The sequence below is a fragment of the Sarcophilus harrisii genome, chromosome 1 (genome assembly GCF_902635505.1).
Source record: "Sarcophilus harrisii chromosome 1, mSarHar1.11, whole genome shotgun sequence".
Taxonomy (NCBI): domain Eukaryota; kingdom Metazoa; phylum Chordata; class Mammalia; order Dasyuromorphia; family Dasyuridae; genus Sarcophilus; species Sarcophilus harrisii.
This window is the reverse complement of record NC_045426.1, coordinates 613,906,007-613,978,095: the sequence shown is the minus strand read 5'-3', so window position 1 is coordinate 613,978,095 and position 72,089 is coordinate 613,906,007.

The following is a 72,089-nucleotide window of genomic DNA, read 5'->3' as shown; positions in this document are numbered from 1 at the left end:
TAGTAACACCCCAGCATTTTTATTTATCCTTTTTTTTCTTGTCAACTTTTCTAATCTAATGAATAAAAGATAGAATTTCAGAATGTTTTAATTTGTACTTTATATGGCAATTGATAACTTGAATCTCTTCCTCTGAAGAGTGCCTGCTCACATCCATGGAACATTTATTAACTGGTTGATGTCATTATTTTAAATTTGGATCAGTTCACAATATCTTTGAAAAGAGACCTTTATCAGAAAAACTTGCTCAATTTTTTTCACAATTGCTATTGTTAACTGTATTCCCTTCAAACTATTCAACCCCCTGCCCTTTATTTTATGTTGTGTCTCCTTTCACCTTGTCCCCCCTTAAGAGTGTTTTTTGCTTCTGAAACTTTCCTGTGACCTCCCTTGATTACTTTGCCTACTCTCATTTCCTTCCCCTCCTACTTTTCTGAAAGGCAAGATAGATTTCTATACCCAACTGAGTATGTATTTTTTAAACATATTAGTATTTTTTTCCATAAGATACACACTAGATATTATGGCTATAGTATGATAAGGACATTTCTAACAGTTTCAAGGCAGAAAAAATGCTTCTGGTGAGATTTCTATAAGGAGCTCTGAAAACAAAACTATTGAAGCTTGGGACAATGCATCTTCCATCCTGGTAACAGGGACCCACTTTAACAAAGAATTAAAAAGCTATGTAATAGGCTAGGAAAATGAGCAGGAAACAGAAGAAAGTTTCTGGCTATAAATAGTTACTATGGTGACAAGCAATATCCAAATACACTCGAAGATAGCAAAGTTAAAGCTACTAATTACATCGAAAGCCTCCAAGAAAAATAAAAATTGGTTTCAAGCAATGGAAGAGTTCAAAAGGTATTTTGAAAGTCAAGTAAGAGAGATAGAGGAAAAATTTAAAAAAGAATTAAAAATGGTACAAAATGAAACAGAAAAAAGCAAATGAGGAGAATGTCTCAAAAAGCAAAGTTGGAAAAGGAGGTACAAAAGCTCACTGAGGAAAATAAGTTCTTAAGATTAGAATTGAGCCATTGGAAGCTAATGACTTTATAAGAAATCAAGACACAATAAAGTAAAACCAAAAAATTAGAAAAAATGTGAATTATCTCATTGGAAAAACAACTGACCTGGAAAATATATATAGAAGTGACAGTTTTAAAATCATTGGTCTACCTGAAAGTCATGATCAAAAAAAGGGCATGGACATCATCTTTCAAGAAATCATCAAAGAAAATTGTCATGATATTCTAGAACCAGAGAATAAAATAGAAATTGAAAGAATCTGCTGATCACCTCCTGAGAGAGATCCTAACATGAAAACTCTCAGTACTATTATAGCCAAATTCTGCAGCTCCCAGGTCAAAGAGAAAATATTGCAAGCATTCAGAAAGAAACAATTTAATTAAGCTCAGTGGAAACACAGTCAGCCTAACACAAAAAATAGACGTTCTTATGCTCAAAAAGTTATCAAATTGTGCATACCCTTTGATACAGCAAAGTTTCTATTGGAATTATATACCAGAGATCTTAAAGGAGGGAAAGGGGCCCATATGTGCAAAAATGTTTGTGGCAGCTCTCTTTGTAGTGGCTAGAAACTGAACGGATGCTCCTCAATTGGAGAATGGTTGAATAAATTATGGTATACGAATGCTATGGAATACTATTGTTCTGTATGAAATGACTAGCAGAATGATTTCAGAGAGGCTTGGAGAGACTTACATGAATTGATGCTAAGTGAAATGAGCAGAATCAAGAGATACATGGTAACAACAAGACTATACCATATCAATTCTGATGGATGTGACTCTCTTCAACATTTAGATGATTCAAACCAGTTCTACTTATGCAGTGACGAAGAGAGCCATCTACACCCAGAGAGAGAACCATGGGAACAGAGTGTGGAACACAACAAAGCATTCTAACTCTTTCTGTTGTTATTTGTTTGCATTTTGTTTTCTTTCTCAGTTTTTATTTTTCTTTCTTCTTGATCTGATTTTTCTTGTACAACAAGATAACTGTATAAACATGTATACATATATTGGATCTAATATGTATTTCAACATATTTAACATGTATTGGACTATCTGCCAGCTAGGGGAGGGGGTGGGGGAAAGGAGGAGAAAATTTGGAACAAAAGATTATGCAAAGGTCAATGTTGGAAAAATTACCCATTCATATGCTTTGTAAATAAAAAGCTTTAATAATTAATAAAAAACAAAAAAACCTTAGAAGTTCTACATTAAAGGACCAGAGGGCAATGGAACTAGGAGGATTACAACTGTAGAGGGCTGCAGACAGTGGGGGAACAATGAAAAATGCTTGTTCTGACTACAGTCCTTTTCTCTGTTTGAAAATTTGCCTTCGTGATATCTCACAAGCTTCAACCCTGTTATAGTGCTGTTTGCACTACCTAGCATGTGGACTCAGATAACAGCTAATGCACAAACTTACTGACCATGCTATGGAGGGAAAATAATTACACTCCCATAAAACAAAAAAAAGGACCATGCCTAAGTAAAGGGGCAGGTCAATCTTCCTAGAGTCTCCACAACTGTGAATCATAAACTTGAAGGAATTACAAAGCAGCCTTTACTAAAGCAGATGTTCCTTGTGGATTGGGAATGAAATAAATTGGAGGCAAGAGGGAAGAAGAGAGATGTCAGACAATGCAACTGCCTCTCAGTGGAGAGGTCAGAGAACAGCAACTGCCTCTCAGTCTCCTTGTATCATCATCATCCTTTCACATGAAGAGATCTATTCTACAGGTCTGAGGAGCCACTGGCAGGTGGTTCCCGGGTCACAACAACCAAGAATCATCTACCCAGAAAAAATGAGTATAATCCTTTAGAGGCAAAGGTGGAAATTTAATGAAATTTAAGATTTCCAAGCATTCATGATAGAATAGAAAAAATGATTTTCAAACTCAGGAAGTAATCAAGAAAGGAATAGCATAAGGGACTTAAAGTTTACCTATTTACATTCCTACATAGGAGGATGATACTTGAAACTCATTAGAACTTTCTCATTATTATGGTAGTTAGAAGGAGTATATATAGACAGAGAGCACAAATATGAGGTGAGTAGGAATAGTTAATATCTTAATTAAGGGGTGAGAGAAGAATGTATTGGGAGAAAGGGGAAGGGAGAAGTAGAATGATATAAATTATCTGCCATAAAAAAAGAGGCAAGAAAAAGCTTTTACAGTGGAGAGAAAGAGGATGAGAAGGGAAGTAACTAAACCTTACTCTCATCAGAATAGGCTCAAAGAGGAATAATATACACATTCAATGTGGATACACAATTTATTTTAATATGCAGAGGATTAGGAGGGGAAAGGAATATGGGCAGAGGGGAGACTGATAAAAGAAAGCATATTGAGGGCATGATTAGTAGCAAAGAAGTTTTGAGGAGGGACAGGTAAAAGGAGAGAAAGAATAGAATAAATGAAGGGAAATATAGTTATCAATAGTAATTGCAAAAAGAATTGTGAAGCAAGTTTCTCTGATAAGGTCTCATTTCTCAAACAAAGAGAAACTAATCAGATTTATAAAAAATAATCACCATTGCCCTGTAATGTCCAGGCTAGCTTTCTGGAGGATCTCAAGACCAGCCTTGGTCTTAGTGAAGAAGTAAAATAGGCAAGAGAGCCACCAGGAGGATGATCAAAGATGAAATATCTTATTTCCAGTCCTCTCAGCCCCTAAATACCTTAGTATAATTATATCATCACAACACACTAAGTATGTGTGAACTAGAGAACCATTATATCACCATACTAAGTACTAAGCATATGTGAACTAGAGTACCATCAACTCATCAGTCACACTGAGTTAGCACGCTGTTGTAACTATCTTTGCTTCAAGTATACTTTTCTCAGAGTTCCCAATATCTGCGGTCTTCTACAATTCCCCAATTGATAAATAATCAAAACAGCACAAAGGGCTGTAATTTATGCATATCATTTGATCTAATAATATTATTACTAGGCATAAATTCCAAAAGAGATTTTTTTTAAGGAAAAGGACCTATATATATGCACAAAATATTTATAGCAGCTCTATTTTCAGAGCAAAAAAATTAAAAATTGAGGGGATTTCCATCAATGGGAAAATGACTGAATAAATTGTGATGATGGAATATTATTGTTCTATGGAAAATGATACGTGGAATGCTCTAAAAACACTGTAAAGCCCTCCATGAACTCAAGGAAAGTGAAATGTACTGGGTACAACGTAATAGCAATGTTGTGGGATAATCAACTGTAAATTACTTTGTTATTCTCAGCAATACAATGATCCAGGACTATTCAAAAGGGCTTATGATGATAAATCATACCCAAAAAGGACCTGATTGTGATTTCTTAATGGGTATGGGAGTGGGGATAAAGGGATAAACTGAACTCAAATGTAAAAAAAAAGTTTTAAAGGTAAATGTGGTAAAATGTTAAATAAATAAAATTTTTAAAAGGAAAAAAAATGATTGAAAGTCCTCTATTTCATTACATTTACATTTCCCTCCTCCCACAGAAGAATTATACTCAATTTTTCTGAGTAGGTAATTCTTATTTAAAATCCTAGATCCTTTTCCCCCTGGAATATTATATTGAAAACTCTCCTATTCATCAAGACATTAAAATTGTTTGTGATCCTGAGTTTGGCTAGACTCTACTTGAATTGTTTCTTTCTGTCTTCCTTTAATATTTTCTCCTTGACCTGGGAGTTCTGGATTTTGGCTATAATATTCCTGGGAGTTTTCATCTTGGGATATCTTTCAGGAAGTGATCAGTGGATTCTTCCAAATTCTATTTTGCCTTCTGATTCTAGAATATCAGGTATATTTCCTTGGTAAAGTCTTGAAAGATGATGTCTAATCTCTTTTTTTGATCATGGCTTTCAGGTAGTCTAATACTTTTTAAATTATCTCTATCTTTCTAGGTCAATTTTTATACAATGAGATATTTCACATTGTCTTCGTATTTTTAAATTATTATTCTTTGGTTTTGTTTTATTGTTTCTTGATGTCTTCTAAAGTCTTCCATTTGCTTCCAAGCTTCTATTTCCTTAATTCTAATTTTCAGTGAATTACTTTCTTCAATAAACTTAACTTCTTTTTCCATTTGGCCGATTCTGCTTTTTGAAGAGTTTGTTTTCTTAAGTGAATTTTTGTACCACTCTTTCTATTTGATCAATGCTATTTTTAAAGCATTCTTCTCCTCATTGTCTTTTTGTACCTCATTTACATTTGGCTTAGTTTTTTTTTTTTTTGGCTTTTTATTATAGCTTTTTATTGAGAAAACATATGCATGAGTAATTTTTCAACATTGGCCCTTGCAAAAACTTCTGTTCCAACTTTTTCCCTCCATCCTTCCACCCTCTCCCCTAGATGGCAGGTAGTCCCATAAATGTTAAATATGTTAAAGACATATTAAATGCAATATATGTATACATATTTATACAGTTGTCTTGCTGCACAAGAAAAATCGGATTTAGAAAGAAGGTAAAAACAACCTGGGAAAAGAAACAAAAATGCAAGCAAACAATAACAGAAAGAGTGTAAATGCTATGCTGTGGTTCACACTCACTTCCCAGTGTTCTTTCACTGGGTGTAGCTGGTTCTGTTCATTACTGATAAATTGGGACTGATTTGAATCCTCTCATTGCCAAAGATGGCCACTTTCATTGGAATTAATCCTCATCTAGTATTGTTGTTGAAGAGTATTGTTATGGTCCAGAACTCCAAAACAAGGAGTCTTACAAGGTGTTAAATCAGTAGAATGATGAGACAATGGTTATCTAGTTTACCATGGTGCTTAATAGTTCTCTAAGTTCAATATGATTGATTTAATCTTACAACAAATAATGGTTTCCTAGTGATATAATGATTGATTTATACTCAGTGTAGAGCATATAACCTGGGATCTTCAGCCAGATTCATTCAGATCTTGGGAAGACAAGCGAAGCTTGAAGGCTGAAGCATAAGCCATTAGACTCAGATTCATTCATCCCATCTCACATCCTGTGCTGGTAGGCTCTCCTCCTTAGCTTCTCCACTGAAATCAAGACTCTGGAAGGCCTTTAAAAAAGCTAACCAGACCCCAGGAAAGAAGACAAGACTTTGAAGGAGATAATAAAGGATTTGGACTTTAACACTTGGCTATTCTTGTGGTGATTACTGAACTGAAAGGAAGGCTGCTCCAGAGACTTCAAGAAAACCAAAACAAGAACATTATAGTGTATAATGATCTTCTGGTTCTGCTCATTTCACTCAGCATCAGTTCATGTAAGTCTCTTCAAACCTCTCATTATTCATCCTGCTGGTAATTTCTTACAGAGCAATAATATTCCATAACATTCAGATATCACAATTTACTCAGCCATCCTCCAATTGATGGGCATCCATGCAATTTCCAGTTTCTAGCCACTACAAAAAGGACTGCCACAAACATTTTGGCAATACAGGTCCATTTCCCTTCTTTAGTACCTCTTAGGGATATAAGCCCAGTAATAACACTGCTGGATCAAAGGGAATGAGCAGTTGGATAACTTTTTGAGTATAGTCCCAAATTGCTCTCCAGAATGGTTAGATCCATTCACAACTACACCAACAATGCATCAGTGTCCCAGTTTTCCCACATCCCCTCCAACTTTCATCATTATCTTTTCCTGTCATCTTAGCCAATCTGAGAGTTGTGTAGTGGTATCTCAGAGTTGTCTTAATTTGCATTTCTCTGATCAATAATGACTTGTAACACCTTTTCATATAGGTAGAAATAGTTTCAATTTCATCATTTGAAAATTGTCTGTTCATATGCTTTGACCATTTATCAATTGGAGAATGGCTTGATTTCATATAAATTAGAGTCAATTCTCTATATATTTTGGAAATTAGGTCTTTTCAGAATCTTTAACTGTAAAGATGTTTTCCCTTCTAATCTTGTCTGCATTAGTTTTGTTTGTACAAAAGCTTTTTAACTTAATGTAATCAAAATTTTCTATTTTGTGATCAATAATGATCTCTAGTTCTTTGGTCACAAATTCCTTCCTCCTCCACAGGTCTGAAAGGTAAACTATCCTGTGTTCTTCTAATTCTTAATGCGTAGATCATGCACCCATTTTGATCTTACCTTGGTATATGGTGTTAAGTGTGAATCAATGCCTAGTTTTTGCCATACTTGGTATGTTTTTAAGATGTTATTTTCTTCAATATTTTTTGTGTGCCTCCTTTACCAAGCTCATGAATCATTTTTCAAGATTTTCTTTCATCACTTTCCTTTCCTTTTCCTAATTAATTTTTCCTTTATGTCTCATAATTAATTTTTAAGTCCTTTTTGAGCTTTTTCATGGCATGAGACCATTCATGTTTTTCTTGGAGCTTTGGATATAGGAATTTTGACTCTGTTATCTTCTTTGGAGTGTGTATTTCTATTCTTTCTCTACCATAGTAACTTTCTATGGTGAATTTATGTCTTTTGTTTGCTCATTTTCCTAGCCTATTACTTGATTTTTAATTCTTTGTTAAAATATTATTCTGCTTCTAGGGTGTAGAATGCAGCTTCATGGGTTTTGTGCAGCTATTTTCAGAGATACTTCTAGGGACCTGGAAGTTTTCAATTCTTCCAAGTTGGTATGAGCTAAGAGAGGTATTTTCTGTTCTCTTGCTCTATACTGTGGTCTCTGAATGACCACCAATAGTCTTTTCTGCCCTGAAACTGTGAGAAGGTCCTGGTTCCACTATGGTTTCAAGATGTGTTAGTACTTCTCCTTGCCCTGGGACTACTAACCAGGACTGTAATACAGATTGGAGGATGGCGACAACAGCACATACTTGCCTCAGTGCTAGCAAAGAAATCTCCTATAATTTCCTTCCAATTAACTGTTGACCCCCTTACCATCTGTGGGGTGAGAGCTTCAAAAGCAGTCATTATCACTTTTGATTCAGTCACCCCAATGCCTGCTTAGTTTCCTGGAGACTGGTATGCACTGCCATGGCCTATGATAGACTGTGCTCCATTCGCCAGACTTTATCTGCTGACCAAGATTTCTTGATCTGGAAAATTGTTTCACTCCTTTTTGTGAGTTCTGCTGCTCTATAATTTATTTAGAATCATTATTTAAAGATATTTGGAGGGGTTAGGAGGAGAGCTTGGCTGAGTCACTATCTTCCATTCTCAATCTGCTACAAGACTTAGGAAAGCTGATAAACTCAGCAACTAACCACAGTGACAAGGGAATTCATGATGAAACATCCTCTCCATCTCCTGAGAGTGAGCTATGTACTCAAAGTACAGAGGGAGACATATACATACATAAAGACAGATATGTGTATATGTGTATGTATGCATATAGACACAAGTATATAATACATACATATACATATATATACAAATATGTACACATGTATACCTCATATTTAAACTATTACAATAGCTCATTAGTGGGGGTACTTGCCACGAGTTTCTCTCCTTTCCAATCCATCCTCAAAATTTAGCCACCCAAAATATGGTGGCCAAATCAAAGTCTGACTATCATCTCCAGAATCCTATTTCCCTGATTCCAGATCAAATTCTCTTTCCCTATTCACTTTTCTCCTTTATGTGTTATCTCTCCTACTAAGGAGAACAAAAATTCCTTGAGAGCAGGGTCTGTTTTTGCTTTATTTTTATCCCCAGAATTTAACACAATGCAGAAATAAAACATTTTCATTGATTCATTTATTAAGATATTCTCTACAATGATTACATCACAGAATCAAAAACTTGACAGTAGGAAGAGACCTCAATGACCTACACATTAAGGGCATCTTCATAATAACACTGCTGCTGTTGTTTGGCTATTTCAGTCATGCTTGACTCTTTGTAATCCCATCTGCAGTTTTCTTAGAAAAGATATTGAAGTGACTTTTCATTTCCTTCTCTAGTTCATTTTGCAGATGAGAAAACTGAGGCAAACCGGGTCTACAGCTAGTCTATGAAGTCACATTTGAATTTTATTCTTCCTGACTACACACCTGACATTCTATTTACTGCACCACTTTAGTTATCCCTTGATAATATGCTTGGCAAGAAATCACAGGTTCATATCACTTCCAAACCCTCTCTTCTCATAAAAAATACAAACCTACAAACAATTAGGTGAATAAATGAATGAATAAAGAGGCAAATAAATAAAAATAAAAATAAAAAATTTTTGAATAAACTTAGATGAGTTAATTGCTTTTCAAGACACAGAATAAAAACATGCTTCTCCCTTAGGGTCTTCTTATAGATATCATAAACAGAAGATTTTACTTAAGAACTGAATGTTTTGAAGTGGTTATTTGGGGGCAGGAAGAGAAGGGTCAGAACAAAAAAGGAGAGTAGAGATTCAGAAAGATATGAGTGATTTAGACATCTATTAGAAATGAGGTGTAGAAATATATTTATGTATCCAGCCATTCCTGATGCCCTCCTATCTGGAGATGTCATTGCTGGAGTAGTATCCAAATGACAAGATCAGCAATACAGAATTCAGAAAGCAGACCAAGTTTGCTAACTTGTGATATTTAGGCTGCTGAAAAACAGTGGGATTCTAATTCTCATCTTTAGTTCAGCCAAGGAAATAGTGCTCTCCTAAGAAGCTTTCTCATCACCACTTTCTTCACCGAAGACAAGGTAGGTCTTGTGTTTCTGCAGCTTTTTCTCTGAGGCTCTTTCTTCCCTAGTTTGTTTATTCTGCCCTCCTTGGATGCCCACATGGCATTTTTCTTTACTTACGGTAGGGCCTAAAGACTTGAAGCAAGCAGCAAGCTGATTAAAAATTAATAAGAGCCTCAGAGGTAAAGTAGTGTGAGGCAGTTGGTTCTCTGATCGACAATTTTTTGAGGTTCTTTAAATACCCAATTATTTCCAGGACACCTACGGAAAATAAACCACAGGACATGGGAAATAGGTTTTCAGGCCAGAGGGAATATATTTTTAAGCAAAAGTCTTTCAGCTTGGAGAAAAGAAAGAAGAATTATGTTTACAATACTTCTCTGTATTCTCCCTCCCCACTTTTCTTCCCCTTTCATAAGTCCAGGTGACTCACCCAGCAATGGAGAGGATTTATCTTCAGGAAAAACTTGGTTATTCTATAGCAACTCTGCATTTGCCCAGGAGGTAACAGTACTATGCAGAAAAAGCCAGCCAATGAATTAAAATCAGACCTGAGAATACTCTGTGATGCATTAGATCTCAAAACTGCAATGGAGAAAATCCAAATCTTCTCTATTAAGGAATTACAAGGACTACTCTTAGATTTTTTATTTCTTGGGCTAAGAAACAGCTTTGTGAGTTTCCATATGAGCACACCAAACCATAAACTGCCCTTCTAAATACTTCCAAAAGCATTTCTAGAAAACCATTCCTCCCAAATCATAATCCTGCCTTTTCTTCAAATTGTTGCAGTGCTAAGTCAAATATTAATCTGTTGTTCTCTGGAAGCCAATTATTTATAATTCCCAAACAGGAAAGACTGCATTTCATGATCACATTTTTAGCTAGCCATGGGAATGGACAAACTGGGACTGAATTCATTACACAGAAGCACTCAGGCTCTGTGTGGCTGATGAGTTTACCAACGAAAGAGGTTGTCTGGGAGTAAGCTGAATATGGGTCAGAAAAATTTCATGTCATTTTTCCTGTTTAAAATGTCAAAAGCCTGAGAGGGAATATTTCTTTGAGGACAGAAAATCAGAGTGGGAACTTTATGGGAAAGTTAAAATACAACACCACTAGTTTTTCATGAATAGATTCCTAGCATAGTATCTGGCACATAGTAGGGAAGGGGAGGGTAAGTATTTATTTAACACTTTTTATGTGCTAGCTCTATACTAAGAATATTATAAATATTATCTCATTTGATTCTCACAATGACCTAGGAAGAAAATACTATTTTTTTTTTTTTTTTTTTTTTTTTTTTTTTTTTTTTTTGCTGTTGAAGCACCTGAGGAAGAGCTAAAGACTAAATTGAATTTGCTGAGGATCATAATGTAAATGTCTTAGGTTACATTTAAATTGAGGTCTTCTAGCTGCTCAAGCACTTAATAAAGTATGCTGATTGATGGATTTGTAGGAAAAAGTCATTATCATAGTTGTCTAAATCAAAACACTGGGGAGTGTTAGTCTCTCAAATGCCTCTATGCTTGCTCTTCTGCTAGGAATTTTTGAAAGATCTTGGTCAGATTTGTTAGTTGGATGATCTTGGGCAAGTAATTTCTTCTTTTTCTCAGAATCTTTAATAAAGTAAGGACTTAAGAAATCCTCATTGAATGAATGCATGAAAGAAGAAAAACAACATTTGTAGTGTCCCAGGTATGAGCAGCACTATGCTAGGTACTAGGACAATTACAGAATTTGAATAAAATATGATCCCTACCTCAAGAAGCTTATAATTTAACAGCATTGGGCACTGAGGTGATGCAGTGGAAAAAAGTGTCAGACCTAGGTCTGACTAGAGTCAAGACGACTCATCGTCATGAGCTAAAATCTGACCTCAAACACTAGCTAGCCGTGTGACCCTAAGCAAGTTGCTTAATTCTGTTAGCCTCAGTTTCCTCATCTATAAAATAAGCTGCCAAAATAAGTTTGGCAAACCATTTGGAGAATCTATTTAAGGCTTTTTTGAGAAGAAAACCCCAACTGGAATCATGTAGAATGGACATAACTGAGATAGCTGAATAGCAACATGTCAAATTTAGACATTGGAATCTGACTACAGTAGCGTTTCCTCATCCATAAAATGGAGATAATAATACATGCACTGAGTCTTTATATAATTAGTTGGATAATGTAGATTAAAAATAATTTGTTACTATGAATTCAAATAATTTTATTCAAGAAATATGGATTTGGAGTCAGAAGGCCTGGATTCAAATTCCAGCTTTGTTTTATTATCTGTATAACTTTGGTCGTCTTGTGTTTTCTAAGCCTCAATTTCCTCAAATATAAAATTAAAGGATAAGCCTGACTGCAAAGGCCCTTTGAGCTCCAATCTCATATCATATCACCCCTTTAAGCACTTATTATAGTCCAAAAATCAACAGAAAAAAACCCATAAAATTCCTGCCTTCAAGGTGCTTACATAAGCATTATATTAGTGTGAGACATGCTAATTAATGCTATCTTTATTGGCAAGCTCCTGGATCCTACAGGGGAAGTACATAACTATTTCATTAAGATGTACTAAGCCTTAAGTTATTTCTTGCAAGATAAGCTCATTAATTGAGCTCTTAGAATATTACAGACCAATCAGACTTGAAATGCATCTTCCACTGAAATGCGATAGTTGAGCCATGTGAACTCTGAGGAGTAGAATTGTTCTTAAGTGTGGTGTTATTCAGGTACCATGTCCTATCTCAAGTACCTGATCAGGACATACATGTTGACAATTAACTTGTGTTTGCTATGACCACTATACTATTTCCGTACTTTTTCTTCTGGACCTCATGTATTTCAATCCCTAAGGACTTTGTATCTTACTATATCACAAGAAGAACAAGGGATTTAGAACCAGAAGAGTCTCTACAGTTAATCTCTGAGAAGTGAAGTGATTTCCCCCCCCAAAGTCAAATAAAGAGTGAACAAAGATTCAATATCTGAGTGCATGTCTTCTATCTTCAAATTCATCATTAATTTCTGGTCTGGGATTAGTCTGAATTGGAGAGTAAAAGCAAAGGGGAGATATAAATAACAGTACCTTTCAAGGCTTACTGAACTTCTTTTCTGGATAATAAAGTTATTTATCTCATTTTCCTTCTCAGTCTCATCTGTTAACTTTTTAAAGAGATCTATAATATAGTTTCATAATTGTTTACTTAATCATATTAATCATCCTTGAAATCTATTTTCCTTTTGCAACAAAAATAATGATTATGTTTGTCTTGCATGTCAAAATAAATTGATCTGTAAAATAACATGTGAAACTGAAATTATAGAGTAAGGAAAACTAACTACAGAGTAAAATCCCAAGGAATAAGGTAGTGAGCAAGAGGAATGGGGTTTGGATAATGTTCCAAATTTGAGAACTTAAGAATTTAAGAACAGCCCAAGTTTTTAAATTATGGGTTGTTACCCCATATGAGGTCTTGTAACTGAAAGTAAAGGTTGTGAAATTATGATTTGTTATCAGTAAATGCTTGATTTGTATATCTGTTTTATTAATATATACACCCAGAGTCATGTGAAAATTTTTCAAGTGAAAAGGGGTCATGAGTGGAAAAACTTTAGAAAGTCCTGATCTATAAGACTTCAAAATCATTCAGATGTGTAAAGTAAGACTAGATGTGAAAATGTACATCATTGGGTGGAAGCTTGCCACTTCTCTCTGAGAGAAGAATGGAGATCAGACTAGAGACAAGTGAGGATGAGAAGGAAGGTACACAATCAGATAATGAAATGGCCCATTTCATTATTCCTCTTCCTTCCAAAGACTACTGATTAGTCAGGCATCAGCACACCAGAGATGTTTACTATAAAGTCAGAGGAACCCAAAGTCAATCAACTAATCAGCAACCATATATTAAGCATCTACTAGATGATGGTAATTGTGCTAGTTGCTAGGAATACAAATTCAAAGAATGAAACAATCGTTACTCTCAAAGAGTTTAAGACCAACAAGCCAACACCTAGTATAACAAATGATGGGGTTGCCATAGTAATTATATCCTTAATATATTTTTTTTGAGAATCATGGCTTTATATACTGACCTTAGAAACAATCTTATATATGTATATGTAAAAATTTGCATATGTATATGTTTATACTTTAAAGTAAAATTTTAAGATTATTTCTTGAAAGCAAAGGGGTTATCAGTGGCCACTCCTTCATTTGAATAGATGGATGGAATGTGCTGAAAAAAAATGAAGACTGGAAAATGGAGCAACTTTTCACATAACTGTTGAAGGACACTTTGTACACTCTAGTGTTATGATAATTGCTGATCCTGATGTCAGCAGAGATGATCATTTTAAAGATGAATTTCTGAAGAAGGTCATTGCTGGACAAGACATTTTCTCTGTAACTGAAAATGGAGTGAGCCATCTGGACAATTTCAATGACATGAGGAAGGAGGAAGTGTGAGGTGAAACCCAAGGGCATTATGACAGACAAGTCAGGAGAACATGGCCGACATCCATGCCATCCCTTGAGTGTTTCTAATGTATAACTGATCTTCTCTCCTCTCATCCCAGACAATGAGCCAGGATGTTATCTGCCATTTCTGAGTCATCATCATGGCACTGGTATATCAAAGGACAGGCTACCATTTTCATTATGATAACACTATAGAAAATGCCCTGTGCCTCTGGCCTTTGTAAATGTCAAACTCTTTGCAGTGGTCAGAGAGTTACAAAATCAGGGAATCTGAGAACTTAAATGGATGTCTAGTAAAATCAAGAGGCCCTATGGTAAAAGTTACAGATTCAGAATGAAGTCCAGATTTGCTCTAGCCTTAGTTGCATACTTATTAACCAGGTGAACATGAGTAAGTCACAGAAATTCTCAGATTTGCAGCTTCTTCATCTGTGGGATAACAAGCTGTAAAAAGCTTTAAGATTTGTGAATCTCTTGAGAAATATTATTTCATTTGATCCTCCTGACAACCTTGAGTGATTAGTGCTATTAGTATTAGTATATATCATTTTCATGATAAGCAAACTAAAAGTGATAGAGATTAAATATCTTGTCTAAGGTCACATAATAAGTATTTGAAACAGGATTTGATCTTAGGTCTTGCTAATTAACAAAGTCCAGTATTCTATTTAGTGAACTATCTAGCTGGGAATAATAGTACTAGGACTACCTGTTCAAGAGAGTAATTATTTATTTTGACCCCCATTCCATTCCAATCAGTATTAATGAGTTTGATATGATCCCAGAGGGGGGAACTGCAAATTGTAAATTCATTTGCTTAATCATAGGAAGCTAACTAGAAGCCCTCACCTTTTGTTCTTCCACCCTGTTATGATGATCAAATTCAGTGTAACAATTACTGGGAAAATCCCCCAGTTTATTTTGTACTTCTGGACCACTTTTTTGTCCAACATGAGCAGCTGACCATTTTATGACCTTTTAGTCAGTAGAGATGTCCTATGCTTTGCCCAACACCAGATCCTCACTTAATAAGTCATTTTTTAGCTGCTGCATCATTTTTAACCCTTAAAGCAAGGTCTATGAACCAATAGGGTTCTTTATTGTGTATAGCCTCTCTAGAGTGTTTAAGTATCAAACCCTATAAAAACAAAGTCCTGGGAATTAGAGGCATCTGAAATAATGAGGAGATTCTGAAGACCACTTCATCAGAGGGGACCAAAAAAGTTAATAACCAATTACAATTGAGTCAAGCAGGGTCACAGAAGATAGAGAATGACCTCTGCAGTCAAGAAGTTTAAATCTGTCTCAAACACTTAACTTCTTTGAGATCTTAGGAAAATTCTTAAATTCAGGCTCTCCCAGTTTTCTCATCTGTGAAATGGAGATAATATCACATCTACCTACTAAGGTTGTTGTGAAGATCAATTAAAATAAGATTGGTAAGGAGTTCTGAAAACTTCAAAGCACTATATACTATTATTAATAATAAACTAATATTAATTTTCAATAATAATAATCATTATAACCAATAAATAATAATTATTAACAAAAATTATAAGTTGATTTTAAAAACATGTGCCTCACTGAATTAAAATATGATGATTAATATATATATAAATAATAAAGTTCTGGTTGCAAATATATTAAAATAGCTCACATTTGTGTCATGCTCTACTATTTTAAAAATGCTTTCTTTTGGTAAAAGTGGATCTTTACCAAGGTAGCAAAAATTCCAGAAAAAATTATTAACTTACTTCTTTTCTGTGTTTTTAGAACATTTCACAAGATTATCATATCTTCACGAGCATTTGTCTGGCAAGGTTCTAATTACCAGAAAAGGGAAAGGGTAAATAGAAAAGGAGTCTCAGAAAAATTTACTTCGAGATAAGAGGCTGGTAAGAGGAATTCATATTCCCTAACAATTAAATATATCTAAGGCCTGGGCATCTTCCTTGAGGAGAACTAGAGATCTTCCATGGATAGGGCAGAGGCAGTGAATTCTCATAGTTACCTTAGTTGTCAAAGGGTAGAGTCTGGGAAGCAATTTAACAAAGACCTGAATTTGGGAGTCTGGGGCACATTACATGGAAAGTAATAATATTTCCCAGTTTTAGTGGAAGAGAATGACATTTAAGCAAGTTCTCATATGGATCCTTGACCTCATTAATGTGCATGTTTCACTCAATGGTGCACATATATGTTTATTCATCTTGTATAATTCCTATCCATGCCTTCCCAGATGTCTAGTATGGGGATCTATTCAACATTGTGATTGCCTTCCTTGTGTTCTTTTTGTATTTTAATGAAATTATTGGGGCAGAACTGCTGTGTGATTACCCCATTCCCCCCCTTTTTGCTTTATTATTCAGTTAATCTTTACTTTAGTTTTTCTTCATAGTTTCTTATTTATTATATTATTACTTCTTTATGCCCGCCATTTTCCTTGCCTTCAATGGCACTAATTTTAATGGTAGTGTTACATGATTCAGAACTTTAAATCAATGTTGATAGGATATTGCCATTAAAAAGAGACTTTCTTTTCAGTAGAACATTGAGGACATTAAAAACACCTTGCTAATTTATTTGTTAGCTTACCTCTATTTAATTTTTTTTAAAAATTACCTAGTATTTTGGTAGAAAAGATAAGAAATCCTTAACCAGTATTTCTTCTTTCACATTTAACCCACGCAACATGTAATTTATTGAGATGAGAGAGATATCAGTTACACTTAGCAACAATATCATAGGAAAAATAATTAACATATCAATGTTGCCATTATCATTTTATATATGATCAACCTGATTCTCAGAGAGGTAAAGAATCTTGAATATCGTCATGTATGCATTTATCCAACAAGTATCCATTTGCCAGTTTCCACTGAAGAAAGATGTCAATGAAAGTGTTTTTTTCCTTCAGGGACTTTGAATTATCTTGTAAGGTCGGACCAGGGGACATATATGACTACATCATACAAATAAAATAAATACTCATGAATTTTATGAGAGGCCACTAAAAACAGTGAGTTCAAAAAGGTAACATTTGAACTAAGTCTTGAAGTAACTAGGAATTCTAAAAGACAGAAGGAAGGAGGACATTCCTGGCCCCAGGAATATAAGCATGAAGATATAAACCTGGAGCAACAAATAGGCCAATTTGTCTGGAACCTAGAATCCATGAATGGGAGTAATATACAAGTCTGGAAAGGCAGGCTGAAGTGAAACTAGGAAGGGGCTTTAAATGTCATACAGAAATCAAATCCTAGATTTGATAGGGAGCCACAGGAACTTCATGAGCAAGAGAAGAGCATAGGATAATATATTTAGAGTTGATAGAAACCTTAGAGACAATCAAGTATCAAAACTCATTTTATAGATGAACAAACTGGCATAAATGGTTATTGTTATTGTTGTTCATTCTTCTTTCTTGAAGAGGACCGATGGCAATCAGAAGGGTGATTCTTGATGTGCAAGTGAATTGGATTTAAATGAGGCAGGGCTGCACAAAGTCATCAAACTCACATTCTCTCTAGAATCATCAGAGTACAGTGGAAAGAAACAAGTCAAGATGATTAGCAATGGCCCTGGATACAGTGGGAGACCTTGGCCTTAAGTTAAGGTCTTTCCTAGATCTTAAAATATTTCTAAGGTAACAAACATTCAGTAGTTAAAGGTTAGGTAAGTATTTAGGCAAAAATTAATCTAGTTTGACTTCTCCAAATCTGGGAGGAAAAGACCTCAGCTTCCCAGTACTAAGATCTTATGGGCAATGTTTATGCTCTTATAGGCACATTCTTGTACCAGCTTTCATAGCCACGTTTTTCAGATGCTAAGCTTTTGCCAGCTGGATTTCCTCCCAGAAAAGATTTTGAGATTAAGAGATCTTGCCCAGTCTGGATCTGAAACTCAAGGGAAGGGGAAAAGAATCAGTTAGCTGCATAGGAGTAGAAGTGAATTTGTACTTCAGAATTCTTTCTCTCAGATTTACACATTAGCAGTCCTGCTTAACCTTTCTGAGTCTTTCCTACCTAGGGCTTTGAAGCACTTTGGAAAACCCAGATCGATCTGAAGATAAAAGTTGGTTAGTATAGCCTTGCTATTCATCTCTAGGTGAAGGATGCCTGATGATTCTCTCACCCACCTGCTTTCATGGAGCACACCATCAATGGTTCTTCAAGTTTACATCTGTTTTTCTAATGTCCGATGTAGCTAAGGCAGTCCAAGAAATCAATAACTGCAAAGCAGGGAGAAGAAAAATCAACATTATGGATAATGTACTTGTCATCCTCACAGTTACTCAGTTTCTAAATAATGGGCCTAGTGAAGCTAAGGGGATTGAATGCATAGCTATCTGTCTGACGGAAATTCTATGGAACTTTTCTTAGAGATATTAAATGGAATGTCAGAAATGTGTAACTGAGGACTTTAAGGAAGACATCATTTAAGGAATACCAAGAATTTAATGATGAAACCTTGTTAATGAGGTATTCCTTTGGAATAACAAGCCACCACCTGAAGTAAATTAATGTCTTTTACCTGATGAGAAAAGTAGAGAAATGCCTGTTAACTCTCTTCTTAAGAAGCTAGATTTATTCTTTTCCAAGATTTTGTGACAATAATGCACAAAACACTGGAAATAAAAGATATATATATATTTTAAAACTACATAGTCTTTGCCCTTAGAGAAGTTCTCATCCAATAAGGGTATGCAGTCATTATTGTGCGAAAACATCTGGCAGCCATCAGTACTGGGGGAATTATTAAGCTGATATTGAGATAGAGAAAATAAAAATTGAAGAAATCATAACGATAGTGTATCACAAATTAGTGATCATAGAAAAGACAGTTTGATAAAAGTAATTAAAGTGTGAAAATGCCTAGAGTTTAGGTATTAGATGGATGATAGAGGAAGTACAAGGAAAGTACTTTATCCATCAAGGCCTGCATTGAATAAAAGTTGACTTGTGGAAAACAAGATGGCATATTAGAGGCAGCAACTCAGCTGAATTCTCTCAACATTCTACCCTGAATAATTTTAAAATAATAACTCAAATTAAATTTTGAAACAACGGAGCCAACAAAGATCAGATCAAGACATTTTTCCAGCCTAAGAAAACTTAAGAAATGAAGGAAAGATGTTTGTGACACTGAATGGGAAACAACCAGGAGAGCAAGTGATACAATACTATCAGTGGGCTTTGAAAGCAGTGACAAAAACAATAGCATTAGGGACTCTTAGCTAATAAGGTTAAGAAATCAGATGACAGGGGCAGAGCCAAGATGGCGGAGAAGGCACACGCTACTTTCTAAGCTCTTCTCTTACCCTCTCTATCAGTATTATATCGAGCCTCAAAAATAGTCTTGACTGCTACAATTCATAAAGATGAGAAGTAGAACAACTCACCGGCCGAAGAAAATCTGCAGTCTCACCAAAAAAGGTTGGTTCCGGGGCCAGGGGGGAGATCAACGCAGACTGGGAGAGAAATTAGGTTCTGAGGAGAGTCTCAAACTGAAAGTGAAAGCACAGATCTCAGCACAAGCAGCCCCAACCCGCAGTACGGGGCATTTCCTTGGGGCAATTGCTATCCTGCACAGCAGGAGGACACAGCCTGGGTTAGCCTCCAATCTGTGCAGTGGGGGGCTCGGCTTGGGGCCATAGAGCTTTCCAAGGGCCGATTTGCATCAGGCAGAGACACTGGGGCAGAATTCGGTGGAATCCGCAGTCTGCAGTCAGCTGCTAATACTCACAGTCCCACAAGAGGCTCTGGCCTGGGGCAGTGACACTTTCACCCCTTAGTCTCTAGCCGAGGGCAATCCCTAACCCACACAGCCCTACTGGGCACTTCGATAGCTCCATAGCTCGGCCTATGCTGAATCCACTTCCTGTTGGGGGAAGGGAAAACTCTCACTCAGAGCACTCCCATACCTCGGAGCTGGAAATCGGTTTACATCTCTCCCTGCTCTGCAGAGGAAGCTGATAACCCCCTTGCCTAGGAGACATACCCTAAAGGCTTTAAAACATGAATAAAAAGATGAAAAGAATGATTGACAGCTTCTATGCAGAAAAAGAGCAGGTCAGCAAACTTGAAGAGACCTCATACAGCAAAAATGCATCAGACTGTCCTCCTTTACATGATGCTCTCATAGAAGAGACCATTAAAAGTCTCAAAAGAGAGTTAGAAGATAAATGGGGAAAGGAAAGAGAAGCCTTACAAGAGAGCAACAACTTCCTGAAATACGAATTGGAAAAGTTAAAAAATTCCCAGGAAGTGCAGGGAAACAAAATTGGGGAATTGGAAAAAATAAAGAATTCACTAGAAAGTAGGATTTGTGAATTGGAAAAGACAAAGAACACGCAAGAAAGTAGGATCTGTGAATTGGAAAAAGAAAATAATTCACTAAAAAAAAAAATTAGTGAAATGGAAAAAAATTCCACAGACCAAAACAATACATTCAAAAACTCAATTGGACATATACAGAAAGAAGTAAAAAAAGCTAATGAAGAAAATAATTCTTTAAAAATTAGAACTGAACAAATAGAAACTAATGATTCATTGAGACAGCAAGAATCAGTCAAGCAAAAACAAAAAAAATGACAAACTGGAAAAAACCATGAATTATCTACTTGCAAAAATGACAGACTTGGAAAATAGATCTAGGAGAGATAATCTGAGGATTATTGGACTTTCCAAAAACTATGATGAAAAAAAGAGCCTAGATACTATTTTACAAGAAATCATCAAAGAGAACTGCCCAGATGTAATAGAATCAGAAGGTAAAATAGGCATTGAAAGAATTCATCGAACACCTTCTGAAAGAAACCCTAAAATAAAAACCCCAAGGAATATTGTGGCCAAATTTCAGAACTATCAGATTAAGGAAAAAATTTTACAAGCAGCCAAAAAAACCCCATTTAAATACCGAGGTGCCACAATAAGGATCAACCAAGATCTGGCTGCCTCCACATTAAATGAACGAAGGGGCTGGAATATGATATTCTGAAAGGCACAAGAACTTGGGATGCAGCCAAGAATAAACTACCCAACTAAGCTGAGCATTTTCTTCCAGGGAAGAAGATGGACATTTAATGAAAAAAATGAATTCCATTTGTTTCTGAAGAAAAAATCAGAACGAAACAAAAAATTTGATCTCCAACCATAGAACTCAAGAGATGCAGAAAAGGTAAAAATAACTCTTGAGAATTGTATTTCTGTTGTGGATATACAAAAAGAATACATGTATAATTTGATTGTACTGATATAACATAAAAAAGGGAAGTAGATATGGAAAAGGGATGATGGCAGAATAAGGTGGGAAGGAGGGATAAAAAGAGGGAAACCACATCCCACAAAGAGGCAAAGGAAACTTATCATATCTGAGGGAATTTAGAGAGGAGGAACATTGTGAATCTTACTCATCAGAGTTGGCTCAAAGAAAAATAATTGACATTTGTTTTAGAGAAAATTCTCTCGCCTCATTAAAAACGGGGAGAGGAAAAGGGAAAAGAAAAGAGTAATAAGGGAAGGAAGGGAAAAGACCAAAGGGGGGGAGGGGATTATAAAGAGGGTAAGTTTCAGTGATACAAGAGGGGTCATAAGTTTAAAAAGGGGAAAGAGGGTTGGGGCAAGAAAAGTAAAGCACAATCTGGGGTTATTAGGATGGCAGGAAATACAGATTTAGTAATTCTAACCGTAAATGTGAATGGGATGAACTCCCATAAAGAGGGAGGCAGATAGCAGACTGGATCAAAGTCAGAACCTACAATATGTTGTTTACAAGAAACACATTTAAAGCAGGGAGATACATATAGAGTAAAGGTAAAAGGCTGGAGCAAAATCTATTATGTCAAAAAAGCAGAGGTAGCCATCCTTATCTCAGATCAAGCAAAAGCAAAAATTGATCTAATTAAAAAGAGATAAGGAAGGAACTACATCCTGCTAAAGGGTACATAAACAACGAAGCAATATCATTATTACACATATATGCACCAAGTGGTATGGCATCCAACTTCCTAAAGGAGAAGTTAAGAGAGTTGCAAGAAGAAATAGACAACAAAACTGTAATAGTGGGAGATCCTCAACCTTGCACCTCAGAATTAGACAAATCAAACCACAAAACAAATAAGAAAGAAATTAAGAAGTAAATAGAATATTAGAAAAATTAGGTATGTTAGATCTTTGGAGAAAATTGAATGGAGATAGAAAGGAATATACTTTCTTCTCAGCAGTTCATAGAACCTATTCAAAAATTGACCATATATTAGGACATAAAGACCTCAAAATTAAATGCAAGAAAGCAGAAATAGTAAATGCTTTCTTTTCAGATCATGATGCAATAAAAACTACATTCAACAAAAAGTTAGGGGGAAATGGACCAAAAATAATTGGAAACTAAACAATCTCATCTTAAAGAATGATTGGGTGAAGCAGCAAATTATAGATACAATTAATAATTCCACTCAAGATAATGACAATGATGAGACGTCATACCAAAATTTGTGGGATGCAGCCAAAGCGGTAATAAGAGGGAATTTTATATCCTTAGAGGCTTACTTGAATAAAACAGAGAAAGAAAAGATTAATGAATTGGGCTTGCAACTAAAAAACTAAAAAAGACCAAATTAAAACCCCAATCAAATATAAATTTGAAATTCTAAAATTAAAAGGAGAAATTAAAATATTGAAAGTAAAAAAATATTGAACTAATTAATAAAACTAAGAGTTGGTTCTATGAAAAAGCCATAAAATAGATAAGCCTTTGTAAACTTATTAGAAAAGGAGGGAGGAAATGAAATTAGTAGTCTTAAAATGAAAAGGGAGAACTTTCCACCAATGAAGAGGAAATTAGAGAAATAATAAGGAGTCATTTTGCTCAACTTTATGCCAATAAATTTGATAACCTAAGTGAAATGGATGACTACCTCCAAAAATATAGACTTCCCAGACTATCAGAGGAGGAAGTAAATTGCTTGAATAGTCCCATTTCAGAAAAAGAAATAGAACAGGCAATTAAACAACTCCCTAAGAAAAAATCCCCAGGACCAGATGGATTTACATGTGAATTTTACCAAACATTTAAAGAACAATTGGCCCCAATGCTATATAAATTATTTGATAAAATAGGGAATGAAGGAGTCCTACCAAATTCCTTCTATGACACAGACATGGTACTGATACCTAAACTAGGTAGGCTGAAAACAGAGAAAGAAAATTATAGACCAATCTCCCTAATGAATATTGATGATAAAATCTTAAATAAGATATTAGCAAAAAGACTACAGAAAATCATCTCCAAGATAATACATTATGATCAAGTAGGATTTATACCAGGAATGCAGGGCTGGTTCAATATTAGGAAAACTATCAATATAATTGGCCATGTTAATAACCAAATTAACAAAAACCATATGATCATCTCAATAGATGTAGAAAAAGCATTTGATAAAATCCAGCATCCATTCCTATTAAAAACACTTGAGAGTATAGGAATAAATGGACTTTTCCTTAAAATAATCAGCAGCATCTATTTAAAACCATCAGTAAGCATCATATGTAATGGAGACAAACTGCAACCATTCCCAATAAGATCTGGACTGAAACAAGGTTACCCACTATCACCGTTACTATTTAATATTGTATTAGAAACGCTAGCTTTAGCAATAAGAGCTGAGAAAGAGATTAAAGGAATAAGAATAGGCAATGAGGAAACCAAATTATCACTCTTGCCGATGACATGATGGTATACTTAGAGAACCCCAGAGATTCTACTAAAAAGTTATTAGAAATAATCCACAACTATAGCAAAGTTGCTGGTTATAAAATAAACCCAATAAGTCATCAGTATTCTTATATATCACTAACAAAATCCAACAGTCAGAGTTACAAAGAGAAATTCCATTTAAAGTAACTACTGATAATATAAAATATTTAGGAATCTATCTGCCAAGGGAAAATCAGAAACTTTATGAGTAAAATTACAGACCACTTTTCATACAAATTAAGTCTGATCTAACCAATTGGAAAAATATTAAATGCTCTTGGATAGGGCGAGCAAATATAATAAAGATGACAATATTACCTAAACTAATCTATTTATTTAGCGCTATCCCAATCAGACTCCCAAAAAACTATTTTAATGACCTAGAAAAAATAACAACAAAGTTCATATGGAAAAACAAAAGGTCAAGAATTTCAAGGGAATTAATGAAAAAAAAATCAAATGAAGGTGGCTTAGCTGTACCAGATCTAAAATTATATTATAGAGCAGCAGTTACCAAAACTATTTGGTAGTGGCTAAGGAATAGATTAGTTGATCAGTGGAATAGGTTAGGTTCGAGGGATAGAACAGTCAACAAATATGTCAACCTAGTCTTTGACAAACCCAAAGACTCCAGCTTTTGGGATAAGAACTTACTGTTTGGTAAAAATTGCTGGGAAAATTGGAAACTAATATGGCAGAAACTAGGCATTGATCCACACTTAACACCGTACACCAAGATAAGGTCAAAATGGGTTCATGACCTAGGATAAAGAATAAAATTATTAATAAATTAGAGGAACACAGGATAGTTTACCTCTCAGACCTGTGGAAGGGGAAGGTCTTATGACCAAAGAAGAACTAGAGATCATTACTGATCACAAAATAGAAAATTTCGATTATACCAAACTGAAAAGTTTTTGTACAAACAAAACTAATGCAGACAAGATTAGAAGGGAAGCAATAAACTGGGAAAATATTTTTACAGTCCAAGGTTCTGATAAAGGCCTCATTTCCAAAATATATAGAGAATTAACTCTAATTTATAAAAAATCAAGCTCATTCTCCAATTGAAAAATGGTCAAAAGATATGAACAGACAATTCTCAGATGAAGAAATTGAAACTATTTCTAGTCATATGAAAAGATGCTCCAAGTCATTATTAATCAGAGAAATTCAAATTAAGACAACTCTAAGATACTACTCACACACCTGTCAGATTGGCTAAAATGACAGGAAAAAATAATGATGATTGTTGGAGGAGATGTGGGAAAACTGGGACATTGATGCATTGTTGGTGGAGTTGTGAACGAATCCAACCATTTTGGAGAGTAGTTTGGAACTATGCTCAAAAAGTTATCAAACTGTGCTTATCCTTTGATCCAGCAGTGTTACTACTGGGATTATATCCCAAAGAGATTATAAAGAAGGGAAAGGACCTGTATGTGCACGAATGTTTGTGGCAGCCCTTTTGTAGTGGCTAGAAACTGAAACTGAATGGATGTCCATCAGTTGGAGAATGGCTGAATAAATTGTGGTATATGAATATTATGGAATATTACTGTTCTGTAAGAAATGACCAACAGGATGATTTCAGAAAGGCCTGAGAGACTTACACGAACTGATGCTGAGGAAATGAGCAGGACCAGGAGATCATTATATACTTCAACAACAATACTATATGATGACCAGTTCTGATGGACCAGGCCATCCTCAGCAACGAGATCAACCAAATCATTTCCAATGGAGCAGTAATGAACTGAACCAGCTATGCCCAGAAAAAGAACTCTGGGAGATGACTAAAACCATTACATTGAATTCCCAATCCCTATATTTATGCACACCTGCATTTTTGATTTCCTTCACAAGCTAATTGTACAATATTTCAGAGTCTGATTCTTTTTGTACACCAAAATAACATTTTGGTCACGTATACTTATTGTGTATCTAATTTATATTTTAATATATTTATCATCTACTGGTCATCCTGCCATCTAGGGAGGGTGGGGTAAGAGGTGAAAAATTGGAACAAGAGGTTTGGCAATTGTTAATGCTGTAAAGTTACCCATGCATATATCCTGTAAATAAAAGGCTATAAATAAATAAAAAAAAAATGAAAAGGGAGAACTTTCCACCAATGAAGAGGAAATTAGAGAAATAATAAGGAGTTATTTTGCTCAACTTTATGCCAATAAATTTGATAACCTAAATGAAATGGATGACTACCTCCAAAAATATAGACATCCCAGACTAACAGAGGAGGAAGTAAATTGCTTGAATAGTCCCATTTCAGAAAAAGAAATAGAACAGGCAAGTAAACAACTCCCTAAGAAAAAATCCCCAGGACCAGATGGATTTACATGTGAATTTTACCAAACATTTAAAGAACAATTGGCCCCAATGCTATATAAATTATTTGATAAAATAGGGAATGAAGGAGTCCTACCAAATTCCTTCTATGACACAGACATGGTACTGATACCTAAACCAGGTAGGTTGAAAACAGAGAAAGAAAATTATAGACCAATCTCCCTAATGAATATTGATGATAAAATCTTAAATAAGATATTAGCAAAAAGACTACAGAAAATCATCTCCAGGATAATACACTATGATCAAGTAGGATTTATACCAGGAATGCAGGGCTGGTTCAATATTAGAAAACTATCAATATAATTGGCCATATTAACAACCAAATTAACAAAAACCATATGATCATCTCAATAGATGCAGAAAAAGCATTTGATAAAATCCAACATCCATTCCTATTAAAACACTTGAGAGTATAGGAATAAATGGACTTTTCCTTAAAATAATCAGCAGCATCTATTTAAAACCATCAGTAAGCATCATATGTAATGGAGACAAACTGCAACCATTCCCAATAAGATCTGGAGTGAAACAAGGTTGCCCACTATCACCGTTACTATTTAATATTGTATTAGAAATGCTAGTTTTGGCAATAAGAGCTGAGAAAGAGATTAAAGGAATAAGAATAGGCAATGAGGAAACCAAATTATCACTCTTTGCCGATGACATGATGGTATATTTAGAGAACCCCAGAGATTCTACTAAAAAGTTATTAGAAATAATCCACAACTTTAGCAAAGTTGCTGGTTATAAAATAAACCCACATAAGTCATCAGCATTCTTATATATCACTAACAAAATCTTACAGTCAGAGTTACAAAGAGAAATTCCATTTAAAGTAACTACTGATAATATAAAATATTTAGGAATCTATCTGCCAAGGGAAAATCAGAAACTTTATGAGCAAAATTACAGACCACTTTTCAAACAAATTAAGTCTGATCTAACCAATTGGAAAATATTAAATGCTCTTGGATAGGGCGAGCAAATATAATAAAGATGACAATATTACCTAAACTAATCTATTTATTTAGCGCTATACCAATCAGACTCCCAAAAAACTATTTTAATGACCTAGAAAAATAACAAAAAATTCATATGGAAAACAAAGGTCAAGAATTTCAAGGGAATTAATGAAAAAAAAATCAAATGAAGGTGGCTTAGCTGTACCAGATCTAAAACTATATTATAGAGCAGCAGTTACCAAAACCATTTGGTATTGGCTAAGGAATAGATTAGATGATCAGTGGAATAGGTTAGGTTCAAGGGATAAAACAGTCAACAAATATAGCAACCTAGTCTTTGACAAACCCAAAGACCCCAGCTTTTGGGATAAAAACTTACTGTTTGATAAAAATTGCTGGGAAAATTGGAAACTAATATGGCAGAAACTAGGCATTGATCCACGCTTAACACCGTACACCAAGATAAGGTCAAAATGGGTTCATGACCTAGGCATAAAGAATAAAATTATTAATAAATTAGAGGAACACAAGAGAGTTTACCTCTCAGACTAGAGATCATTACTGATCACAAAATAGAAAATTTCGATTCTACCTAACTGAAAAGTTTTTGTACAAACAAAACTAATGCAGACAAGATTAGAAGGGAAGCAATAAACTGGGAAAATATTTTTACAGTCAAAGGTTCTGATAAAGGCCTCATTTCCAAAATATATAGAGAATTAACTCTAATTTATAAAAATCAACCATTCTCCAATTGAAAATGGTCAAAGGATATGAACAGACAATTCTCAGATGAAGAAATTGAAACTATTTCTAGTCATATGAAAAGTTGCTCCAAGTCATTATTAATCAGAGAAATTCAAATTAAGACAACTCTAAGATACCACTACACACCTGTCAGATTGGCTAAGATGACAGGAAAAAATAATGATGATGATTGTTGGAGGGGATGTGGGAAAACTGGGACATTGATGCATTGTCGGTGGTGTTGTGAACGAATCCAACCATTTTGGAGAGTAGTTTGGAACTATGCTCAAAAAGTTATCAAACTGTGCATACCCTTTGACCCAGCACTGTTACTACTGGGATTATATCCCAAAGAGATCATAAAGAAGGGAAAGGGACCTGTATGTGCACGAATGTTTGTGGCAGCCCTTTTTGTAGTGGCTAGAAACTGGAAACTGAATGGATGTCCATCAGTTGGAAAATGGCTCAATAAATTGTGGTATATGAATATTATGGAATATTACTGTTCTGTAAGAAATGACCAACAGGATGATTTCAGAAAGGCCTGGAGAGACTTACATGAACTGATGCTGAGTGAAATGAGCAGGACCAGGAGATCAATATATACTTCAACAACAATACTATATGATGACCAGTTCTGATGGACCTGGCCATCCTCAGCAACAAGATCAACCAAATCATTTCCATTGTAGCAGTAATGAACTGAACCAACTATGCCCAGAGAAAGAACTTTGGGAGATAACTAAAAACAATTACATTGAATTCCCAATCCCTATATTTATGCCCACCTGCATTTTTGATTTCCTTCACAAGCTAATTGTACAATATTTCAGAGTCTGATTCTTTTTATACAGCAAAATAATGTCAAAGAAATGTGTCAAAGAAAATAATGTCAAAAAAAGTGTCAAAGAGTAGGGAACTTGGTCATAGTTCCAAGACTAAGAGAACATTAGCACTTATGGATACAAGGAGCAGAGGTTTTTCTTCAGTAAAACCCAGAGCATAGATTAGGAAAAGCAGAAACCACACCTTTCCCTACATCATCTTGGAGGCATCAAAAACTTGCAACCCTCTAGAACTACTCTGAAAACAATAGCATATCAAAAAAATGGAAGTTTGGGATATGCATCCCTACCCCCAGATGTGCTGAACCCAAATTTAACTTAAATTCAATATCAAAAAATAGGATGGGGAAAAAATGAGCAAACAGCAGCAACAGCAATAAAAAGTATTTTTAAAAGCCTAAAGGAATATGCTAATTGAACAGAAGCTTAATAAGAAATCCTTAAAAAGTTGAGAAAAAAGAGGAATTATGGAGGAAAAATTGGAAAATAAATGAGTAATTAATATGAGAAAATTATAAAAAAAAGAATTAGAGCTTAGCAAAAAAAGGCACACAAATTCATGGAAGAAAAGAACTCTTAAAAGGTAGAATAGGCTAGTAAAGAGGTACAAAAGCTCAAAATAATTCTTTTAAAATTAAAATTTGCAAGTAGTAGCCAACAATTCCATGAGACTTCAAGAAACAGAAAAACAAAATTAAAAGAATTGAAAAAAAATAGAAATTGTGAAATAACACAATAGGAAAAGAAATGATTTTGAAAATATATTGAGGAGAGATAATTTAAGAATTAGACTACCAAAAAGCCAAGATCACAAAAAGAGCCTAGACATATTTCCTCTGTAAACACCTATGTTCATGTTTTACTTTAGGATATGAACATTCTTTTGTATAAATTAAAATGAAAGACTCACTATTTTATACATTACTAGATTATCTGATTCTTTCATGAAACTTCCTGTGTGTTTCATAATTGTTATAATAAACTAGAATTTGGACCTAGCACTGATGAGTGTTCCACACATTGATGAGTTTCTACTAAGAATTTCCAATTAAAGAAATGCCCAAGAAGTCATGCTCACTTCTCTACTCTTGACCTTGACTTCTCTATTTTGCCCCTACTCTACTTCTTTCTCCTTGCTGCCCATCTCCACTTGCAGTGTCATCTTGCCTTATTAGAATATAATTCCTTGAGAAGACTGCTTTTTTTTTGTTTTTATTTTCATTCTCCCTGCTCAGGGCAAGGCCTGACAAATAGTAACTATTTAATTCTAGCTAGCTAGCTAAGGCTAGAATCTAGATCACTTGATTCCTTAATATAATACTTGTTTCAATAAAATCTCCAGAATGGTGGCAAGTCATCATTTCAGTGTCATGAACTAAATAAAGAGAAATAAATGTAGCAAAAACTTCAAGAGGCTCAACATCCAATTTTCTACTTTCCTCTGCCATCCTTCCCCCCAAAACACAACAGCTTCTCCTTATATCAAGTCTCTGTCCTAACAATCACCAGAGTTGTGCCAATATTTCATTAGTGCTTTTCTATTTCAAAACTTCAATATTACTATTCCTTTCCAATCTCCCTGTCACCAAATAACAGTCGTGTTCTTTCACCAAGAATACCCATTAACTGAAGGTCTAAAAGAGTGTAATCATTGGGTGGGGTGGGGAATAGGAGAACAACACTAGAATTGAAATTATTTCAGTAAGTCTGTAGTTCAAAGACCCCTAGGGAAATGTGGAAAACCAATTCTCGGAGATAACTATCTTTCAATCCTCAGGTTGCTTCTGCCATAGAAATAGTCTTTTATAATAGGAATGCATTCTTCCCAAGTCAGAGCAATAAAGACTATTCATTTAGGGATAAAATCTCATATTCTCTAAAACTAAATCATAGAATCAAAGAATTTCAGAAATGTGAGTAGCCATGACAAACATACAAACTAATATATATTACCACCAACAACCCTCAAAGAACATCCATATATATATATAAATAAGAATATCTGATCTCTATACAAAGAACAAAGGAGGATGATACATAATGAGAAAGAGTACACCCTCTAAAGTCAAGAGATCTGGGTTCAAATCTGGATTCAAATATTACATGACTTTGACTAATATATGTCACCTTCCTGGGTCTCAGTTCCTTTATGAGTTTCAGTTTCTTCATTTATAAAAAGAAAGCATTGACCTAGAGGATTGTTGACATTTCTTGCAGCTTTAGAGCAGAAATTTTTTTTTTTAAATGGAATTATCCATTCAGTGGCTAAAGGGCCATCTATAGAAAGTTAGCTCTGAATTCCAGATTGCTCTCCAGAATGGTAGGATTCGTTCACATATCCAATAACAATGCATGTGTCCCAGCATCCCCTCCAACATTCATCATTATTTTTCCCTGTCATCTTAGCCAATCTAACAGTGTGTAGTGGTATCTCAGAGTACTACTTCTCTGATCATTCGTGATTTGGAACATCCTTTGATATGATGATTTCATTATCTGAAAATTGTCTGTTCATATCCTTTGACCATTTATCAATTGGAGAATGGCTTGATTTCTTATAAATTAGAGTCAATTCTCTATATATTTTGGAAATGAGGCCTTTATCAGAACCTTTAAGTGTAAAAATGTTTTCCCAGTTTGTTGCTTCCCTTCTAATCTTGTCTACATTAGTTTATTAGTTTTGTTTGTACAAAACCTTTTCAATTTGATGTAATCAAAATTGTCTATTTTGTGATCAATAATGATCTCTAGTTCTTCTTTAGTCCCAAATTCCTTGCCACAAGTCTGAGAGGTAAACTATTCTATGCTCTTTCAATTCATTTATAATATCATTCTTTCTGCCTAGGTCATGAACCCAATTTGACCTTATCTTGGTGTACAGTGTTAAGTATGGGTCAATGCCTAGTTTCTACCATGATAATTTCCAAATTTCCCAGCAATTTTTGTCAAATAGTGAGTTCTTATCCCAAAAATTGGGGTCTTTGGATTTGTCAAGTTATTGGCTGTTTTGTCCTTTTAACCTAACCTATTCCATTGATCAACTAGTCTATTTCTTAGCCAATACCAAATGGTTTTGGTGACCGCTGCTTTCTAATATAGTTTTAGATCAGGTACAGGTAGGCCATCTTCATTTGATTTTTTTTTCATTAATTCCCTTGAAATTCTCAACCTTTTGTTCTTCCATATGAATTTTGTTGTTATTTTTTTCTAGGTCATTAAAATAATTTCTTGGCAGTCTGATTGATATAGCACTAAATAAATAGATTAGTTTAGGGAGTATTGTCATCTTTATTATATTCACTCGGCCTATGCAAGAGCACTTAAAATTTTTCCAATTATTTAAATTTAATATGGACAATTATAATGATAGTTTTCCTAATATTGAACCAGCCCTGCATTCCTGGTGTAAATCCTGGGGATGATTTTCTGTAGTCTTTTTGCTAATTTCTTATTTACAATTTTAGCATCAATATTCATTAGGGAGATTGGTCTATAGTTTTCTTTTTCTGTTTTCAACCTACCTGGTTTAGGTATCAGTACTATGTCTGTGACATAAAAGGAATTTGGTAGGATTCCTTCATTCCCTATTTTTTCAAAGGGTTTATATAGCATTAGAGTTAATTGTTCTTTAAATGTTTGGTAGAATTCACATGTAAATACATCTGGTCCTGGGGATTTTTTCTTAGGGAGTTAATTAATAGCTTGTTCTATTTCTTTTTCTGAAATGGGACTATTTAAGCAATTGACTTCCCCCTCTGTTAATCTGGGAAGCCTATATTTTTAAAGGTAGTCATCCATTTCATGTAGGTTATCAAATTTATTGGCATAAAGTTGGGCAAAGTAACCCCTTATTATTTCTTTAATTTCCTTTTCATTGGTGGAAAGTTCTCCCTTTTCATTTTTAAGACTACTAATTTGATTTTCCTCTCTCCATTTTCTAATCAGATTTACCAAAGGTTTATCAATTTTATTTTTTTTCATAAAAACAACTCTTAGTTTTATTTATTAGTTCAGTATTTTTTTTACTTTCAATATTATTAATTTCTTCTTTTAATTTTAGAATTTCAAGTTTAGTAATTGATTGGGGGTTTTTAATTTGGTCTTTTTCTAGCTTTTTAAGTTGCAAGCCCAATTCATTGATCTTCTTTTTCTCTATTTTATTCAAGTAAGCCTCTAAAGATATAAAATTTCTCCTTATTTCTGCTTTGGCTGCATCCCACAAATTTTTGGTATGATGTCTCATCATTGTCATTATCTTGAGTGAAATTATTAATTGTGTCTATAATTTGCTGTTTCACCCAATCATTCTTTCAGATGAGATTATTTAGTTTCCAATTACTTTTTTGTCTATTTACCCATAACTTTTTATTGAATGTAGTTTTTATTGCATTGTGATCTGAAAAGAAAGCATTTAGTATTTCTGCTTTCCTGCATTTAATTTTGAGGTCTTTATGTCATAATATTTGGTCAATTTTTGTGTAGGTTCCATGAACTGCTGAGAAGAAAGTATACTCCTTCTAACACCATTCAGTTTTCTCCAAAGAGCTATCATACCTAATTTGTCTAATATTCTATTTACCTCTTTAATTTTTTTCTTATTTGTTTTATGGTTTGATTTATCTAATTCTGAGTGTGCAAGATTGAGATCTCCCACTATGATAGATTTGCTGTCTATTTCTTCTTGCAACTCTCTTAACTTCTCCTTTAGGAAGTTAGATGCTATACCATTTGGTGCATATATGTTTAATATTGATATTACTTCATTGTCTATAGTACCCTTTAGCAAGATATAATTTCCTTGCTTATCTCTTTTAATTAGATCAATTTTTGCTTTTGCTTGATTTGAGATCAGGATGGGGTAGGCATCATTGAGATCAGCAGGGGTAGCCCTGCTTTTTTGACTTCACCTGAAGCATAATAGATTCTGCTCTGGTCTTTTACCTTTACTCTGTATGTATCTCCCTGTTTTAAATGTGTTTCCTGTAAATAACATATTGTAGGGTTCTGACTTTTGATCCAGTCTGCTATCCACCTCTGCTTTATGGGAGAATTTATCCCATTCACATTTATGGTTAAAATTACTAATTCTGTATTTCCTGCCATCATAATATCCCTGGATTGTGCTTTTCTTTTTCTTTCCTCCCTTTACCCCCTTCCCTAGTATTAAACTTACGAACCCCACTTGTGTCATGGAGCTCTCCCTCTTTAGAATCTCTCCCTCCTCCCTTTGAAACCCTTCCCCTTTCTTGTACCCTTCCCTTATTATTCTTTTTTCCTTTTCCCTTTTCCTCTCCCACTTTTTAATAAGTGAGAAAAGATTCTCTGTAAAATAAATATGTCAATTATTTTCTCTTTGAGCCAACTGTGATGAGAGTAAGATTCACACAATGTTCCCCCCCCTCTAAATTCCCTCAGATATGATAGGTTTCCTTTGCCTCATTGTCGCCTGTAGTTTCCCTCTTTTTATGTCCCCTTTTCCCTTTTTCTGACACTATCCCCTTTCCATTTCTACTTCCCTTTTTTATGTTATATCAATAAGATCAAATTATACATGTGTTTTTTTTATATCCACAACAGAAATACAGTTCTCAAGAGTTCCTTCTACCTTTTTCTGCTTCTCTTGAGTCCCATGGTTGGAGATCAAGTTTTTTTGTTTAACTTTGGCTTTTTCCTTAGAAACAAATGGAATTCCTCTGTTTCATTAAATGTCCAACTTCTTCCATGGGAAAAAAATGCTCAGCTTAGCTGGGTAGTTTATTCTTGGCTACATTCCAAGTTCTTTTGCCTTTCAGAATATGAGATTCTAGGCCCTTCCATGCTTTAATATTGAGGCAGCCAGATTTTGAGTGACCCTCAGTATTGTGGCACCTCATTATTTGAATTGTTTTTTCCTGGCTGCTTGTAATATTTTTTCTTTAGTCAGATAGTTTTGAAATTTGGCCACAATATTCCTTGGAGTTTTTATTTGAGTCTTTTTCAGAAGGTGTTTGATGAATTCTTTCAATGCCTATTTTACCTTCTGGTTCTATTACTTCTAGGCAGTTCTCTTTGCTGATTTCCTGTAAAATAGTATCTAGGCTCTTTTTTTCATTATAATTTTCAGGTAGTCCAATGATTTTCAGGTTATCTGTCCTAGATCTATTTTCTGGGTATGTTGTTTTTCCAAGTAAATATTTGACATTTTTTCTAATCTCTCTCTTTTTTTTTTTTTTTTTTTGTTTTGCTTTACTGATTCTTGATGCCTCAATGAATCAGTCATTTCTATTTGTTCAGTTCTGATTTTTAGTGAGTTATTTTCTTCATTACCTTTTTTTACTTCTTTTTCTATATGTCCAATTGAGTTTTTAAATGAGTTGTTTTGCCCTATGGATTTTTTTTTCCATTTCACTAATTTTTTTTAGTTAACTATTTTCTTTTTCCAATTCACAAATCCTACTTTCTTGGGAGTTCTTAACTTTTTCCAATTCATAAATTCTGTTTCCTTGTACTTCTTGGGAGTTTTTTACCTTTTCCAATTCACACTTCAGGAAGTTGTTTCTCTCTTGCATAGCTTCTCTTTCCTTTCCCCATTTTTCTTCTAGTTCTCTTTTAAAGTTTTTTAATAGTCTCTTCTAGGAGAGCCTTTTGTGTTGGGGACCAACAATTGTCTGGAGACTGTCTGCTATTAGTCTTCTGGGGTTGAAAAGCTGCTCCTTTTGATTTTTTTTACTCATTTTGTTAAAGCCTACAGGATTTGACTTCAGGGCCAGAAGGTTACCAGCTTCCTCTGTAGAGCAAGGATAGCTGTCCTGCCAACTGGCTACAAAGAGCAGTGAGGTATGGTAGTGCTCTGGGAAAAAGTTCCCCGGAAGTAACTCAGGCCTGCACTGTGGAGCTACAGAAGTGCCCTGCAAAGAACCCTGCTGTGCAGGTTAATGACTGCCCTGGGGCTAGAGGCTGAGCAGTGAAAGTTTTACTACTCCAAGCCAAAGCCCACCCTGGAGCTGTGGATATTAGTGGCTGAGCAGTAAATAGCCCTGCAGGGACGAGAAGTGTCCTTGCCCAGGGAAGCACAGTCAGCCTCAAAAGTCCTATTGCCCTAAGCTGAGCCCCCTGATGTGCAGATTAGAGGCTGCCCCGGGCTGTGCCTCCCTGTCATGCAGATTTGTACCTGCCCCGGCAAAAACCCCAAACTGTAGAATGTGGCTGCAGGGCTGTGTTATGGTTCTGCCTCAGTCACTTCTGGTTTGGGGTGGTTATAGCCAGATCTTGTTAGGTTCTGGCATTTTTTAAGAGCATACCCTCTGTCTTTGGTTTTAATTTCTCTGCCGGTTTACTGCTTTATAATTAAGGCAAAGCAGTTAGCCTATGGGAAAGTCCTCTCTAGCTATCTCTAGCCACAGAGGTCACCTCTGCCTCTGGTCTGCTCCCTGACACTAGTCTCTCTCTGCCTGTTCTGGTCTGTTCCTAGCCCCTCAGGACAAACCTTTCCTGGCGATCTTCCAGATTATCTTTGGCTGGTAAGTTTTTGTGCTTCTAATTTTCATGGGTTTTGCTAGTCAAGTGCTATTTTTGAGGCTGAATTTAATGTTGGTCATGAGGGCATGAGAGGAGCTTAGAAAGTTGCATGTGCCTTCTCCACCATCTTGGTTCTGCCCCCAGGAGTTTATGTTTTAATGATAGAGCATAATATAAAAAAATATGAGCAAGCATTATGGAGGAATCCAGATTGCAGACTGCTAAAATAGGATCAGATAGCTAGTTTGGGAGCATTCCTTAATTGAAGATTTTGAGAGGAATTATCCAATCAGAAAGAGAGACCACAGAGATACTGTTAAGATGCGAATGATGAATGGATTCCTCAAGATATTCTACCCTTATTAATGCCCTATATAGAAGATAATACTTCATATGTAATCTAAGTAGGATAAAATCAAGTACAATTAGTACCTCTTTAGTTATTTCCAGATGTTATGCCTCTTGTAAATTAATGTGGGACAATTATTTTAGGTTTGTGACTAGCATACTAAACTGTTGACTTACTTCAATCTTGCAGTTCACTAATGAAATCCTTAGCCATTTTAGATAAATTTCCTTTATAGCATAGTACAGTAGAAATAACAAAGAAGCTGGAATAAGGGGATCTACATTAGCACTTGGCACTTGATTCTAACCTCTATCCATGTGACCTAAGGCAAACTGCCATCTGCAAATAGCACATCTGTAAATGTGCTAAGGAAGCTATCCATACAAAAGCAGGATCAAACACAGTACTTTGGATTGTACCACTGGAGACCTCCTTCCAAGTTGGCATTAACAGTAATGCATATATTTGAATCCAGATAAATTCTCAATCTTTAATTGTTTAAATCATTATATATTTTATTTTTCAGATTCTGCTGTCCATCATTTCATGTAAGTCATGTTAAGTGTCTATGAATTTTTCATATTACTTGTTTCTTACAAAAAAACAATATTATATTGATCTATAGTATAATTTTTAAAGTCATTCCCAATTCCCAATTCAATAAACATTGAGTTTTATAGCAACTTTTTTACTAGCACAAAAAATGATGCAATAAATATTTTGATATACATATAGGGTGCACATGGCTGGTGTAGATGTTCTGCCTTTTAAATTCTTGGAGTGTATTCCTAGCAGTAGGAATCAAATTCCTTGTATCAAAAGTGTTGAGATGTTTTTGATACTTTATACAAAAAATGCAAATTGATTCTAAGCATGGTTATATCAATCATATTCTATCAATTCATAATTGCAACAATAGCATATTAATTTACACTTCATCTGTAGTTTCTCTAATGTGGACTCTATACATCTTTTGTTATCTTTACCATTTTGCTGGGGAAAAAGTAAAATTTCAGCATCTTAATTTGAATTTATCTTATGATTGCTGGTTTAGAGTATTTCAAGCGGTTATTAATTTGCAATTCTTTTGAAATCTACTTGTTCATATCCACTGAATATTTATTTGTTAGGAAATGGTTCTTGACTATATATACATATAAGAATTGCAAGACTGAGATCATTAGAGATGTTAGGACAGGATAGGTAGATTTGATAATAATCAACATAGAAGTGATAATTAGGTACATTAAAGTTAGTGAGAATTTAAAATGGGGTAATATAAGTTCCACTAAATTGACTAAGACAAAAAAAAAAAAAAGACATAACACGCTATATTTTACAATCACTGATCAAAGAATGTGCATAGGTACTGTATTCTTTCTCTTTTGTGGGGGGGGGAAGCTCACAATAAATTTACAGTATTCAATTTTGATTGTTTAGTTGTACTTTCCAATCACACTATTGTAGTTAATATGGAAATTTGTTTTTTGAGTTTCCTGAATTAACTTTTTTTGAGTTCATATATCTTTCCATTTTCCAATGTATTAATTAGAGCATTTTTAAAAACAACTTAAGAGTATTCCACCAGGTCAGCTAGATGGCAGAGTGGATAGAGTACTGGGCCTAAAGTCAGGAAGTCTCATGTTCTGGAAGTTCAAACCTGGCCTCAGACACTTATAGCTATATAATACACACTAACTATGTGGCCTTGAAAATGTTATATAACTCTATTTCCCTTAGTTTCCTCATCTGTAAAATGAGTTGGAGAAGGAAATGGCAAACCACTTTAATATCTTTGCCAAAAAACAAACAAACAAACAAACAAAAAAAAAAAAACCCAATGTGGTCATGAAGAGTCAGAAATTATTAAAAAGACTGAACATTCACAAAAAATAAACTATTACACTCATGCACCTCAGCTTATTTCCTAAGTTCCCAATCAATAAGCATCTACATTGTATACAGTTCTTTGCAATTATAAAGCTTGCTGCTAGGTATATTTTGGTGTATTTGGGATCTTGGAATATATGGCTAATAATAAAATCTTTGGGTGAAAGCATATGGACATTTTAGTCACTTTCACAGCATAATTACAAATTGCTTTCAAGAATGACTAGAACAATTCATAGCTTTACTAATGTTCCTTTAATTTCTATAACCCTAGCCAACATTGAGTATTCCCATATTTTATTATCACTCCCAATCTGCTGAGGAAGTGTTTTAATTTGAAGTGTCATTTTGGATTCCATCTCTTATTATTACTAATTTGAAGCAATGCTTCATATAGTTGTTGATGGTTTGCAATTTTTAAAAAGAATAATACCTTTCCTTTGACTACCCATCTATTATATTTTCAATTGTTCTTATTAATTTCTGTGGCCAATATGTTTTAGATTTCAAGTGTTTTTCAGAAATACTTAACATATTTTCCCAAATTTTAAACTTTCTTTTTTCTCCACTTGCATTGGTTTTAATTGCTCAAAAACTTTTCAATGGCATATATTTCTTACAATTTCAATTTTTTAAAAATAATTTCCATTCATTCTTTAGTGAACTTTTCATCTCTTTTCATCTTTCATGAACATTTCATCATAGCTGTAGCTATGAAATATACCTTATATCTTTTCTGTCTCTCTCTGTTTTTGTGTTTCTCTGTGTCTTTGTCTTTCCATCTGTTTTTAATTCTTCCCTTCCCAAGAATACTGTGCTACAAGCACAGTAGCACGTGCTGTAAATTATTGGTCTAATTTTAATTTCTGCCAAATTGGGTAGGTTTTACCATTAATTCAATTAAGAGATTTAAAGATTTAAAAAATATTTTGTTTTTTTCATTTATTGAACATTGGGTTATAGGAATCAAAATTTTTCTTCTTCATTGTTTAGTCTGTTCCATTGATCTAATTCTCTATTTTTTTTACTATTTTTTTAAATTTAAAATTAGATACAAAATAAGAAAAAAAAAGCGAAAAAGAAAAACTGAAATGAAATTTTACAAAAGCATTGTCACATGTCCAATATAGTATCAAGGAGAATTCAAAATATGTAATGATAAATTTCCATTTCAAGAAAACATTTATAATAATACAAGAGATTATATATTCATGACTGTCCATCTTTGCTTCATTGTAGGATATTCTTTTGTTCTCTGTTGTCACTTTTTTCTTTATTCTTTTTCCCTCTTTCATCCCTTTACCAATCCCAAGCATATGGACATACATATACATATATACTAATACATAAACATACATGTATATGCATACAATATACATCTATATGCAATATACACACACACATATATATACACACATTTATAATATGTACACATGGATCTAAAACAATATTAATATAGCTAACATATAATATAGATTTCTTTACTGAGTGAATCTTTAAGTTGGATTTTGTTTGACCTCAATGATACCTAGCCCTACTTTTTTTTCCTAATGAAATCTATTCCTAATTCTTGTTATAATGTTTGTGTATATCTTATTTCCTATCTCTCCTAACTCTTCTACTTTAGTTTTACTCCTTAATTTGCCTTGCTATTACTTAACCTCCCCCTACTCGTGGATCCCTTTCTTATCTTCTACCCCTTCTCTTTTCCTCCCTTTTTATTCCATTCCTATTAATCAAAACAATTTTATTTTCTTATAAACATCTTTTTGTATCCTACCTTATCCTGTGCCATTCTTTTCCTCCCTCTCTATTTCTTATCTATTAATTTATACACCTTGTCCCACTGCCATGGATTAACACACCCTTGTATAGCCCACCTTATTCTATGCCCTCCCCATTGATTTCTTAATAGATTTTGGAGGAAAATATACTATCATAGTGTTTATATGTATTGTTATCCATTTAAACCATTCCCAGTGTGATTAGGTTGTCATAACTAACAGCCCTCCTCTTCTCTCCAATGCTTCTGTATTGATTCCTACTCTGTGCCTCATAAGTATAGCATAATTACTATTTTATCTTTTCACAGATAGTTTTGCTTTTTAGAATCAGATCATACTCAGCTCTATCCCAATCTTTCTTCTGAGCTATCCTCTTATTGGTATTAATCTTAAACACATAACATACATTTCCATATATATATATAATATACACACACACACACATATATATGTGCATAATAATAATTTATTTTTGTTGAATCCCTTCAAATTAATCTTTGGAGCAGCTAGGAGACACAATGGATAGTGCACCAACCCTGAAGTCACAAGGACTTGAGTTCAGATCTGGTCTCAGACACTTAACACTTCCTAGTTGTGTGATCCTGAGCAAGTCACTTAACCCCAATTGCCTCAGGAAAAAAAGGAAATTTCTATGATAGGGTTCTTTCTTCTTTGCCTGTTCATTTTCTTTTAAAAATGGGAACTATTAGTATATGTTCTGTGATGGGAAGAGGATGGTGTTTCTGCCTTTTTTCTTAGCTCTCTCTCCTTTGACCTGAAACCCCATACAAAAAGCTCCATCTTCCTGCAAGTGCCTGCAGCCAGCAAAGTCCATGACCCCTGCTTCTACACTCATTGGGTGTGCTGGTTTTTTCTCTCCCAGGGTATTATTTCAGCAGCATAACTGTGCATGACATTCCTTATTAGGTATTCCCTTAGTCTTTAATGACTCAGGCTCCTGAGTACTCATTGGGAGGCTGAAACTACAGCCAAACCCAGCTAGCCCCAGGGTTCCCCACTTGCTGTTTCTGTGTAGCTATCCTGAAGGATTTACACTTCACACTTCTTATACCTCAGTCCTGGGGGCTTTCTTTGAGTTTTCTCAGGTTGTCCCAAGAGGATCCCTCTTCTAACCCAAGTCTTATTTGTTTTTCATTAGTATATTTTTGCCATGAAGTACAATTTGTTTTGTTTGTGGGGAAAAGCTGGAGAATTTGCGATTTTCTGATCTACTCCTCCATCTTCCCAGAATCTTCCCCAACTTAATTCTCTATATTTTGAATGAATACTAAATAGTTTTGAAGATTATAATTCTACAATATACTTTGGGCTTGGCAAGTCCATTTTTTTTAGTGAAAATTAAAGTATCCTGAAATCAAGAGGACCTGAGTTCAAATCTGACCTCAGACACTTAATACCTCCTAGCTGTGTGACTCTGGGCAACTCACTTAACCCCAATTGCCTCAGCAAAAAGAAAAAAAAAAAGAAAAGAAAAGTATCACATTATGCAATGGAATGAAGTTAATCCTTTTAAACATCCATATTTGTCATGTTGTAGAAGAAAAATCAGACCAAAAAGAAAAGACAAAACAGAAGAAAGAAAAAGCAAGCAAGCAAACAAAGAAAAAAGATAAAATTCTATGCATTCATCTACATTCAATCTCTATAGTTCTCACTCTGGATGTATATACATTTCCATACCAAGTTTGTTGGAATTGTCTTGGATCACTATGTTGCTGAGAAGAACCAAATTTATCATAGACGATCATCGCATAATCTTGCTGCTACTGTATGTAATATTCTCTTGATATTGCTTATTTTACTCAGTATCAATTCATGTAAGTCTTTCCAAGCTTTTCTGAAATCAGCTTCTCACCATTTTTATAGAACAATAATGTTTCACTACATTCATATAACATAACTTGTTCAGCCATTCTCCAACTGATGGGCATCCACTCAATTTTCATCTCCTTGCTACTACAAAAACAGCTGCTACAATCATTGTTACATGTGTGGGTCCTTTTATCTCTTTTATGATCTCTTTGGGATGCAGAAACAATAGTGACACTCCTGAATAGTCCTTTAGGCACAGTTTAAAATTATTCTCACCAATAGTTGGATCATTTCACAAGCCCACCAACAATGCATTAGAGTGATAAGAGTAATCTTATTTTTTCTATTATATGACAGCTCTTTTAATACCTGAAAGAAAAAAATATCACATGCTCCTCACAACCACTACTACAGCTTTCTATTCTCAAATCAATTAAACAATATACAATTTTTAATTACCTACTATATGTCATTCAATACTGGAATGCAAAGACAAAAAAGGAAACAGTTCCCATCCTCAAGAAACTTACTTATTAATAAAAGAAAGCAATATGTTTTGATATATGCAAATACAGGATACATAAAAAGTAAATACAAGATGATTTGGGTGGGAAAACGAGTTGTTGCAAGCTGAGTCAAGAAAGGCCTCGTGGGAGATGCCATATGAGTTGAGCTTTGAAGGACACAAGTGAGAATAAAGAATATTCCACGTTTTTTGAGGGGAAGACTGTGCAAAGGCACAGGGTCAAAAGATAGGAAGTCTTGTATAAAGAAAAGCAAAAAGTAATTTGGCTTACCCTTAAAGGGTAGGAAGGGGAGTGATGTGTTAACATTCCATAAATGTTGGATGAGGAACAACTAGTCCAGGACAGTCATATTAAACAGTAGACATTTTTGAATTAGTATGCCAAGTAGACTCTGTAGACAGCATCCCCAGCATAAAAGAGTCATATGAACATATTTTAACAATAAATTAGGTGATTTATCTGTTGCTATAATGATAGAACTTTAGTGGAATTGTCCTCCTGACGCTTTTATGGATATAAAGAAAAAGGGGATTGAAAGAATTAAGCCTATTAAGCAAAATGGGCGATGGAAAGCCACCCATACCATTGTTTAGGCACTAATTAAAATCTTTCCATGCTGTGTGAGTATATTCAGGACCCCAAGAATGGCATCATCTTAATGGACATGTTCATTCAAACTTGGATCATCTTCCCTTACAAATAGCTAGATTGCTCACTTGAAAACCAATAAAACAAAACCCTAAAAAACTTCCCATGTAATGCTTTGAGAATTTCTTCTCCCATATGTGTGAATTACTTTTTACCTAGAAGATCTTAAGTACTCTACTGGCAGACTCTGAAGACTGTGAAGATGAATTAGAGTTAGCTGACAAAGGAGAAGATCTACACTTTTTCTATGACCTCCTAAAAGTCTATAATTTCATCACTTTGGATCCTCCTTCCACTGACCTAGAACACAACTCTTCCATTACTGATAAAGAATGTCTGGGAGTTGTTGAAAGTAAACAAAACAAAATAAAAAAAAAATAAAAAAGAAATAAATCAACCAGTAGCCATTGTATAATCAATCAAAAGCATTTGTCAAATACCTACTATGTTCATGAACATGCTAATTTCTGAAGATGCAAAATCAAAAACGAAAGAGTTTTTATTTTTAAGAAATTTATAGTTTAATGGCAAAGGCAAGAAATGCATATATATGTATGTATATCTAGAATGAATATAAAAAGAATGAATACAAACTAATAGAAAATTATTATGTAAAGATGGCACTAGGTCAGGAAAAGCTACATATAGAAGATGATATATAAGCTCATTTTAAAGGAAGTGAGGAATGGATACTGTGAGGTGGAAGTGAGGAAAAAGTATATTCCAGAAACAGGGGATAGCAAATGCCGAGTTATTGAGACAAGAAATGGAGTCCTTTGTATGAAAGAGGCTCGTTTGGCAAAATCACAGAGTTGGAAAGGAGATATAATCTACAGTAAGGACATAATCTATAGTAAAACTGAAGAGATAGGCTGAGGCTGAGTTATAAAGGTATTCTGGGGATGAGTCTGTTCAAAATGGTTTGGGCTATTCTTCAAATGACAAATACACAAATAATCAGTGGGCCTGTATTTGAAACCTTTACAAGGTCCTTCATCTTATACCTGGCAGCAAATGATTTTAAAAACATAACTCTGAAATTTTCTATTCATCTTCATTAAGGTGTTTTGTTTTGTTTTAGATTCAATTCAATGTTATGGAATGTTAAAATATCAGATCCTGAATCTGCTATCCAAGACATTTAATATGTTTGCTACCTTCACATCATTTGCAAATTTGATCTCTTCTTTTATGTATATCTTTATAAAAGTAATAGATGACAATGATAAGCAGCCAAGTATTAAGGACAGATGTGTAAAACATTCTACTAGAACTCTCTCTTCATCATTCAATCAACAAATAAGCAATTAGTAAGTATCCTCTATATACCAGTCACTGTGCTAGGCTTAGTGAATGCAAGAAAAAAGTAATCCCTATTTTCAAGTAACATATTCTAATGGGTAATTCAAGAAGTGTGTGAAGCATAAGAACACAAGAAATATAAGAATATACAGAATAAAGATAAAGGGGGGAAATAGAAATTAATACCAGACCCTTAAATACAAAGTGAAGAGGAAAGAGATTAGCAGTTGAGTGGATTAGGAAACGCTTTATGTTGGCACTGAACCAATTATGTTTACTCTTTTCATCTAATATGACTTTAAAGCAAGTTCAGTTCTTTCTAACTATATTATAATCTGGAACATATCTCTCCATTTTGACCCCCAGAAATGAGAAATTTTGTCAAATGCTTTTCTAAAATCGCAACAAACTCTTTCTGCATAAAATTCTAGTGATCTGTCTACTTATTTTGTCAAAAAATGAAATAATAGTATTATTAGTATAGCTTAGTAGCTTAGTAGTAGCTTAGACTAATCTATTCACCATGAAGTCATGTTAGCTCTTTGTGATCACTGCATTCCTTTAAGGATGTTTTCCATACTATAATGGATAGAGAAACTGGATTTAGAATCTATAAGATGTGGGCCAAACTCTTCTGACATTTATTATATGAGTAGATGCAGTCTAGATACTTAACTTCTCTGAGAGTGTTTATTAATTTATAAAATGGGAATAAAACTTTAAGTCCCTATCTCACAGATTTATTGTGAGGAACCAGTGAAATAATTATTTAAAGTAACAAAACTTTAAAACTCTATGTGAACAACAGTTATTATTAGTATCCTCCTAAATGTTGCAAGTCATTAAATTATGCTCATTTTCTTCATTTTCAAACTCATTCCTTTCTTTTACTACCTTCCTTTCTTCCATCCTTTCCCCTTTCTCTCTCTTTCTTTTTTCTTTCTTTTCTTTCTCTCTCTCCTCACTGTATCTCTGTAATGCCATAGTCTCCTTGAATTACCTTACCTTACTATTCTGCCCCAAACCTCAGGCTATCATACCACCCTTCCGTCTCAATCATCAGAATAATTGATAAGGATAAAAGATCTTATATTTTAGAATATCAGATGCTGCTCCCCATCCCAATCTATTAGAGTATCAGAAACTTTACCCCATTAGAATATCAGATAACTTTCCCATCTCTGGTGCCTCCCCATTATGTCATCCCCATCCACTCCCCATTATGTTCTGTCACCCTATAAAGAATCTCTATACCCCAATTCGATACTGGATACTTGGAGATGAGAGTCCGATCCGGTCAATTGATTTACCCTCCAATAAATTAAAATATTATAACTCTCTAACCTCTATCTTGCCTCAGTTTCTCCAGCATTACATCTCTGTCTTTCTCTTTCTGTCTCTCTGTCTTTTTCTTTCTGCCTCTCTTTCTACCTATCTCTGTCTTTTTCTTTCCCTCTCTGCCTTTTTCTTTGTGTGTGTCTTTTCCTATTCTTCTCTCTCTCCACTCCCCATATCCCTCCTCCTTTTCTTCTCCTTCCTTTTCACCATCCCTGTCTCTTTCTCCCTTGTCCTTACCTCCATAGGTTACCCTGAACCCTCTCCCACTCCCTCATTTTATCCTCTCCACTTCCCCTCCCTATACCTCCTCCTCTCATCTCTCCCTTCATCTCTATCTCTACCCCTCTCTTTTCTTCTTTCCCTTTTGTAAAGAGATCTGAGTCCATAGTCTATACTCTGTCACTATTTAACAAGATGCAGTAAGTTATTCATAATATAATTCATAATATATTCATAATAAATTCATAATATATGGCAGAGGCCATAGAGACTCTTGTAGTCTATGGTATAGTAAAAAGAGTAGTGACTTTGGAATTAGAACACCTTTGGAATTAGTAATCAAAGACTGCTTCTGACACTACCTGTGTGATCTCGGGCAAGTCCCTTACCTTCCCTTGGTTCTCTATGTGTAAAATAAAGGTTACAATAGGTGGTTTCAGAAGTTTCTTTTAGATCTGTTGTCATTTTTATAGATGAAAATCTGAAGTTCAGAGAAGTTGTGGCTTAATACAAATCATATAGGTAGCAAATGACAGAACTAGAATTTGAACCCAAGTCCTCTGGTTACAAAGTCCTCACTTTCCCCACTATATGGGGATCCCATGAGGGGATGAACATTTATCTCCCTTCATGGTTTAAGTTTGCATTTTGCCTTTTAAAAAGAAGAATAAAAAACTGTTTGCAGATATTCATTGTTTTTCTTCTCTTTTACTCAGTGCAAACAAGTAAATACTGGTGGGGAAAAAGAAAGGCTAATGGAAAATCGGTTTGATTAATTTGCTAATTAATACCAATTAGGCTTTGGAGGGGCAAGTGAATTATGTGTTCATACAAATATTGAAATGTGGTGAAGCCCAGGGGCTTTGGAAGAAGAAGGGAAGTTCAATGCTGTGCAGAAATTATTCCAATGCAATGAACATATTCAATATAAATTCTTGCAAGCCTGGACAATTTGCACCTGGGCATAGTTTAGAGGAAATGCTAGCTCAGAATAACAGTAGAGTCAATGAGAAGAAATGATGGATTATTCAGAAACTGTGCAAGTCAAAGCTGATGTTTTTGATAAAATTCTTCCATCTATGTGTCACAGAACCTCAGGGTAATTGGAAGTTGTCCCCAGTAACCCATAATCAACTGTGTGTGGTTGTTGTTCTCCACCTCCTACTACTCTATCTTTAAGGGAAAAAATAAATTTACAAGATAATCAGGTGATGAAAGAGATCTATTTCAAATGCATCAAACTTCTTTAAAATTTATTTGGTTTATTAATGATTCAGCTTAATCTTTTGTAATCTATTTCAGGATTCTGAATAGGAGGATCAGGAAGAACAAGTCAGGATACCCTAGATGAACTTTAGGGCCCTGAAAGACGAGTAGTCTTTTTATCTTCCCTGGAACTAGACTTTGACATTACCTCTCAGTCATTTCCAGCCACCACCTCTCTTTTTAAGTGCCTCTCTAGGTATTATTTTCTCCTATTAGAAAGTATGTTTCTAGAGTTCAGGGACTCTTGCTTACTTGTACCCTCAGCACAAAACATACAGTATTTTATTTAGATATACAGATATATAGTTACATAATATATGTATATCAATCTATATACTATATTTATAGTATCTTATATGTTTTATTATATATAGTATCTTATACAGTATATGTTAGTATCATATTTAGTAACATATAGATATATATAGAATCTTATTATAATCTGTAAAGGGCTGAAACTCTTAAAAGTTTGAATCAGACAACCAAGCACTTAAGGCTAATTACCTATTCAATATGAGACAATGACTCTATTAACATATGTTTGGAAGAATGGCCCTTCTCATTGTTCAGTGCTTACTCAATGTTTGGCAAGAATTAGAGGGTGGGGAAAAACAAGCCAGACTTCACTTGGCCACAGGAAGAGGAAGAGAAAAGTGTAGAGATTCTGGACTTCAGAATCAAAGAGGGATTCTTGGCAAAACTCCTGGCAGTTTTGTCCATCTCCTTCACTTCTCCCCCTAAAGACCAAGGACTTTTGCTTGTCCTGACTCTGGCTGATCCTGAAGCCTATAGGGAGCTAGCTTGGACTTTACAATAATCATATCTTAGTAAATTACATCTACCTGAATATCTATTTACCTGTTCTTTTATTAATGTCTGTCTGTCTATCTATCTATCTATCTATCTATGTATGTATCTATCCATCTTCCAGTCTGTCTATTTATCTATCTATCAATAGTTACCCTGAGTTAAGTAGGTGACTCTGTGGATAGAGTAGTGCTCTTGATATCTGGAAAACTCCTGTTCCTGAGTTCAAATGTGGCCTTAAACACTTACTATCTGTGTGAACCTGAGTAAGTCACTTAAGTCTGTTTGCCTTAGTTATTTATCTGTAAAATAAACTGGAGAAGGAAATGGCAAACCACTCTAGTATCTCTGCCAAGAAAACTCCGAATAGTATTATAGCATATACTATTGAAATGAACAACAGCAATGATGATTTGTGTAATATTATTGTCTTCAGTGATTAGAATTGTCTAATTTCTATTAATAATGAATAAAATACTTTGAGGATTAGTGAGTTCATCGGCACTGGATATTTCAATTAGAAGGTAGATGATGGTTTGTTGTGGATGTTGTGGAGGTAGCTCAGTTTAGATGTGGATTTAAATTTGATGATCTCTCAAGTGCCCTTTTAATTCAGGGATACTATGATTCTAGCACATCTCATTTTCTTTTCAAATTTAACATTATATTATGTCCTGATACTCTCTGCTGTGCTGAATTCTATCTGACTGTAATATACAAGGGGGCACAGAAGAATGATGACTGAAACTGAAGGAAAAGGATATAAGTTGATCAAATATATATGGAAACAGATATATAGGGACATAGTAGTCACCAAAGATTGGTTCTTATACCCAGAGCAAACAGGGAAAGTGCTTTTAGCAAATGAAGCTACTAAGACTTTCCACTGGAATGTATCAACCATGTTAAGTAATAGGAGCAATATACTGCTCTTATCCAAGAGACTCAGAAAACAAGAATGATTGACCTTTGGCCCTTATTTTTAAATGTGGCCTTCAGCTGCTGAGGTGAGATTGGTCAATAATCTATCATTAGAGTCATGTACATGATGGAAATTGATACCCACATGATCCAAAAATGTCAGAGCTTCATTCCTTTCTATGGCAATCATGGCTTGCTTTAAGTAGCACCTTTCATCAGGGAGCTGATCATAAGCTAACCTTATCCAGAAGTGAAGTAGGCAACTACCTACACAAATGATTTGTTTTTTTTTAAATTTAAAGTAGTACCTTGAGACTTTCTTTATCATGCTTACTCCATTCCAATTTTATGAGACTGAAAATTCTCTTAATGGAGAACAAAGGTTTTCATTCCACAATGAAAATTAAGGCTTTAACTAATAGTAAAGAATAACAAAATGTGACATAATGAAGTGGCTTGTAAACCATAGACTTTTGCTCAGTTTTATTTTTGTTCAGTCACTTCAGTCATGTCTGACATTTCATGACCCCATTTGGAGTTTTCTTGGCAAAGACATTAGTTTGCTGGGTTTTTTTCCCCTCCATCTCATTTTTTCAGATGAGGAACTGAGCCAGAGAGGGTTAAGCAGTTTTCCCAGAGTCACACAGCTAGTAAGTGTCTGAGGTCGAATTTGAATTCAGGAAGATGAATCTTCCTGACTCTAAACCTGGAACTGTATCCACTGTGCCACCTGATTACCCAAATTATAGTTTAAGGATTACCGATACATAGGGAATATATACTTACAAAACAAGGTATACGCCAGTATCTCAGGGCCTAATCTGTGAGTGCAAGTGAAAGTTAGAGGAAGAAGTCCAAAGAAAGGCTGTCTTTATGAAGTTCATGAAAATTCACCAAGCACTTAAAATGCATGACCTCATTTGATGACTGTGAAAATGCACAGGTCCTACAGGTAAAAATAACTCATCATTATATAGAATTTTAAGATTTGCAAAGTGATTTGTTCACAATTTTCTTCCCTCATTCCACAGCTAGTGGCTTCCATCTAAGATTATCTCACATTTACACTGTATATATCTTGTGTGTAAATTAATATATATATATATATATATATATACACATATATATATATTGTCTTCCTCATTAGAATATGAATTTCATACATGCAAGGTACCAGTTTTTGTTTTTCTTTTTATTTCCAATGCTTAGCACAGTGACTGATACATGGTAGGCACTTGGTAAGCATTTCTAAGAAATTGTTTCAACTGAAGAATGGCTGAACAAATTATGAATATATGGTTATCATGGGATATTAATATGCTACTAACTTGTTACTTTTAGAAGAAAAAAAAATAAACTATGGCTAGACATATGAAATAATAAAGAATGAAATGAGTAGAATCAAGAGAATATTGTATATCATAACAACAATATTGTTTTAAGAACAATTCTGAGTGACAAAGTCATTTTGATTACTATAAATGCCCAAATTAACTACAGAGGACTTATAAAGGAAGAGTATCTGCACCAAAGAAAGAAATGATGAATAGAAGTATGTATGGAACGATTACACATACATACACATATGTCTAATTGTAGCCATCTTTATGATAGGGAGTGGGGAGGGAATTTTAAATAGGGGGAAAAAGTTACATGATAACATTATTATATATTTAAAAGTGAGAGCAAGGGCAGCTAGAACACTGGCCTTGAAGTAAAGAGGACTTAAGTTCAAATCTGCCTTCAGAAACTCAACATGAACTATGTGACCCTGGGCAAATCAAATCCAATTGCCTCATGCCACCTTCCAAAAAATAATAACAAATTATACGCAGTAGACTTCGATTTTAAAAATATTTTTAAAATTCTAGTTATTTGCTTTATTTCATAAATTAAAAATAAAATAAATAAAATCTAAAAAAAAATAAGTACTTCTAAAGAACTTGAACAACCATAAGAGATAGATAGTACAGGTATCATTATCTCCATCATACAGAGAAGGAAACAAGGGCTGAAAGAAATTAATATTTTCCAATGTACATACCTGAAGCATTATTTGAACTTATACTTCCTTAATGTAGATCCCCCAGCTATTCAGTGATTATCTCCTAAAATGTGATTAGCTTTGGAATAAAAATAGATTACTTTCCAATTTATATTCATACTAAGTTGTGATAGCAGAGTCAAACTAAGTTACTGATTTCACATCCTTCTCAGGTTTTGATTAGATAGAAGAGATGATAGTCACTTGGGGAAGAAAATGGAATTGGAGGAGAAAAAAAGAGTAGTATGGAAGACACAAAAATAGGCTTTCATCACTTGTAAATTTTCTTTTTGGTTAATCCTAATATATAGGATTTCCAGCTTTAAATTATGAGACTAAAGGACAGAAATAGTAGTAGGGAGATAATTTTCAGTATAACTGACTTAATAGACCCATTCTCATAAGAAGTAGAAACGGATATGAAAAGGGGCAGAGATTTTGAGCTAGAAGAGACTTGCACACAAATAATAATTTGCAAACACAGAAACTGAAACCAGGTCTTCTGTCTCCTAATACAAGGTTCTTTCCATTCTCCTTGCCTACTTTAAAATGTCTTTATGAGGATCAAAGGAAATAATGAATGTAAATATATATTATAATCATCAAATAATAGAAGGTAATTATTGTCATAGTAAATAGCCATGCTTATTCCAAATATTTCCTATGTATACACATACACAATTAATAGCTACACCTGATTTGCTACACTCAAAATTTTCAAATTGATCTGTTATTTCATAGATGCAGATGGGTTCTTCATTGATATTGATTGTTTTGCACACTTATTCTGTGTGATTTTTGTCCATATGCTCCCATAAATTCTCCATTGGGAATCTGTCCAACATTCTGAGGAGTTTCCTTATTTTCTTCCTTATTATATTTCTGATAACAGAGAAGCACATGGATCATCCAACTGTAATCCTTTCCTCTTGCTACATTGCCAGATTACTTCTATTTTTTCATACATTTCTTAATAATATTTTTTCTTCCACTTTTCCTTTGACATTTTTTAGTTATTGTGGCACAACTTACTAATGCTCACCATGTGCCTTTATGTTGCTCTCTTGGTGATAATCACTTACATTCTTCAGAGAATGTGGTGCCCCATCACTTGCAGTCAGATAGTAATATTGGTAGGATATTACTTTTTAAAATGTTGGGTCTTCCATTCATCAAGATGTTTGAAAAGCTTAGATGAGCTCAATGATGTGCCAAAGACAATCTACTCCCCTTTCCTTATCATTTTAAATTATGATTCTAATTTGTCATATATTTGCAATACTATCCAAAATATAAATATACATTCAAATATATATGGACATATTGAAAAACTATTCCCACATTCATATTGACTAACTACAAATTTTCCATTTGATTACATGTCATAATCTATGCAAATTTCATCTTTATCACCTGGTTTTGGTTACCTATGTAAATGGTTAGGATAAACCTAAGAAGATTTTTTGTTCATTTGGCTCAGTCATGCTTGACTTTTTGTGACCCTTTTTGGAGTTTTCTTGAAAAAGACACTGGAGTGTTTTAACATTTCCTTCTCCAGATTATTTTACACATGAAAAATTGAGGCAAACAGAATTAACACAGGATTACAAAGTTCTGAGAATGGATTTGCCATTCTCTCTGACTCCATTCCTGGCCCTCCATGCACTGTATCACCTAACTGTACAGAAGCTGAATTAAATCAAAGAGACTATGATTAAATGTTCAATGTGATCATTTGGAACTTAGACATAGGTAATCATACACATTAGTTGCTTGATTTCTTTTTTTGTTAATTGTTGAAACAAACTAGTGAAGAAATGTTAATAATTTAGATTAAATTTAAAATTGTATTGTTTACACATTCCGCCCCCCCCCCCCCTCCCCAGAGCTAGTTATTAAATCATTAGCACTCTTTTGGTTAATCCCCTTGTTTTAACAAAACAAAACGAACTAAAATAAAAAGTCTTTCTTAGAAATAACTATATATCTAACTCTAATGTCTCTTAAGATTAGGCCTTAGAATCCAACTTTCTACTAAGAAGCTCCTTATGAATTTCCCTTTGGCTTCTCAAACACATACTGTCTCAAACCAAATTCATCATCTTCATCCCAGACCCATTCCTTCTCCAAACTTTGCAATCTCTCTTGAGTCATCTAAATCTTAGAACCATTTTTGAATCTTCTATTTCCATAAACTCCAATATTCATTCAGTTGCTATATTTTATTAATTTACCACTACAGCATCTAATATATCCCTCCTTTTCACTGCATTAACTGTCCCTACTCAGGCCTTCATTATCTTTCATATGGACCAAAGCATTCATCCTCTAATTCAGGGGTCCTCAAACTATGGCCCGTGAGCCAGATACAGCAGCTGAGGACGTTTATCTCCCTCACCCAGGGCTATGAGGTTTCTTTATTTAAAGGCCCACAAAACAAAGTTTTTGTTTTTACTATAGTCCGGCCCTCCAACAATCTGAGGGACAATTAACTGGCCCCCTATTTTAAAAGTTTGAGGACCACTGCAAGTCTAATTGATCTCTTTAATTACTTCTGGCTGCTTGATTTTTTAATCCATCCTCCACACAGATATCAAACCCTCTATTTTCTCAGTGGCATGAAAGAACTACAAACTTAAGTTTGGCATTTAAGGCTCCCCTCAACTTTGTATCAATATACCTTTCCAGACATTTCTTGTTATTCCCCTAAAAATATTCTCTATTCCAGCCAAACTAGACTACTAGATATTCTGCCAAATTGGCATTCTATTTTCCTATATTATTAAATGCTCTATTTCATACCTGGAATTAACTTCTTTCACATCTCCCTCTTCCTTCTTCAAGCCTCAAGTAAGGTTATACTTTTTCTATGGATATCTTGCCATCATCCTTGATTCCCCACCTCCAAATTGTTCCTATTCTCCAAATTACTTTTCATTATGTTTTTCACACACACACACACACACACACACACACACACGCACATACACACCGACCTTCAGTGCTGTCCAATAAATTCATTGGATTATAGAAGCATAGAAGATTTTTGATTTTATTATTGTACTAGTGAGATATCACAGTGCCTTGTTCATAATATCTATCTAATATTTTCTTATTTTATGCTACAAATGAAGAAAAATATTTTTTCTCTCATTCTTTTAAAAGAAAGATGCCTTTCAAGTTATATTTTCCATGGGCAAATCAGTGAACTTTGTCTTTATTTTCATGATCCTTTCTCCCTTTTTCATTGTCTTCCACATTACTGTCTCCTGAATTCATTATTCAACTGAAACTTCTCTTTCCAAAGTTAATTGTCAAAACTAATGAACTTTTCCTAATCCCACATTTCCTATACTACTGTTGATCATTCCCTCTTCCTGAATGGTGATTCCTAATTAGGTTTTAATGACACTCCTTTTTTGAAACTCTTAACCTTTCTGGCTTCTTATCATTCCTTCACAGTCATCTTTGCTGAATTTTCGTGGAGATATATGGAATGTTTAAGAAGCACTGGCACTTTGATGGACCAAAACTCTGGTGTGAGTAATTACAAAGCCCTTTTCAGGGTTGTTCATTCATCTTTGGTGTCCACTTTAGCCTATTGACACCTGTAGCTCCAAGAAGCTATAGCATGTGCAACAGTTATCCCCTCTCAGCAGATGGGCTAAATCAGATAGGTAACAGCCAGGCCTGAAATTCATTGAAGAGTTAGGGAGATGTCTTCAGAAAGCATGTGATGACTCTTCGGTAAATAGGCAGATTAGAAGATAATGAATGACTGAGAAGGGGCTGTAAATGCAGTGAAAAGGATGGGTATATTTCAATGTTCTGTTCCAACGTGCATCATGGAATACTTAGGGCTTGGTTAGACATGCCATTCAGTTGTCTTGAATTTTATCCTGCTGGATTTTGATGACTCAGGAAAAGAGTGAGGCTGATGACTTTATCTAATTCTCTCTCACTTAAATCCAAGTCTCAAAACATCACCATGTGATGCTATCGGTCCCCTTCAGAACAAAAGATGAACACAGTTGACTGTGGGAAACTTTGCCCTTTACTCCCATACTATCTTTTGTGGTGATCTCATCAACTTCCAGGGGTTCTAAGCTCTTAGTGTTTAAGATTAGAATGTAAGATCTGTTTATTATCATGGAGCAAATTATTTTCCATCCTACACTTCCCACTTCCATTTTGATATCTCATGCTTTATGTATTTTTTTAAATACACATTTCTTTATGGATAATGTTGGGAAAGAAAAATTAGAACAAAAGAGAAAAACCTTGGGAAAGGAAAAAACAAAAACAACAAAAAAAGAAGTGAACATAGTCTCCTTAGTTCTTTTTATGGATGTAGCTAGAATTTTCTATCCAAAGTTTATTGGGATTGCCTTGGATCACTGAACCACTGAGAAGAACCAAGTCGTTCATAGCTGATCATCACACTTTCTTGCTGTTACTATGTACAATGTCTTCCTTGTTCTGCTTTTTTCACTCCTGGCAATTTGATTAGTATGGCACTGAAAAAGTAGATAAATTTAGGTGGAATTGTCATTTCTATTGGTTTGGCCTATTCATGAGTATTTGATATTTTTCCAATTATTTTAATCTGACTTTATTTGTGTGAGAAGTGTTTTGTAATTGTGTTCATATGGTTCCTAGATTTGTCTTAGCAGGTAGACACCCAAATATTTTATTTTGTTTATTTTAAATGAAATGTCTCTTTCTATCTTTTGCTGCTGGGCTTTGTCAGTAATATATAGAAATGCTAATGCTTTGTATGGCTTTATTTTATAGCCTGCAACTTTGTCAAAATGGATAATTGTTTCAAATAAATTGTAGGATGATTTTCTATCACTATGTCATCATTATCATCTACAGAGAGTGAGTTTTATCTTCTCATCATGTATTCTAATTCCTTTCATTGCTTTTTCTTTTGTAATTGCTAAAGCCAACATTTCTAGTACAATATTGAATAATAGAGGTTGATAATGGAGCATACTTTATTTCATTCCTGATCTTATTGGGAATGCATCCAGCTTCTCTCCATTACAAATAATTCTTGCTGTTGGTTTTAGATAGAAACTGCTTATCATTTTAAGGAAAGTTCCCTTTATTCCTATACTTTTTAGTGCTTTTAATAGGAATGGGTGCTATATTTTGTCAAAAACTTTTTCTGCATCTATTAAGATTATTATATGATTTCTATTGGTTTTGTTATTGATATGGCCAGTGATGACAATAGTTTTCCTGATATTGAACCAGCCCTGCATTCCTGGTATAAATCCCATTTGGTGATAGTATATTATCCTGATTACAAATTGCTGTAATCTCTTTGCTAATATTTTATTTAAAAATTTTGCATCAAGATTCATTAGGGAGATTGGTGTATAATTTTCTTTCCCTCTTTTGGCTCTTCCAGGTTTAGTTACCAGAACCATATTTGTGTCATAAAAGGAATTTGGTAGGACTCCTTCTTTACTTATTTTTTCAAATAGTTTACCTAGTACTGGAATTAATTATTCGTCAAATGCTTAGTAGAATTCCTGGAGATTTTTTTGTTTTTAGATTTTTTTAATGGCTTGTACTTTGTTTTCTTTCTAAAATGTGATTAAATAATGTATTTGCTTTTCTATTAATCTAGGAAATTTATATTTTTGTAAATATCCATCCATTTTTGGTTATATTGTCAAATTTGCTGCCATGCAGATGAGCAAAATATTTACTAATTATTGTCTTAATTTTTTTTCATTGGTGGTAAATCCATACTTTTATTTTTAATGATGGTAATGTTTTTTTTTCTTTTTTCTAATCAAATTAACCAATGTTTTATCTGTTTTGTTGCTTTTTTCCATAAAACCAACTCTTAATTTTAGTAATTAGATCAATAGTTTTCTTGACTTCAGTTTTTATTAATTTCTTCTTTGAGTTTCAGAATTTCTAATTTAGTATTTAATTAACATTGTTTTAATTTGGTCTTTTTCTAGCTTTTTTGGTTGCATGTCTAATTTATTGGTCTCCTCTTTCTCTATTTTGTTTATGTAACTATGTAGAAATATAAAATTTTCCCTAAGAATTGCTTTGGTTGCATGTCATAGATTTTGTTATTTTATCTCATATTGTCATTTACTTGGATGAAATTATGGATTATTTCTGCGGCTTTGTTATTTGACCTACTCATTTAGAATTAGATTATTTAATTTACAATTGGTATTTTAGTCTATCTTTCCCTGCCACTTTATTGAATATAATTTTTATTTCATTGTAGTTTAAAAAGAAAGCATTTAGGGGCAGGTAGGTGGCGCAGTGGATAGAGTACCAGCCCTGAAGTCAGGAGGACCCGAGTTCAAATTTGGTTTTAGACACTTAACACTTCCTAGCTGTATGATTCTGGGCAAGTCACTTAACCCCAATTGCCTCAGCAAAAAAAAAAAAAAAAAAGAAAAGAAAAAAGAAAAAAAAAGAAAAAGAAAAAGAAAAGAAAAAAAAAGAAAGCATTTACTATTTCTGCTGTTCTCCATTTGATTGTGAGGCTTTTATGCCCTAATATGTGGCCAATTTTTTTGTAAGTGCCATGTATTGCTGAGAAAAAAGTATATTCCTTTCTGTCCCTATTGAATTTTCTCCAGAGATCTGTCATATCTAGATTTTCTAGAATCCTATCAGCATTCCTATTTTCTTTCTTGTTTATTTTGTAATTAGATTTGTCTAATTCTGAGAGGGAAAGGTTGAGGTTCTTCACTGGTAAAATGTATTTTGCTATCTATTTCTTTCTATAACTGGCTTAATAATTTTTCTAGGAATTTTCTAGGGATGCTCTACTACTTGGTGCATATACATTTAGTATCATTACTTTATGATTGTTTATGGTACTCTTTAACAATATGTAGTTATCTTCTTTATTTATTTTAATTAGATCTATTTTTGCTTTTGCTTTATCAAGGATCACAATTGATTTTTTTTGCTTCAGTTGAAGCATAATAAATTCTGTCCCAGTCTTTTTAACTTTACTCTGAATGTGTGTCTCTCTTTTAAATGCTTTTAGTGTGTACAAGATATTGCAGTATTCTGTTTTTTAGTCCAATATGCTATTCCCTTTCATTTTATGGTAGACTTCATCCTATTCACAATTTACAGTTATGATTGCCAGCTCTGTATTTCCCTCCATCCTATTTTTTCCCCTGTATACATTTTTGTTCTCTCTTTCTATCCTGTTCTTACTAGAGTTTTTAACCCACCCCATTCATAACCTGTCCTACCTTCTATCACTCAACCCCCTTTTCATATCTCTATCTCCTAGTGTTTTTGCCCACCTTCTATCCAGTCTCCTTTCTTTTCTTTCTTCTTTATCCTCTAACTTTTTTTAATATTGTAAGATACATTTCTATACCCAAATGAATAATTAAGTTATTCCTTCTCTGAGGCAAAACTGATGAGATCAAGCTTCAGACAATGGTCATCCCCCTTCCTTCTTTCTCTCTATTTTAATAGGTCTTTTGTGCCTCTTCATGTGATCTTATTTGTGCCATTATACTCCCCCTTTCCTCTTCTCCCTGCAGAGTCTTTTTTTTTTTTTACCCCTTAATGTCTTTTCCTTTTATATCATCACATCAGTGTCTATGCATAACCATACCCTCTGTCCATGTGATACTTCCCTCTAACTACTCCAAAAACAAGAGTTGCAAATATCATTTTCTCATCTAGGGATGTGAATAGTTTAAATCTTTCAAATATATATATATATATACATATATATATAATATTTCTCCTCTTTGCTTTTCTTGTGTTCTGTATTTAAAGATAAATTTTCTGTTTAATTCTGGGTTTTTTAATAGAAAAGATTGAAATTCTCTTACTTCATTGATGATCTAGGGAAGAACTGCCCCTGAAAGATGATGCTCAGTCTTTCTGGGTAGTTAATTCTTGATTGTAACCCCAGGTCCTTTGCCTTCCAGAATATGGTATTCCAGGTTCTCCAGTCCTTTATCATAGATGCTGCCAGATTCTGTGTACTCTTGACTGTTGCTCCTTTATGTTGCAATCTCAGAAGCAAAATGAATGAGACAGGAGACTAAGAGAGTGTAAAAAGAGCTCCTATTTATTACAGCCTTGTTGCTATACATTTTTGCAAGTGTGATCAGTGGGTGAACAGTAGGCAATCCCCAATCACCATTCAGAAAAGCATCTTGTGGGGTTTGCATATACATGGTATCTGCCAACAGGAGGAGAGCCAATCCAGCCATTCTAGCAACCTGCTCACAGGTGAGAGACCCTGTCAAGGCATCCCTGCTTACAAGAAACTATGCTGTGACCCTCAGGCCAATCCCTTTCCCATGTTGTGCATCACTACTCCTTGCTCAACAAGGGTATTTCTGCAATGTGGCAGAAAACTTATTGTGCACTAAAAGTTGAGGTGGCCTCTGTGCTCTCTCTTGTCAGAGTCCCATACCCTGTGATGACTGCATATTTTAAAATCAGCAGGAGTCAGGAATTCAGGTTAGAGGAAAATCTTAAATCTTTTATTCTCAGTAGAGATGAAGAAGAATTGGAGGTAGAAGGGGATCAGAGGTAAAAGGGAACTGAGTCAAAAAGCTAGCCAGACCAGAAGCCACAAGACCAGCAGCCACCAGAACCAACCCAGCCAGCTGTCTCTCCTAGCCTCTTTTCCTGCCCCTCTGCCTCCACCCACAAAAGTCATCATTTCCTATACAACACATCAGGACTTGCATAGAGAGTGGGTGGGGGCCATACTTTCTCCAAGTATATATATTAATAGAGTATAGCCAATTACTATTTAACCTCATGTGCTTGGGACCTCAGAAATCAACTTAAACCTCAACCCATTACATCTCCCGCTTTCTTTTGTTGAAGAACACAGGTGGTCATGCCATCCCTGACTCCTCAGGGAGGTCAGAGCCTCCAAGGGGAGGTGATCACACCCTCCCTGACTTCTCAGGAGAGGTGATGAAAGCACTGAAAAGGAGGTGATCACAGCCTCCCTGACTTCTCAGGAAGGGAGGTGAAAGCACTAAAAAGGAGATGATCATGCCCTCCCTGACATCTCAGGAAGGGAGATGAAAAGGGAGGTGGGGATTGCTAGCGGGTTTCTGGGCTGAAGGGTCTTATAATGCACAAACCCATCAGCATGGTAGGTATTACACAAGCACATAGCAATAATGAAGAGGCTATTAGGGATGACCCTCCCCTTAGTCAGTGCAGTCTCGATGTGGTGTAACAAACATGAATTATACATGCAAGTAGCAGAATAGCAAACAATATAAATCAACATGGTGTTGTAAAAGATCGCCAAAAGTCCTAGAAGGAGGGTATGTAAACAACAGTCACACATATGCCTTCTTCAGCAGTCAAGAGACAGTCCAAAACCAATCTATTGTCCATTGCTTCATATATCAGGGAATCCAATGATCCCCCTAAGTTTATGAAGTCCGGCAAAAGTCTTTTTATGTGTTAGGGAATCCAATGATTCCAGCAGATTTTGAAGTCCTGTAACAGTCTTATCATTTCTCAGAGAATCCAATGATTCCTGAGGGTTTTCAAGTCCAACAATTTTTGATGTCCATGAGTCAAATGCCATAACTGCCACGCTCTTTCAATGGTGAGCACAATCAGCAACAGGACCACCCAATATTTCTTCGGTCTTCTTCTTCATTTCAAGGGTCTGCTCCATCTTTCTGCGATGGACAAGTTGAATACGGCTTGTTGGCATCCATCTGATTCCTTCTCCACCTGAAGAGATAGAAGCAAACCCTCTCGCCCAAGCAGTTAACCTATCTGGCCCCTTCCATTCACCACTTTCTGGGTTTCTCCACATCACCTGGTGATTATCTAAAGATAGTGGAGCTTCTCGCACTGGACACTGCCCTTCCAGTGGGTTATAAAACCTGTCTGCCGGAGCCAGTGCATCTTTGTCAAAAATCAAGAAGTTAATAGTATAAAGGGTTAGATTTAGAAGTTCTCTAGGATTACCTGTGGTTCCCCCTTTCCTTTGTTTTTGGAGGAGCGTCTTAATATCTCTGTTTCTTCTCTCTACTATTGCCTGTCCTTGAGGATTAAAAGGTATGCCAGTGGTGTGAAAAATCTTATACTGTGCACAAAAGTGTGCAAAATGTTTGGAAGTATAAGCAGGACCATTGTCTGTTTTTATTGCTTGTGGCACACCCATAATGGCAAATGCTTGTATGAGGAATTCAGTGACCACTCGGGCTGTCTATTTTGCTGCTAGTATTGCAAAAGTGAATCCTGAAAAGGTGTCTACCACAACATAGATAAGAGTCAGATGACCAAAAGATTTATAATGGGTCACATCCATTTGCCAGATTTCATTGGGTCTCAAACCACGAGGATTCTTCCCTGGAAACAGTGTAGGAGCATGGAAAGGAAGGCAAGCTGTACAGGCTATTACTATGCTCCTAGCTTCCTCTCTTGTTATTCCAAATTGTAAACGTAAAGCTCAAGCAGCCTGATGATATTTAGAATGAGATGCCTGGGCTTCTTGGAATAAAGGAGTATTGACCAAAATAGTTAGAAAGCTATCTGCCTTTGAATTGCCATCAAAAATGGGACCTGGAAGTCCACTATGAGAGTGGACATGTAAGATATAGATCTTACCTGGATGCTTTCTCACTTGCTCTTGAAGTTTCTTAAAGAGCTGATATATATTAGAGGCTGCAAATTTTATTTGGGCTATGACAATTCTTTGTACCATACCAACTGAATAGGCTGAATCAGATATTATATTTGTCTCCTGGATAATAAGTAAGAGCTAGAATGATTGCATACAGTTCATTCTGCTGAGTGGACTGAAAAGGAGTTCTGACTACTCTCTTTATAGTTAGATCATGAGAGTACACTGCACAAATATTATGTTTGGATGCATCCGTGAAGATAGTTGGTCCTTTAAGAGGAACTTTAGAAACTTTTTCTTCAAGAATCCATCATCAGTTATGTAATAGTCTGGTTATCTTTAATGGAGACCCATGGGTAAAATTTGGAGCCATGGCTAATAAAATTTGCCATTCTGGGATGGTCTCACAACACACATTAATTTGTGTATTGGTATAAAAGGTGTATATCTTGTCAGGTCTTGTCCCAGATAATTGTACAGCTCACTTAATGGCCTTTAATAAAATTCTAGCCACAAGCACTGGGTAGGAAGTTAGGCTTTGTTCTGGTTGTGCCGGGAGGTTCACACACTGTATCACACTGTCTCCTTGATGAAGGACTGCTGTGGGTGTCTCTTGTGTGGCAAAAACTGATATTTCCAAGGGTTTTTGAGTAACTCTTTCAACTGGCTTTATCCAGTTCAACTTTTCTCAAAGCTTCTTGAGCTTCTTTTGTAAGCTGGCGTGGTGAATTTAAAGCACTGTCTTTCCTTAAAATGTCATATAATGGTTGCAATAGATAGGTAGTCAGACCTAAAACTGGCCGCATCCATTGGATATCTCCTATCAGTTTCTGAAAATCATTCAATGTGTTTAGCTTCTCTGTTCTTAAGGACAGTTTTTGAATTGTAAGCACCTTAGAGTATACTTCATATCCTAAATATTGAAAAGGAGCATGTCTTTGAATATTTTCTGGTGCTATGTATAATTTGTAATTCCTTAGTGTTTCTCTGGTCTTTTGTAGACATGCTTGTAACATTTGTTCCCCAGGTGCACATCCCAATATATCTTCCATATAATGTAATAGCGTAACTTTTGGAAATGCTTTTCTTACTGGATCAAGGGCAGCAGCAACATACATTTGACACATAGTAGGGCTGTTTTTCATTCCCTATGGCAAAACTGTCCATTCATATCTTTTATAAGGCTCAGCTAAGTTAACGCTGGGCACTGAAAAGGCAAATCTTTTCATATCCTCCTTATTCAGAGGGATACAATAGAAATAATCCTTAATATCTATGACCTAAAGAGGCCATTCTCTAGGCAATTGAGTAGGAGATGGAAGTCTAGGCTGAAGAGTTCCCATAGTTTCCATCTGTTCATTCACCTTTCTTAAATCTGTTAACATCCTCCATTTTCCAGATTTCTTTTTTACAACAAACACTGGGGAATTCCAAGGACTTAGAGAAGGTTGTAAGTGTCCTTGGTCAAGCTGCTCCTGTACTTTATCTAATAAGGCCTGAATTTTATCGCTACCTAAGGGCCACTGTTCTATCCACACTGGTGTATTAGTTTTCCATTGGATAGGAACAGGTGAAAGTGTTGGCAGGCCTTCAACAGCAGCCCTGCTTAAAAAATCGAAGTTCTCATTTTTAACCCTAATTGCTGTAAAACGTCTCTTCCCCACAGATTGATGGGGATTTTTTCAAATATAAAAGGAGTAAAAACTCCTGTTTTGTCTTCAAAAGTCCATCTCATAGGGGCAGCACTAACTTCAGCTGCTATTGATCCTCCTACACCAGACTTGTAGGTGTCTGCTTTAATCTCTGGCTAGTGACTGGGCCAACTGACACCTCTAATGACTGTACAATCTATACCTGTGTCTACCAATCCTTGTAATTGTAGGCCATTTATATAGATTGTGAGCATAGGTTGGTCAGCTGTTACTGCTGCTATCCAGTATATTCCTGGATTTTGTGGTCTGGATCAGAATCTGGGTGACTATCACCAGGTTGCTTATTAGGATCCTGTATGAGTAAACCTGATGCTACTATTTCTCCTGGGTGATAAGTCACACATTTGTCTGCCTGTATTGGTGACTGGGATATTATCTACACATTCCCCAGTTTCCCACATCAGTGTGTGGATGGACACTGTTTTGTATGTACAGAAGTCTTGGGAAGTCTGCATCATAGCCTGACTATAAAAGGCATTTGTGCCCACTGTGGCACAGCGTCTTATGAACTCCTCTAAAGGAGCATCCTTGCACAGTCCTAGTATAATTCTTAGCAAGTTGCCTTATCAAAACATCTGTTGATGCATTTTCACCATTAGTTCTTGTGATAGCAGTCTGCAAACGTCCCACAAAGTCAGCAAAGGGTTCATTTGGCCCTTGTGTTATCTTTGTGAAGGCCTCAACCCTTGTCATCTTTATTGTGAAGCGAAGCCCATGCTTGATAGCATTAGCAGCAATTTGCTCATATGCTGCTATGGAATAATTAATCTGTATTGTGATGTCTGCATAGGGACCTACACTTGTTAGTAGGTCATAGGTGATTGCACCATGAACTGCACTTTGACTATTTTGTTGGGCTTGTATCCTACAGAGCTCACTATATTCAGAAAGCCACAAGTCGTTTTGTCCAGGTTCTAAGCATACCTTTGCTATAGATTTCCAGTCATTAGAGGTCAAGATTTCAAAAGCCAAATTCTGTAATAACATCTTAACATAAGTTGATGTAGCCCCATAAAGAGTGCAAGCCTTTGTCAGGTCTTTGAAGATTTCTGTGTTAAAAGGAGCATATCTTCAACTTTCTTGACCTGAAGAATTAAACTATTGTATTACAGGGAAAATGTGAGGTTGAATTTCTGCTACATCAATCCCTTCCACTTTGGCCTTAATTAGTCCCTGTTGCAATCTAATCAAAGGAGTAGTTGGATGCTGGGGAGGAGGTGCTGGTGCTGTCACTACCCCCCCACCCCCACTATCTCTCCTCCCTCCACCCCGGGGGTGGGGGGGAGGGTGGAGTTGATGAAGGATAGTCAATTACTTGCTCCTCAGGTGAAGCTGCCTCACATTCACCATGCCCTTGAACCTCACTTAAGTCTCCATGCCCTGTGGGAATATGGTCATTAATCTCTTCATTGTCTCCTCCTTCATATCAGGCTTCCCCATCTGGCTATTTTTAGCTGTTTTTTTCTTTCTTCTATGAATTATTGGATTTCCTAATGCTAACTGTATTATATTGTATAAATAGAATGCCTTGATGGAAATTGAATGAGGGCCGTTTTCATTATAATATGTGGAGAGCTGTTGCCCAATCAAAGTCCAATTATCTGGAGAGATTTGCTCTTCCTCTACAAACCAAGGGTAGGTGTGGTTTAATGTACCCAAAAATCTAGCTATCTGTTCCCAAGTTAAAAGTAGCCCTTGTCCTTCTATCAGCTTAAGCATGCTTTCTATAGTGCCACTCTTGGGTGTGGTTGAAGGGGTTGGGGCGGGGATGGGGAACCTTTACCTAGCATCTGTCCCATTTCAGCCAAAAAAAAAAAAAAAAAGATTACTAGTTTAATTTTTAAGAAAATAAGTTCCCTGTTTGTCTATTAACATACTCACCCAAGTTCCTGGTCACTGGAGACTTCTTCAGTGAAAGTAGGGTCCTTGGTTCCCATGCTTGGGCACCAAATGTGATGACTGCATATTTTAAAATCAGCCGGAGTCAGGAATTCAGGTTAGGGGAAAATCTTCAATCTTTTATTCTCAGTAAAGATGAAGAAGAATCGGAGGTAGAAGGGGATCAGAGATAAAAGGGAACTGAGTCAAGAAGCTAGCCAGACCAGAAGCCACAAGACCAGCAGCCACCAGAACCGACCCAGCCAGCTGTTTCTCCCAGCCTCTCTTCCTGCCCCTCTGTCTCCACCCACCAAAATCGTCATTTCCTATACAACACATCAGGACTTGCATAGAGAGTGGGTGGGGGCCATTCTTTCTCCAAGTATATATATTAATAGTGTATAGTCCAATTACTATTTAGCCTCACATGCTTGGGACCTAAGTGTATCAACTCAAGCCTCTGCCCATTACAATACCCTAGCACCTTTATACCTGAATTACTCTTTTCTAGTAGCTTTCAATATTTTTTCTTTAAGATCATTCTATGGAGTTTTGCAACAATGTTCCTTAGGGCTTTCCTTGTGACATCTCTTTCTGGAGGTGATTGATGGATTCTTTCAATGACTATTTCCCCCTCTGTTTATAGAACATTAGGGCAGTTTTCCTTGATGATTTTTTTTTTTTTGGCTGAGGTAAATGGGATTAAATGACTTGTCCAGGGCCACACAGTAGGAAGTGTTAAGTATCTGAGACTACATTTGAACTCACATTCTCCTGACTTCAAGGCAGGTACTCTATCCACTGTGCCACCTAGCTGCCCTGATGATATGTTAAAGAATACTATCTAGGTTTTTTTTCTGGTCATGCCCTTCAGGAAGGCCAATAACTTTTAAATTTTCTCTTATAGATCTATTTTCCAGGTCAGCTATTGTTGTGGGTCAGAATTCTGAACTTGAAACAAGGAGGCTTAATAAGGTACTAAGTGGAATTGAGAAGACAATGGTTATCTAGTTTAGCACGATTCAGTATGATTGATTTAATGCTACAACAAATAATGGTTTCTGAGTGATATAATGATTGGTTTATACTCAGCGTAGAGCATATAAGCTAGGAGCCTCAGCCAGGTTGATTCAGAGATTCACAGAACCAGAGAAGACAAGTGGACAGAAAGCTGGAGGATGAAGCACACACCCTTGGACTTATTCTTTCATCCCATTTCATACCATCTTGGTGGTAGGCTGTCCTCCTTAGCTTCTCCACTGAAACCAAGACTCTGGAAGGCCTCTAAGAAAGCTAGCTGAAGCCCCAGGCAGGGAGACAAGACTTTGAAGGAGATAATAAATACTTTTGGAATTTAATACCTGGCTACTCTTGTGGTGATTACTGAATTGAAAAGAAGGCTGCTCCTGGAGACTCCAAGAAAACCAAAATCAAAGAACATTACAAGCTATTTTTCCAATGATTTATTTTACATTTTCTTCTATTTTTTTCATTTTTAAAGTTTGTTTCAATGATTCTTACTACCTCATAGAGTCATTAGTGTTCATTTGCTCTATTCTAGTTTTTAATGTGTGATTTTCTTTAGTAGGCTTTTGTATCTCTTTTGACATTTGATGAAGTCTGCTTTTCAAGGTGTTGTTTTATTCAGTGAATTTTTTTTTATTTGATCTATTGTGTTTTTTAAGGAATTGCCTTCCTTGGTTTCCAAGCTATTGATTCTTTCTTGCATATCCCTCATTTATTTTCTCACATTTTCCCCTCTTATTTGCTTTTTAAAATCTTTTGTGAGAACTTTCAAGGAGTCTGTTTGGGATGTCTCTGAGATTTCCTCTGTGGCCATTTTGTCCTTGTCTGTGTTGGTATCAAATTTGGTCTTCCCTGTTGCCATTATAGCTTTCTATAATTTTCTGTTCATTTTCTTTCCTTCTTTCTGTATTTCCTTTTTTTTGTACTTTTATAGTCCAGCTCTCCTCCTGGGATAAAAGGAGCTGTCCCAAACTTGCTGTGCAGTTCTCAGCCTTGGTTTTAAGCACAGAGACCTATTATGTTTGATATTTTGTTTATAGCAGGGGGGGTAGCTTTATTTGCTCTTTCCAGAAAAATACTGGTTTCCTAGAATTTGCCTTCTGAGCTGGTATCAGGCTTGCCCCACTGCTACTGAGCCAGGACTAAGGGTCTCATTTACTGATCTGCTATATTTAACATCCTCTCAATGACTTTTCTAAACTCTATCTGAGCTGGACTGAACACTGCTTTCACCCCAGAGAGACTGATTTTTCTTGAGATCTTTTCAATCTATCTTGAGTTGGAGAGTGGTTTCATTCCATTAGACTCTGTTCAGAGGCTTGGTTTCATGTAGTTTTCAAAGGAAACCAGGAGAGCTTGAGCAACTTCCTGGCTTTACTTCACCAGCTTGGCTCCACTCCTGGAAGTCCTCTTAATATTTCATATTAGTTATTTTCAAGGCATTGCAAACAAAAACAAATAAGAAAGGAAAAAAAAACTTAATATCTTCCTCCCAAGTCCTCACTTTCTTAATTCTAAGGAGTGTATCCTTATCTTTCCAGTCATTGTAAGTTCACTTTAGTGTCATCTCTTAACTCCTCACTCTCACTTATTAACTCTTGTCATTTCTACCTCTGCAATATCTTTCATATAATTTCCCTTCTCTCCACTCATATAACTACCACCTTAGTTCATTCTTTCTTCTTTAAAAGTTATTATTTGTAATGTCTGGACTAGTTCTCTGGAGGACCTCGGGACCAGCCTGAGTCCTTGGTCTTAGTGAAGGGAGTGATGAAGGTAGGATAGCCACCAAGAGGCTGGTCAAAGATGGAGTGTCTATGGCTGAGAGAGCCTTTTGTATCTGAGATTCTCTTATCTCAGTACAATTACATCACTACAGCACAAGTAACCATTATATCATCAGAAAGAACCATTATCTCACATTAAGTAGGTACTTAAATCATAAGCACCATGCTGACCTAGATTCAAGTATACCTTTTCAGAGTTCCAGCCCTCTACAATTATCTACATAGCCAACTTCAATATCTCCTCAGACTGCTTCTCAGTACCCAGTTGTCTGCTGGACATTTCCCTTTGTATTATATATATTGACATCCCAAATGCACATTATATCAAATTGCATTCATCATCTTCACTCCTAGTCCAATTCCTTCTCCTCCAAACATTGTGATTTCTCTTGAGTAACTTAAATCTGTTGTCTTAGTTTTCCATCTCCAAAGGACTATTAAAATAATTTCTAACTGATCTTCTTGTCTTGTATCCCCTTCTTTTACATTCTAATCTTCATGCAGCTGGAAAAGTGTTTGTCTAATCAATGTCATTTGCCTAGTCAGTAAGGTCTAATAGCTTCCTATTACCACTAGGAAAAAATAAACTGCACCCTCCTTACTTTTCCAGTTTTCTGACATTTTACTGTCCTTGGTGCATTCTATGATTCATCTTGCTGTTCCTTATGTATGACATTCCATCTCTCATATCCTATCTCTGTTTCTTTGCTCTTGTTGTCCTTCACAATTGGAATCCTCTCCTTCATTATCTTTATCTCTTAGTTACTACAGATTTCTTCAAGATTTAACTTAAATCTCACTTTACACAGGGAGTCTTTCTGGGCATCACATATGCTAATGCTTTAACTACTAAGAAAGAAGTTCTTAACCTTTTTTGTATTATCAGTCCCTTTGAAAGTCCAGAGAATTCTATTAATCCTTTCACAGAATAATGTGGTTTTTAAAAAATCAATGGAAAGAAGTGATAAATTCCCATTGAATATTGATTAAAAAAAATAAAGATATAATTATTTTTCTCATCCAAGGAAATCTATGAAGCCTATTTTAATAACTCTTGCTATAAGGGTACTTTCTATCTACTCTCTCTCTCTCTCTCTCTCTCTCTCTCTCTCTCTCGATATATATATATATGTATATATATATACATATATATATATATATCTTTTAAATATCTATTTATTTACATGTTTTTTCCCCCATTCAAATGTAAGCTCCTTGAAGACAAAATATATTCTTCTGCTTTTCTTAATATACCCAGTACTCAGCTGAGTGGCAGGTATATAAATGTTTAACAAATAGTTGTTCACTGACATGCTAACTGATTTGTTCAATGAAAAAATAATAAACTTGTTTACACTAATGGTCCAAGTAACTAACTCAGTGTGTTTTCATTTTTAGAAAATGTGATGTGGGAAAAGCTAAACGTGTGTAATAGATCTATAATACTGCATTTTAGATAGTGGTATATATTTAGGTGAGAGACACATTTGGTGTCAAAAGTGCAATCTTAATATTTTGTCAGCTGTACAAAAAAAGGCCATCTCTGCTTCCACACCAGTCTAGACAAGCCAGTTTCATGTTAAGGCTAATCTTTGCTGCAAAATTTGCTAATTAAAAAACAACAACACAATTCAGACATAAGTCTGACATGTGAGAGGTCCAAGCAGGTGCTACTCAGTAGGCCATCTCTGCATGCAAATTAGCTCTGACTTCCTTTATTCCATTCATGCTGGCTGACTGTTAGGCAACCCATTCAAGCGACTCATGAAATGTGATATAATTCTAGGCTTCCTCATGGAATCATAACATTTCAGAACTTGAAGGATTTTTGGAGGTCAATTAATTCAGATTTTTACTTATTATATTGTATAGCCCTAATAATATCATTTCAGAGACTCACAGAATCTTAGCATGGGAACTTTTGAGTCTATCTAACCTAACCTGTGCCTGAACAGGAATCTTCTTAAAAGCACATTTGGGAAGTGTCCATACCTTCTTTGACACTCTAGCTGTGTGACTGAACAAATCACTTAACCTCTCAGTGTCCCAGGAAAATCTCTGAAACTATCAACTATTTCAATTTGTCAATTTGGATTTGATAGGGGATATTTTCTCACTGAATGTTCCCAACACCAAATAAATCATTTATGTCAACATATTTTGTATTTGCTTACATCTGTACATGTCAGAGGCAAGATCTGAGCACAGAATCATCCTAATTCAGTCCCCCAAATAGTGCTTGATTGGTAAAATTCATGAATATTGGAAATACAAAAACTTACCAGCTGAAGATAATCTGGAAGATCAGCAGAAAAGCTACTGAGTGGCAATAGCAGGCCAGCCCAAGCAGGGAGATAGAACCAGAGGCTAGCATACTGAGTGGACCAGGGTTGGTGGTCTCTGTGGCTGCAAAATTTACAGGAAGTACTCTGCCACAGGTTGGTTGCTCTTCTTTGGTTGCAAAGCAGTAGACCAGGAGAGAAATTAAAGCCAAAGGTAGAGTGTATTCCAAAAAATTCAAGAATCTAACAGGATCTGGCTACACTCACCAAAAAACTGTGCAGCTACATTCTGTAGCACTGGGGTTTTGCCCAGAATAATCACAAATCTGCATGGCAGGGGAGCTTAGTCCGGGGCAGCCACAGTGTGGGACTCAGCCTGGGGCAATAGAACTTCCCTCAGCAATTGTGTTCCCCAGGGCAGAGACACTTCCTGTGCAGTGGCTGGGGGGGGGGGGGAGACTCTTCCCAGGGCAATGGCTAATCCCCACAGTGGGGTTCTGCCTGGAGCAGTGATACTTTCGCTGCTCAGCTCTAGCCCCAGTGCAGTCATTTATCCTCATGGTGGGACTCTTAGCAGGGCGCTTCCCCAGCTCAGCCTGTGCTACCCAGGCAGAGACACTTCCAGTGCAGAGTTTTTCCCAGAGCACTTCCACAGCTCAGCTGCTCTTTACAGCCTGTTCTCTGGATAGCTACAGTCCATATATCTATCCCTGCTCTGCAGAGGAAGCTGGTAACCTCCTTGCCCTTAAGGCAAACCCTAAAGGGTTTAAAAAATGAGTAAAAAGCCAAATAGACCACCAATAGCTTCTGTATAGAAAGAAAGCAGGTTTTCAACCCCAAGGAGACTAATAGGAAACAGTCTCCAGACAAAACCCCAAAGGGGGATGTAACCTGGTCCTCATTACACAAGGCTCTCCTAGAAGAAATTATATAAAAATCTTAAAAGAGAACTAGAAGAAAAATGGGGAAAGGAAAGAGAAGCTATGCAAGAGAGTCCAGAAAAGGTTTATATCTCACTTAAAGAAAAATTTGATAAAGTGGAAAAAGAAAACAACTTCCTGAAACATGAATTGGAAAAGGTAAAGAACTCGCAAGAAAGTAGGATTTGTGAATTGGAAAAAAGAAAATAACTCAGTAAAAAAAAATAATAATAATGAAATGGAAAAAAATTCCATAGGGCAAAACAACTCATTTAAAAATTCAATTGGACATATACAAAAAGAAGTTAAAAAGCTAATGAAGAAAATAACTTATTAAAAATTAGAACTGAACAAATAGAAATGAGTGATTCATTGAGACATCAAGAATCAGTCAAGCAAATTCAAAAAAATGAAAAAATAAAAAAAATGTTAAATATCTAATTGGAAAAACAACAGACTTGGAAAATAGATCTAGGAGAGATAATCTGAGGATTATTGAACTTCCTGAAAATTATGATGAAAAAAAGAGCCTAGAAACTATTTTACTGGAAATCATCAAAGAGAACTGCCCGGATGTAATAGAATCAGAAGGTAAACTAGACATTGAAAGAATTCATCGAACA